General features: G+C 37.5%; 2 protein-coding genes across 3 annotated transcripts in view; one reads left to right on the top strand and one right to left on the bottom strand.

Annotated features, from left to right (window-relative positions):
- The window catches only part of LOC121326905 (solute carrier family 25 member 36), a 16,009-nt gene extending 7,701 nt beyond the window's left edge, over window positions 1-8,308 (bottom strand). Inside the window, exons 1-4 of the mRNA XM_041270547.1 lie at window positions 8,005-8,308; window positions 2,508-2,678; window positions 2,000-2,077; window positions 93-193 (exon numbers count right to left, since the gene is read on the bottom strand). Of these exons, the coding sequence (XP_041126481.1) occupies window positions 93-193; window positions 2,000-2,077; window positions 2,508-2,678; window positions 8,005-8,045 (391 nt within the window). The 5' untranslated portion in view covers window positions 8,046-8,308. The remainder of the gene's footprint in view (window positions 1-92; window positions 194-1,999; window positions 2,078-2,507; window positions 2,679-8,004) is intronic.
- Window positions 8,309-18,753: 10,445 nt separating this feature from the next.
- LOC121327160 (2-phosphoxylose phosphatase 1-like) lies at window positions 18,754-39,919 on the top strand. Of its 2 annotated transcripts, XM_041271005.1 has the most exons (7): window positions 18,754-19,069; window positions 19,581-19,852; window positions 22,375-22,506; window positions 32,012-32,173; window positions 32,973-33,099; window positions 36,953-37,092; window positions 37,952-39,919. In XM_041271005.1, the coding sequence occupies exons 2-7, from the start codon at window positions 19,843-19,845 to the stop codon at window positions 38,881-38,883; spliced, it is 1,503 nt and encodes a 500-aa protein (XP_041126939.1). In that variant the 5' UTR covers window positions 18,754-19,069; window positions 19,581-19,842; the 3' UTR covers window positions 38,884-39,919. The 2 variants fall into 2 exon arrangements, with proteins under 2 accessions (XP_041126939.1, XP_041126941.1); XM_041271007.1 differs by lacking the exon at window positions 19,581-19,852.
- Window positions 39,920-72,089: the final 32,170 nt, after the last annotated feature.

Here is a 72,089-nt window from a genome sequence, read left to right as displayed (position 1 = left end):
GCAGTTTTGAAGGTTGAATCCTAAAATGTACAAGATGGTGGTGTAATTAAAAACAAAACAAACAAAAAAAAAAAACTGTACATGATCCTTACCTGCAAGTCCAGCTGAAACCATGTGCACCTGGGTTGAATCTGGCTCAAAAATACCATTCAATTTCTCTTTTGAACTGGAGTAAGCAGCAAAGTATATAGCTCTGTAAATGGAGGACACAGTGAACAATACTGGTGGGTGAGTTTGAACTAACATATTGATACAACTAAAAAAAAAAAAGGTTGCTTGTGACTCGGTATTACATTGCAAATGTGCTATGTAATAAATGCTATGCTGCTGGATCTATGCAAGTAACATTTTTAATTTAACTAATTTATCACAGAATAATTGATAGGTTGTTTGACTAGGACCTAAAACTAATTCATGCACTGCCTGCATAATTCAGATGATCTGCACAGCACACAGTTAATATTTCTATTAAAAAAGGAGTTCCAGCTGATGAAGTTAACATGTTCATGAGAAATAGAATGAACGTAATATTCCTGAATGACAGTGGGTAAAGAATATACTACAAAGTAACATCCGTTCCTTTTACACAAACTCTGCTCGGTCGGAAAACCGACGATACTTGCTAATTTGCAAATAGCTGATCCAACACTTAACTTAAGACAAGGTTGGCCAGTAACTTAAAACCTTTGCCAAAGATATAAATAACGCATTACAAGTGTCTGTAACATGAAAAGTAGGTCAACATCGGGTATAGTGTATCAAAAAAACAGCCAGTTTCATCAAAAGCCAGCTGTCCACAAGATATTGCCTTTAATAACTGAATTGATCAGGAGTCAACACTGTGAAAAGTGATTCACTGTGACCTTGACTGGAAGCATTGTGGAATAACCTCTTTAGACCAATGCCCATACAGTTTCTTCAAACTGGGGCTAGCAGTTCCAGTGACCTCTCCAGGAATTAAGGCGGCTAGGGTAAGGTTTTTCTGCACAGAAACTTGTTTGTACTTGAAGGATACACAAACTGGAGTGGGAGATGTAGGAGTAGCCGTTTTATGTAAATATTTATTTATTTAACATTTTCTGCTACAGTATGCTCGGGCTTTATACAGCACTATTACCATATGTTATACAGGTCAGATGTGATCTAATTCAGTTCAGCGGTTTGTAATTTAAGACCAGTAACAATAATAGGCTCTAAGCATGCTGGGACTGAAGACTGAAGCCACTCGAAGGTCTGTGCTCTCGTGGTGAATGCACTACAGCACATACTTTATAAACAGAATCAAAGTCTTAATCACTTTGCGTTGTCAAGGTACAAATCTGAGCAACAGGCTTTAGAACCATCTCGCAGTAAATTAATTGTGAGAAATGTGAGCAATACAGACAGGATGTGGGAAACATTTTCCAGCCTACTGATTTCAGCTTTGTTAATCTGCAAGACACTTACGGCAAGTCTGCCTTCGTAATCTATCTGCATTCTAATCTAATGTTTTAGATTACTAGCTGGGTCTATAAAATCAGAGAGTGATCAACAAAGCACTTGTCACATGCCTAGCATTATTGCAACTTATCTCTGGGCCTGCAATTTATCAAGCTATTACACACATTAAACATTACCCAAGCATACTGCTGATCAGCTCTATTCTGACAAGGACTTCCGTCTATCTGCTTCGTATTAGCCTTGTCTATGCTTTACATTTCAATTGCATAGCTCTATGTTGTAACCTTGCTATTAACAAACTTGAAGGGATTCATAATGCTGATGAAGTCGATGCTATTTTTTTCCCCCCAGGTCTAACCTGGTGTAGCAGTGCCTACTTTAATCATGTTGCAACAACGTCAGACAATCAAAATCATTCATTTAGAATACTTAGAACCTCCGTCTTCACAGTTAGGAAGTGATTTTTTTTTTTTTTTTTTAACACTTAAAACCTTTGACAAGTCCAAATCCTATAACAATTCACACTCTACAAGTATGAACTACAGTTTATCTGACTTACCTGGAAGGAGCCACACCCACCAGATTAGGCCCCAACCCTCTGAAAAGTGAACGAGGGCCTTCTTTTTCCAGTATTTGTCTTAAAGAAAAGGAAGATAATAAAAAAATGTGTTGTACAACAAACTCTACTGGGATTCCCAATAATCTGAAATGGTTCCCCAGAAATGGTCCTGGGCAAAGTCATTACAGAATACTGTAACATTTTTTTCCCCTCATCAGAACAGCCACTTAGTTGCCAGACCAAAACATGCCCCAAGCAAAAGTTCTGAGCAATTGATTATAAAAACGGCAACAAAGCTTTTCTTTAAAAAAAAAAAAAAAAAAAAATCATTCCCAAAAAGCAAAAATTTCAGAAGTCTTATCTAGAAATTGTAGGGGGCATGCTGTAATTGTGCTCGAGACCTAGGAATAACAATAAACGCTCATCATGGTAGATAAATGCTTTTTTGTCCTACGAGTTTGGGCCCAATTTAAATGAACCTTTGACTATAAACAGAGTTAATATTTACTTCAGGCAATGAAGAGGTCCAGGAGAGACACGGGCCACTCTGTTGACACTAGCCCCATTCACAGTGCTGAGCTGCACTTCGGAGATGTACAGCGTGACAGAGGAAGACTGCAGCCTTGTTTTCACCACTTCCAGCGGGCATGTCAATATTGCACCAACTGTGCCCCCACACCTGCAATTAAAAGCATATGACATTTCACACAGAAATTTTAAGTCAAATTACTTTTAGCAGAACAACACTATGGTGCATGCTGTCAAACAAACAGTTCAAACCCAAACTGTGCAGTATTACAGATGAAAGGGCGTTTGCAGGTATAGTTGCTTCAACCTGAAAGCCCTTAGGGAAAAATACATAATGGAACAAATCGTCTGATCTTGAAGTAAGATTTCCAAGTTTGTACTGCTGTGCATGTGGGTGTATACGTATTTTGTAAATTACTTTAATGTAAATGAAAAAAAAAAAATCATGCCAACTAACGACATTTAGGCTGAAACACAGTAATTAGTCATTACTGAAATTCAAGCAAAAGGCACCTTGGTGTGTGGATTTAATTCTCACAAACACAATCAGAAAATGGTCATTCAATTGAATGTATTTCCTTTAAGGGGGTCGATCTGATCAACCTCTACCCCAAACAGATGACAGCATTTTATGGTGCCAAGTATCCTGCTGAACGTTGGAACGTGGTTCCTAAAATGGTTCCTAAAATCCAGGGCGATTCTCCCAGTGCTGCAAGGTTTTATAACAATCCAGCTGTATCTTATTGCTGTGCCGTACACTATACACTGTAAAAAAAAAAAAACTTGATTTTACAGTAAAAAAAAAAAACTGGCAGCTGGGTTACCAATAATATACCGTATAAAAAACAGCATTATACTGTAAAAAAAAACTAAACCATAAATTTACAGTAAAACACTATAAAAGCAAATTAACTCTTAATACGAACAGTTTATATACTTTATAGAGCTGCTGCCCTTACAGCACATTTCAACCAGCATTAATCAGACCTCAGATTTACCTCACAGGCTATAATACTACCAGCATCAAACTCAACACAAAACAGAGATAGGAATAGAGGGGTAGCCCACTCCAACATCTGACCTACCATAAGATGGTGACCACACAAACCATGAACAAAACACATAAAATGGCGAGGGAGCACAAAGGACATGTACATTTACATAATTGTGCAACTGCACAACACATTTAACACAGAACACCACAAATAAGTTAAAACAATACTATTTTCAATCAGCCCTGCAGTGGATTCTGGGATTCCATTTAACGTAATTAGGATGTAATAGCTACAGTATTTAACCGTCAAAAAATTGTGATCTGTTAAAACAACAGAAAAAATGTCTTTAAGGAAATGTTTTTAGTATGAAGGTAATTTGCTGTTAAATTTAAGGTAAATTGTCACTATAATTTTACCAATGAATTTCCAGACATTTTTTTACAGTGTGGGTTGATCAAATCCAACCCAGTGTTAGTTTACAATGATCAGGTTAGAAAACAATTCCAAAAGATAACAACCAAGCATTTACAACTTCCGGTTTAATTAGAGTTCCTATCAGGTACTTATCATTCACTGCACGATGCAATGCACTTGTAAAGTTAGGCCAAGCAGTATTACACAATACAAGCACTTTTTTTTTTTTTTTTTTTTCCTCCTTCCTTCAAAAAGGACAAAGTCTAGCTCTGCATCCTGTAATTGAAGATTCAGCTACCCTGCATTCTCTCGTTCAAGCATGCACACTGAGCAGAAGTAAAGTTCAAGCAGAACCAGGCGCTGCTGCACTAAATCTGTCACAGATTATAAATTTATAACCCGCAAAACATGACACATGAACCTCTTACCTAGATATTAGGTATGCAAACAGAAAACATTCAAAACACCCACATAAACCTGTAGTCAAAAATATGAGAACATATCTCATTCATCTTGCCGACTTGCACTAATCCCGGACTACCTGTTATTTTAGTTAAAGTATTGCAGTCCAAGATTAGTGGTGATCGGTGAAACCAGCCCACAGCATGAGATTAAATTAACACCCACTGATAGGTGCAATAAGGTTAAATAAACAGCGCACAACTTCTATAACAAACACCTTATATTTGACATGCATATCCTTGACAAAGCTGAAACACTTAGGAAAGAGAGGAAGTTTGTAAATCTTCAGCAAAAACTACCTTTTCAGAAGTAAACAGACTGGGTGGCCCTTTAAATACTTGCATAAAAACGACTGCCTATTTTTATACTTCAGTTCGAAGTGCTCACAAGGTTAACCTTTCCCCTAGAATGCAGCTTGGTTGTTTGTGCTCTCACATTCCAGTTCCAGCCTAATACAGCAAGTCTTTCAGCTGCAGTGCTCTTCAATATAAAGCCACTACTGTCTCTTGGAAAACCTGCACACCAGCACAGTACCTAACTATATACATTATGGGATAGATTTCAAGAAAGGCACCACTGCCCTGGACATAGCATTATTTGAATGTTGATATACAGGAAAACAAGTCTGGGAGGCTTTCAAGGTTGGTATTAATTTTGTTTGAGCAAGTTAGATTACGGGTACTTCTTGTTCTGCCAAAAGTATAAAATACTGGAACTCGAGACTTTCAACAAAATGAATAGACACTCCAAATAAACAGGACCGCTGGGTTTCGACTCTGGGCTCTGAGATGGGGGAGCAGAAGTTTAGGTTAAAAGTGAAGGCACTTCAGACGTCTTCTTGACAAAGCTCCACATGTTAAACAAATATATCTACTGTAAAGCCTCCTGTCAGAGTTTAAATAAGTGAATTTAAAAAAAAGATATATATGCTCTTAAGAAACAGACCCCAGAGTACACCACTAAAACAAAACAAAATTGCAAAATAGTACCGTACCGGATTTTTTAAATAAATGGTATATTGCTTTTATTAGTAGAGTTAGAATTACCACAGGGACACAAATACGATTCCCATTACATAAGTTTCACCCATTCCAAGTTTTAATCTGTGCTTGATAATCCCCAGTGTACAGGTAGAAGCTCAGATTTGTCTTAGTAAATTCACAGTAAAACCAGGCATGGATCAAACTGCTATGCAATAGGAGGAGTCTTTCCATTCCTGTTATCAAGTCTTTTTCAAAGCAGTTCTAGAAATGTCATTATTTTTAAATGAACACTTATTACATTTTATCCAAAATACACAATATTCAAGAATAGTAAATCGTCAGATCAAATTTTACAAATAGGATCCATATGGATTCAATCCAAAATGAACAAGGTTTCGCCCACCTGCTGTTTCTGGAGTGTAGTGTAGAGAAACCATTGGTGAGCTAATCAAACTGGCTTTCTAAAAAGCAACTTATGGCAGAAAGCATGTTACGATTGAATTACAATGCTTTAAAAAAAAAATAAATAAATCAGTAAACTGCCTCTGTGTCATACTTCTCCTTACCTTGGATGTTGCTCTGTATTGTACTCTGTCAATTGCTGTCTCAATAAATATTTAACTCAATTACATTGTGCAGGGTAAATAAAATAAATGACCTTAATGGATCACATGATTGGGAGAATAAAAGCATTAAAAAAAAACACTTTCTTCTGGTCCATCACTAGGTTTATCAGACTTTCGAGATTACAAAGGCACAATATAGTTGCTTTGCTTTGTTATTTTATTTATTTATTTTACTAATAATGCTTTAACTTCATAAAAAATGATGGTGGCATATAAATGGACACAGTCAGGCTGCTGCAAAGAGCAGTTTAATTTATGTTCAGAAGTATGGGTTTTGGAATGCCAACAGAAATCTACTTTTTTACAAATATCAGTTACTCAGATGTTAGGGTTTGTTTACTTTTGCAGTAAACATGTATCACAAATGCAATAGCTGCCTTGAGAGCAGTAAACTACAAAAACATTTATGATCTCAAAGTTTAAGGCCTTAGTTATCAGGGGAGTTGAAATTAAGCTTCTTTAAAATGCAAAATACTCAAGCCACCCTTAAAAAAGGTATCCACAAGCAGTCGTTTTGCAGCCTAAATATTCTGCACATACCTCCTATATCAAATCTAAATCCTAGTAGCTGAGCTTTGAGGTGTGTGTGTGTGTGTGTGTGTGTGTGTGTGTGGAAATATATATATATATATATATATATATATATATATATATATATATATATATATATATATATATATATATATATATATATATATATGCATGCATGCATGCTTAACCATATGGTAGTGGTCAACTTAATCAGAGTAAATTTAGGACAAACAGATGTTTTATGAACCATTAATCTTTGTCCATAGGTGTACCAGCTGAACCCCTAAAAACGTCAATTTAAAGTCAAGTACATCCCTGCGTACAACTTTACCTCTCTACTATTAGTTTATAAAATGGACGAGTATGTATGTGCATTGCATATTAAAGTTGTTTTATTATTATTATTATTATTATTATTATTATTATTATGCAGCCCTGAATCAAAAATAAGCAAATCCCTTTAGATTAACTTTTACATCTATAACTAATGGTAAAAGTGGGATCGTTTACTTTCTGTAGTTTGATTTTGAGAAAAATAAATTATTTCAGTGACTTTATACGAGAAGAAATGTGGTTTATTTAAAGCTTGAAATTCCACAGCATGAACCACGTTGTGTATTATTAATTTATAACTAACTATCTCCACGCACTTAAACAAAAAAAAGAAACACAGTGAAATCCTCAGAATAACCTTGAAACTACATGCGCGTTCCGCTTGACACCGAGTGGCAAAAGCCTGGCTGAACCAGGGTGTGCCAGGCCCGGGAGCACTTTCAGGAAACAACCGAGGAACCTCTATACTCGATGGGCCTACCTAATCACTTTTTAACCTGTTCATCAAAACATTTACAGACTTAGCAGGGTTGGATACTAACAATAAGAACATCGTATGCAATGTAACTTTAGTGTGGAATAAATTATGTACATGTACACAACTCGTGTACTTTGAAAACACGCCCCTTCGGCTTCAGCGAACCCAGTAGAACGCACACCGACTGTAAATGAATTGGACTGACGACTGATTGTGCAAGAAAATATACACTTAACTCGAAGCAAATACATTGTTTTGCTTTTGTATCTCAACAGACTGTTTAAAGCCTCTCTGAGGAAACACACACATTAACACACTGTATTTTATTTTTGCATCGACGATTGTAATTTATGGAGCTACTACGACCACTTAACACTAGTTAGTAAAACGCCAACGTACTGGTATGTGTAACAGACACATATACACGATTACGTTAAAATAGAAACCCTTGTCATTCTCAATTTTATAACCACTACCGTAAACCGTGTGCTGCAATTACTTATGCACGCAGCTTTTCGAAATGCCGATATAGAGGCCTGAAAAACTGTATTTATAAATTATGAAGTGAGCACCAGGGTACCTACCATAAAGCACTGATTGCACGTCTATGATCATAGCATACTTGTTTTATTTATTTATTATCTGCAATACCTACCCTCCAGCAAACAGATGCACCAGGGTATCTCGCTGGCTCATTCTCTCTCATTCTCCTCTACAGCAGACAGGAGAATTTGCAGGTTGTAGTGGGGTGCATAGAAAACCAACTTCTAAAATTCGTCGCTGCGTCTTCAACTCGTACGGGTTTTTTTTTTTTTACTTGGATAAACCAAGTGACCCCCTCCGCCCCTGCTTAAACAAGCGTTATTTTCCACTACGGGTTTGAACAGACTGTAATTTTAAACCTCTGTCCTCCCCACTCTCTCTCCGCAGCAGTCGCTGTCCTGTATGGTTTATCATCAAATCACAAGGCTCCAAACAAAGGCTTCTATTGGTCGCTTCTGTCAAGGACGTCATTAATCCCGCCCTATCATACCCCTTTCACATGCTCAGGGTAGCTCCAATCTAGAGCATTCACTCAGACAAATGTTATAATGAAAGCAGGGAGGCATGACATGTGGGACTGCAATAGACAATATAATAAATTTACACGTGTAATCTAATCATGTAATAAGATGTACAGAGGGGTGCTTATGAACTTTATTCCGTTGGTTGGCAATAAAATAAATTGTAACTCATCCTTACTGATTGCCAGAAATGTAACTGGTTGCAGTGCCCAGCTTCGTGGTATCCTATGAGCCACAAGCCCAGAGGTATTTTCTTTATAGGCCTATGTGGTTGGTTTGGATTGTACATTGTTATCAGGGGCTTTGCTGTCTTTCCTTTTTATTTTTATGTCCTGAAGAAATAACCAAAGGGGGTTCCCTTTATGACACATACGTTTGGGACTAGAATTTTTCTGTGATGTAATTTCCATCAATACAAGCCATACATAATAACAGGCACAGCTTCTTACTACTGAGATAACGACTGATTTCAGACTATTGTGATGTCATAATCCACTCCAGTGTCTGGCAGCGCAGGATCACTTCTCTTAGTTGAAGGCAGCACTGGTGTCTCTGTAGTCTCTAGACACCACTGCTTATGCTAATACAATGAGTGGCAGCAGAGATGGCAAGAATAAAGGAATACTAGACGTGGTTTTACAGGTTTGCACAGCTCAGTATCAGAATAAAAAGGGACCTGGTTTATAAATAGAAGACATAATTGGTCTCTCTGATTAACTTGGGTTAGAAATCAGAAATATCACAGACCAATTATGTCCTTCACTTCCTCTCTCTCTCTCTCTCTCTCTCTCTCTCTCCATTTATGTTTATAGTTTTTTTTTATATATGCAGTACGGTATCACAGTAACATTTATCTATATTAAGTGCCACTTTTGTTCCAAAGGTTAATTAATAACACAAATGGTCTAAAAAGTGACAGTGAAACAAACTAGACTCTGTCTTTAGCTTCAGAGGTTTGTAATTACCACAGATACTTGATGCCTGGGTGCGTCTTTAATTGCTCAGTGAGTTTCTCATGGAATAAAATAAAGTCTATAACTTTACCCAAGCACACATCTACTTCTGAGACTGACAACGCAGTTTACACAAAGCTAAGAAGTCCTTTTTTCAGGTATCCAGTGTATTTTAGTTTACAGGTGCTTCTGTGCTTCAAATGACTGAATAGCAATTAAAAAAAAAAAAAAAAAAAAAAAAGAACTTGGGCGTGATCCTCATCTGTGATTTAAGCTTCAACCGTCATCATTGTCAACCAGGGCGGCAACCATTCTTCTCCTTTGTATTATATGCTAATCAACATTCTAAAGTGGATTAGATGGTGATGTAATACTCAATACCAGCCTCTAATCAGTGTCATTCTTACCTGAGAATTCTAATCCCTTTCATGCATGTGATTTGTGCTGTCAGAACTGTAATACTATGCAGCTATTGTAGTATTGGTAGTGGTTGCTTTGGTTACTGTAATTCACTGCAGTATTATACAGTAAATATTTAAATTAATGCTGAAAAAATTTACTTTCCTACTTTTTTTAACTACTGTGCTAGTTATAGTGCAATCCTATAATAAGTGGGTGTGTTGCCCTTTGAAACAGTGGAATATAAACATTGCAGTTTACAGTTAAATTATGTTTAATATAAAATACTGCATTAAACTATAGTGACATTACTAAACACTTATACAGCACTATAACCACCCTATGAAATTAGGTAAACATTTTTACTCTTTAATTACATTGTATTTACACATATAGTATTTATAATGTAACTACTATGTAACCACACATGCAATGTAGTTATTAACATTAAGAGATCACAGTGCTCCACATTTTTCACATTTTAGCCTATATGTCGTAGGCACTTTTTTTTATAGAATACAATTTACGTTTTTAGAGAAAACAATTACATTTTAATAACAACAATGAAAAGGTATATAGCCTTTTCAAAGATATAAAAACAACTACTTACTGTGACCACTAGAGGGAAGCCTGAAGCGTTTATTAATTCGTGCATAGGATAGGATTGCATTTTTTAAACTGTAAGTACTAATTTAGTTCTAATCAAAAATCTTTTTGTTTGGATTGTTGAAAGATGCACTTTAAAGGTAAACTCACTTCTCCCTCTGTTCTAGAGAAACAAGAAGGGTTTTCTTATTAAGCCGTGGGTTTACTGTATTAAACAGATTAGCTGGTTTATATTATACATATTACATTTGGTCTGATTGTTTACCAGAATTGGATAAACTTTTCAATAGACTGATGGTTATTTCTTTGATTAAACTCTCCTGTCTCTGTGTTTGTTGGAATATATTTTTTGGTTGGTCCTCCACTGCTTACTGAAAGGTCAGCTTTCTTAAAGTCGAAAATCCATATCTTGGATAGAGAGAGAGAAATAAATCAGAACAGGATGATTCTGACTGGAGAAGAGCCATTCTGTCCTGAAAGGATCTTGTTGCTTTTTATGAGAAAATGTAGTTTACTCATTTGTGCAACAAAATGAATTGCATGTGCCTCTTGGTTTCATAATTAGACCTACCAATTTGACAAGTGAGGATCATGTGCACTGTATTCTAATGTGGTTAGTGCTTACTGTGGCTTTATTATGTTTATATGTGGCTACTGACCCCTGAAATGAACAAAAGACATTTCAAGATGTCTTTTTGACTTTGGCCCTTTTGCATTGTACAGTATTTTTTGCCCCCTGCACTTGTTTCACATTTGCAATCATAAAGCTCTTGTAGTGGTTTTCATGTCCTTTGCATTTCTACTGACCTCAACCACTTCATGAAGCAACTGCAGAGAGTTTGCTCTTTTGCAACTGATACCGACTGCAAATATGGCTATATTGACTTGAGGCTAAAAATAGCATTGTCGAGTATTATAGATTCTGAAACTGGGTAAGCTGAGACAGACGAGAGTAATACAAATACTGTATTCAAATCCCAGCGCTGAAATTCTGACCTGATCACACTCGCACATAAACTTCAGTGAATTTTATTCAAATCCAATATCCCAAATTGCAAAGTCTCACTCTTTACTCTTCTGGAGTGAGACTCACTCATTTTATGAACTTCTTTGTGTTGACACTAGCAGTCTCACTCATTAAAGAAAGTAAAAGGCTATGTCTTTTAATAGAATAGCACAAGCCTCACTCTGATTTTTTTTGCTATTCTCATTTATTTGAACCTTGGCATCTCCAGCTGGGTCAGGTTCACCCCGACCCCCCGACCCTGTCTCCAGGTCTGGCACTGTCTGTATCCTGGCCCTGAACTTGCAGACCATGGTAAGCTGCTCAGTTCCTACAACATACAGGCCTTTGACTTACTTTTAAAGCAGTTCCCTACTTATCAATGCAAAAAACAATTGCAAATGACAGGTATTCCCATTCCCATGTGAGTTCTGTTCGGATCTGTATGCCAGTTTGTAGTTTGTAGTGAAGTTTGGGGAGCTCAATGCAAATTGTGCCAACTAAATTGTTATGCCTCGGGCTTGTGTGCAAACTGATCGTGGCACTTTATAAAAAAACAGAGAGCATATTACATAACAGTCCTGTCCCTGCACTGTTAAATATTTAATTACACAGATACAGCCAGGGGTAGGCAACCCTAATTGAATAACTCAGGGAAATAGATCTGGCATGTTATATCATTCTGGGATTAACAACTGAATAAACTGTATTCACTTCTAAATTCAATAATTAAATTTCACTGTGCCACAGATTTGGAGGTCATGTGCCCTTGGTGGTATCTTTGTTAAGATCCTCTCAGGAAGAAAGGAAATTAGCCTTCATTACAACATAATAGAATTATAAATATTGGCCATCATTTTATTTCAGAAGCCAACAGCACATCACATGGCATACAACAGAATCTCTGTTGGAGCTTTGGAAGTTATACAGATGAGAGCAAAAAAACAAACAAACAAAAAAAAGACAACCTTAGCACTATATTGATTTGTTAAACAGATCTCCATGTCTTATACTGAACTTTGATATCAAATGCCAGTAACCGAGACTGAACTTGTGTAAAATAAATAAACAAAAAGAACCCTGGAAAGTTAAATGTTTAAACTGTAGACATTATCTAAGCTGACACATATTCTTCAGACTTCATATAAAACGTATGTCATGCACAGATCCAGAATACGAGCTGGTATATTTGAAGACATTTCTGACATCTGTTGGCATAACAATATTCCCTCTTATCATTTTGCTCAAGACTATTTTTGTTTCAACAGGTGAAGCCAATATATCCTGACCCTGCCACCACTCAATAAGTGAATTTCCTGTGCAACGGGTATTATGTTCCCACCGGAACCTCACAGTCGAGGACTCTTTGCAGGAGAAAGTGAAAATACAGTACACTCAGTCCCAGCTCTTAGGATTCACCAGACAATCTCAAAGCAAGGTAAAAGCAGATTTTGAAACAAATTAATTAGAATAACTAAATATTGGAACAATATAACCCATAACCCCTCAGAAATAAACCATGAAAAAGGTCATGAAAATAACTTTTGTAGCTAATTACTGTTTAAACTATTAGCTTTTTGATTGTCATTTCATGCAGAAGACTTTTCTTGCGTAGTTTGTAATGTTTAAAAATGAATCCAGTGGGTTTGGCAGGTGAATATGTTTATTAAAAAATAAAAAAGTGGGACTTTTCCTCTGATCTTGTGTGCAATCGAGAGAGTAAGAAATCGGGTCAGTGGCCAGTTCTGGCTACCTTAGTTTAAAAACATGTTGACAAATAAAAAACAATAACGATAATGTGAACTTATGTTCAGGACATCAGTAACAGTATATGGATGTCCGTAGTTGCAATGACGTAAGTATATAGTATTCAAATTACACACATTCAAACTGTTTGATAAAGAATAGCTATTAATATTAATATTGATTTGCATACCGTGAGAATGAAAACAACGTCCAACTGCTGTTATGCAGTTTCTCATTAACCAGCTGGCATCACATTTTGATATGTTCACGACAATATGAATGAGTATGAAACTGACAGGAGTTTCAGATCTTTTGGAGGTTAATACGTGTGACTACTTTAAACCAGTATTTTTTTTTCTTTATTAAATATTAATTAATGCAATTATCTTCCTAAAATGCTTATAGCCAGTCTTCCACAATACAATCCCCTGCTCCTCTGAGCTGGATGCAATAAACGTCCTGTTCCACTCACTGGAACTTAGCATCAGCAATATTTCCTGAAAAAAAAATATTGTAAGAACCACTTGACCTCATGTATGCCAGACAGTATTCTTTATCAGAAAATAACTGGAAAAGCTCTGGACAATATGTGATGTGACCCAGGCACTGGTGTTCAAGGTATCTGTTTTGTTGTTAACATGAAATAGCATTGGATCATGACTGAGACCTGAGCTGTTCTGTAATGTGCCCTTAAAAACCACACTGTGTGAACTGCAATGAGAGAAAGCAGGGGTGAGAAAAAGGGAGAGAAAAGCATGGCTCATTTTAATAAAGACATTAATAAAACTTTGAACAAAGGTGTGAAGTACGAATTAATATATGTTGGGATCAAAAAGCATGTTAACTAATATATGTTAGAATAGAATAACTTTGGAGCTCCAGAGTGGCGCATCCAGTAAAGGCACTCCATATGGAGTGCAGGATGCAACTTATAGTCTGGATGTTGCCGGTTTGAGTCCAGGCTAGTCCTTTGCCGACTGAGGACGGGAGCTTGCAGGGGAGGGCTAGGTTGGCCAGGGTGTCCTTGGCTCACTGAACACCAGCAACCCCTGTGGTCTGACCAGGCACCTGCAGGCTTGCCTGTAAGCTGCTAAGGGCTACGTTGTCCTCCGATGCTGGATCTTAGATGAAAAACAGCTGCTTCTGTTTGTGTCAGTTTTACAACCCCAAGAACCTGATTTAAACTACTTCTACTCTTATTTTTGCCTGGGACTCATTCTGCAGTTACCCAAACTGTTCCAAATACATCAATCAGACCCTGCTATGTCATTCAAAGTTTTGTGTCTAAATATGCAACAGAACTGGTTAGTTTAGCACAAGAATGATGGGAATATATTAATTGCGAGACAGATGGTGTAGTACTAATGAGCCTCTCATTATATTCACTTGAATTCAGGATTTTTATTAATTTTTTTCTGTCTCATGATGCTGTATAAAGAAAGCTTTTGACAAAGTCCTGCATACAAGATTAATTCTCAAACTGCAGTAGGGATTCAAGAAAAAGCATGCACATGGTTTAGGGAGTGGTTAACATGTAGAAAACAGAAAGTACTGATTAGAGGAGAAACCTCAAAATGGAGTGAGGTAACCAGTGCAATAGGTCCTCTGCTCTTCCTAATCTACATTAGTAACTTCGATTCTGGTATATTAAGAAAACTTGTTAAATTTGCAGATGACACAAAAATAGGAGGAGTGGCAAACACTGTTGCAGCAGCAAAGGTCATTCAAAATGATCTAGACAAGATTCAGTACTGGGCAGACACATGCCAATAAAAATGTCCTTTACAAATACCACATGTGAGATACTGAAATTGAAGAAGGAATCTATGAAAAAGATCTAGGAGTTGATGTTGACTCAGAAATGTCTTCATCTAGACTACGTGGTGAATCTATAAAAAAGGCAAAAAAAATGCTTGGATACAGAGTGAAAACTGTTAAATTGAAATCAAGGGAAGTAATGTTAAAACTATACAATGCATTAGTAAGACCTCATCTGGAATATTGTTTTCAGTTCTTATCACCTCACCAAAAAATGGATATTCCTGCTCTAGAAAGAGTGCAAAGAAGAGCAACCACAATTATTCCTGGTTTAAAAGGCATATCATGTGCAGACAGGCTAAAATAATTGACTCTATTCAGTCTTGAACAAAGAAAACTATGCGGCGATCTGATTCAAACATTCAAAATTTTCTAAAAGGTATTGACAATGTCAACCCAGGGGACTTTTTCGACCTGAAAAAAGAAACAGGGACCAGGGGTCACAAATGGAGATTAGATAAAGGGGCATTCAGAATAGAAAATAGGAGGCACATTTTTACACAGAGAATTGTGGGAGTCTGGAACCAACTCCCTAGTAACGTTGTTGAAGCTGACACCCTGGTATGCTTCAAGAAGCTGCTTGATGAGATTCTGGGATCAATAAGCTACTAACAACCATATAAGCAAGATGGGCTGAATCATACAGAATGATAGCTTTCTTTGTCAAAATAGATATTGTTTCTAATCAGAAGTTGTTAAGCAGTGATGTTAGAGTATATGGTGCTTTTTTTAAAAAATCCTGCTCTATAGATCCAAGGTTCAACACAAACCTCAACTGATTGTGCATTGTTTGTGCATTGAAAGTGGCTATTGTGAGTACGGTGTCAAGTGTGCCCATCTACAGCCAACAATATTGGTTCATATGTCACAGTAACATGATACAACAGTGGCAACTGAAGTGCAGGAAAATGTATCAGACAGATTTTTCCTCTAGGCTCTTAATGACTCGGGTAGTTTAAGTTGTGCTTGTGACACACAACTCCACAGTAGGTGTGGTTTTGTTTTGTCAACAGAGTTTTGCAGGTTAAACCATTTTTCTTTGTTAAGAAATGTCAGAATCACCCTGTGCTGTTTTAGCGCTCTTGTGAGAACAGGCGAGCGAGAGAGCGCTCTCTCGCTCTCTCTCTCTCTCTCTCTCTCTCTCTCTCTCTCATACCTACTACCTGGAATTTACAAGAGGTGAATGAAAAGGGTGACCCTCTGTCAGCATTAACCCAGACTTGTGTTTGTATTGCTACAGAACAAGTTTTCACAGGCTGGCTTTTTACAGGTTTAACCAAAAAGAAACGTATTTAAGTTAAAGTCTCAATGTACACTATGCAGTAGCTATTGTATGTTATATAAACTGAGTTATGTGCTGCATGTTTATCTTTCATAACTCGCGGATTAAGGCCAGCTCAGTCCCTAAAGGGAAAATGAACACAAGATCTGCTGCAGTTTCTCCAGAAATCCAGAAGATGGCAATATTCATCACTTTTTAAATCCACCAAATTTTGGGGTCAGTTCAACAAACTACTTCTAGGTAGCATAATGATTCAGAAGAAAGATAACTGAAAGAAAAGAAGAAAAAAAACATTATTTCAATGGTTTTAACTAGCCAAGCCCATATTGTTCTGTCTTAAATATTGTTTTGTGAAACAAACTGTATTATTACTTTGTGAAATTCTAAAAATCCACACCAGAACCATACGCTACTAAAAACTACTGTGTTTCTTTCGCAGCAGCTGAAGAAGATTGAACATTTAACATACTAGGGATTTTATTTTTTTACTGAATTAAAACTGACTGATTCCTATTTCATGTTTAAGAAAACACAAACATGACAGTAACACCGGTAGGCTACTGAGAGCTTTCAAAATCCAGTCTTCTTGTATTTGCTCTCTCTAACCAAGCTAAACAAGAACAACAATGCATTTTTTAAATGAAATCTCTTGGGACTGAGGTGCCTTTGAAAAAAAAAATTAAAATAATAATAAAAAAAAAAAAAAACATTATATTTGGCTGCTAAATATACATTTTAAAGGAAAGAAAAAGTTTATGCAATATATAGAGCGAGCAACAAAAAGGCATACTTACATAACATAAATGAAAGCATTTACTCGCAATTACCTTTATATTAGTATTTAAAAACTGTATTCTAAATGGATACAAAAAAAAAAAAAAATCAAAATCAATGCATGTGTTACATGGTTAAGCTTTCTTTGCATTTTATTTATTTATAGCTTATTGATTATTTTACATTGATGTTTTTTTTAAAGCAAGTGTGAATGTGTGTAAGAAACTCGTGTTATAATTGATGAATTAGTCCAATTGTTTGTAGCTGAATACTTTACAAAGCTTCATTAAAAAAAAAAAAAAAAAAAAAAAACGGGGTGTGGTGTTAAGGGGTCAGGATAACAAGCAGTCTGTGTGAGCATGGATGCCAGGCTGGGATGTAGGCGCGGTGGTAGGGTATTTTGAGAAATTGTTTAGAAACTGTAGCGTATTTTGTAGCTCATGTGTTGCCGCTGCTGCTATATTCTTAGCCTTGCACCGGCTCTGCCTGTAGTGAGAGGGGTAGGAGGAGATCTAGAATGGTTCCCATGTGATACAGTCAGCACTCGGATATCCGTTACCCAGATACATTTCAGTTGTGTATGTACCGCTCTTGCACTGCCCCATGGACCCCTGACCAACTAAACTTGTCTGTCTCTGTGCTTCTGACCTTGCTCCTTCCATTATGCACACTCTCAACCTGTCTCTGGACTCTGGCTGGGTTCCTGCTGCCCTTATGCTTGCCCGAGTTACACCGGTACTCAAACAACTCTCCCTCGACTGGGCTGACTTATTTAATTTCCGTCCCATCGCCGATCTCCCTTTTATCTCCAAAACTCTCCAAAGGGCTGTAGCCAGTCAGCTGATGAAACATCTCATGGATAATAATCTGCTCTGAATCTCTACGTCTAGCTTCCAGCTTCACCACAGCACTGAAACTGCTCTGCTCCAGATTGTGAATGATCTCCTGCTCAATGCTGATGCTGTGCTCCCTCTGTGCTTGTCCGTCTTGACCTAACAGTCGCTTTTGACACATTGGATCATAGCATTTTTCTTGACCACGGTATATATATATATATATATATATATATATATATATATATATATATATATATATATATATATATACTATTTTTAAGATCTACCGAAAAGCATATTTTACCTTTTATAAATAAAAACATTGAACTCCGTCTTTGCTTGCGGTATGCTTTTCTTGTTGTGTATCATTCATTGCGCTTTCCCAGTAAAAGAACCTGTGATGTTAAACTATGGCAAAATTGGCAAACATGAAATTGTAGTTGCTCTTTGTAGTGCTGGCGTAGTTGGATTACGACACGGTGATGGCTTGGCCTGGGTTTAGTTGTCCCCGTACACTATCCTGGTTATATGCACTTACTTCTCCCCCGTCACACATGGGAAGCTTTTAAAAGGGGGCAGTGTGTACCCTTTCGATTTAAACCCCCAACCCCCCCCCCCCCCCCCCCCCCCCCCCAAAAAAAAAGAATACAACAAATGCCTCGCAAAAATTGAAAAATAATCCATTATATAAATGCAAAAACAGTAACTTGAATGTATTTGTAGCGTATCTAGTGTATCAGGTGTTGTTGGATTCTCCTAATAGGAAAAGAATGGGTTCCTAGTCTAAATACGTATCCAGTATAAAGATTAATTGCGATATTATACTTGCTGCCATTGACGCCATTTTCCATCGCAGTGAATTTCTCCTTATTATTGTCGACAGGTCACGTGGCTCTCGATTTGCACATTAACTTGTCTGCGCAGTAAATACTGTGATCCCTAATCTGCTGTCTAATGTAAGGACGTTTAAATTACGACCACAGCTGCCGCACATTGCGTTGGGATATATCAGTTTTGTGAATACTGCATAGTGTAACTAGCTTACTTGACTGCACTTACAATATTTATTCTAAAGGAGGCGCAACGGTCCTAAAAAAAAAAAAAAAAAAAACCCAGACACACAGATTAGTAGCCTGCTGCACATTGCCATAGCAAACCGGTTCAACGAGAAAAACAGAAGGAGCAACAGCAGGCAGCCGATTCTCAACTTCGTATTTAATGTGTTCTCACTAGCAGAAGGTAAGGCTTGACGGTTGTATTGCCTCAAACCATTTTGTTTTTGGGTTATATATTCGAAACAAGGTTTGGTCTGTTCTCAGGTTCTGTGCACCGAAATCAATGGCAGTGTTTTGTGTATGTCGCTGTAGTAGGAGATGTGGTTTACTCAGACGAGATATGGAAATTGTTGTAGCTAGTACATACACTTAGATTTCTCAGTCGAGTTGTAAAACGAATATCAAGATATCAAGTAACGAGAGGCTTATATATTTAACTCGCAGTCTTTCGCGCGGCATTTGTAGTTAAAAGCTAAGTGGTTTTATTGTAATGTAATATAAGCTTGGTTCTACTGAACAGTCAGCGGTCGCTTTGTAAATTCCAGTTTGTGGTACTGCGTACATAGGGTACGTTATGCTGGATCATAATCGTGTTTTAATTTTGGCCTATGTATATTTGTTTTTGAATTTTGAAGCTGCTGTTTAAATGCTGCCTCTGATAAACAGAATATTAACACGATGTTATTGTACTGTAGTACTGCCTGGAACAGCCCCATCACTCGGACATCCTGACACTGTAGGGCTGGTGACGAAGAAGTTCCACTCCCTTCGTGAATTGAATGGCGAGTCCAGGTTTTGCAAAGGCTGACAAAGTTCTTGTAGAGTTTGTGTATTGCGAGGCAGGTCCAACATCATCTGAAGTAATATAAACATTTTAACAACTTGAAATACGAAAGGAAATCGAAGAAGTACACCCCGAACGTGAATCGTTTTGACCATTTCCTTTAAGTACCTATTATGCACGAGGGTATGTATTCTGTATGCATGCACATGCGATAACATGCAGGTTATCTCAGAAAGTATGCACTGTGTATGTGTGTGTGTGTGTGTGTATATGTATATATATATATATATGTGTATGTATATATATATATATATATATATATATATATATATAATATAACATGTGTTGAGTTTGTATCATTACACAGGGGCAATATTGGTACGTGCCTATAACACAATATGTCCCCAGCCTACAGGGACACATTCGAGCCACGGAAGAGAATTTAACGTGATGACTTTGAAGGGTCAGACAAAACGCCACCAATCAGAGAATTGCAATCTACTGAAAAGCTCCCTTGCGCTGCACTGCAATGTGTGTGGATTCATGTTGTTTTGACTGTTGAAGTAACTGCATCCTTTAAAATAATTCTGTCACAAAAATCCCAGTGGTTTCCTTTTAAGGGTGTGTTCCTCAGTTCCTGCAAAGCAAAATGACAGGCCAACAGCAGCAACCAGTAACAGTGATCTGCGCAGTTACAATGGTCCTTCAATCACGGCTATACTGTTTTTCCTAAGGGAAAGAGGGAGGTCAAAGATCTTGTATTTTTAAGGACATGCTGCTTGTCTGACTTGAGGTGGAATGTCCCGTTTGCAACACCCTATTCATCTTTTCATACAGCACAGTCTGCCATGATAATGTAACAGCATGCTAGATGTCTTGTGATGGATCAGATGGGTATAGCAGTGCTCAAAGTATTCATTTCACAGCTCAACCAAGGGATTTCATTACTTAAGCAAAAAGGACTACAATGTGGCTTCCCTTTTATAACAAATATAGCCACTTGGCCTGCCACCTACATTTAATTGTTTCCTGGATAAGGCATGTGAGATTAGGTATTATACCAGGGGGGGGGGTTTAAAACACTGCAATCCTGTGTTGACAAGTAGTCACACTTAAAGAGCAGCTGATTTGTCTGGTCAGGTGAATAATGATCCCTGTCAGGCAGCAACCACTTGACAGCATGGCTATGGCTCTGTGAACACACAGCAGGAGAAAGAAGTTTGCTCTCTAAATGTCACTGAATTGCTAGTCTGAATTTGAGGCAATCTCTTGGTAAACTATGATAGCGACTGTGATTGTCGTTTGCCTGTTAATAATCGTCATTGTACTATATTATAGAACAACCCAGTCCCTTCATAACATATGCCTGATGGGAACTATAACTGTATATGTCTGTGTGGTGCTGTTGGGGGATTTTTGGATATTCCTTAAATGTATATTCTTGTAGGAGAGTAATATGAAAAGTGATGTACTACTGTACATTGTGTTATTATTGTATCATTCAGCATGCATCCTTCTTAGCAACTTGTTTTCCCTCGACACAACTTCACCTCAGTCCATGTTCTGTCGGCTCCTGTTCCAGTGCTGAGAGTAGACTGCAAGAATCCTATTGATTAATGATGGAGCCTATTTCTAAACTGAAGTAGGCAGTTTGAGAACGCAGAAGCTTAATTGCCAACACTGGCGGCGTCTTTTGAGTCAGGACCAGATAACATAAGGTCGTTTTTTGGAAACCGAGATAAATGTACAGCTAAAATTACCTGATCGAGATGCATTCCAAGTACGCTTTCAAGGTCAACCGTCACATTTGTAGGCCTACCACAATTTGTTGCAGGAATCTGCACTGATCTAAGCACTGTAAAACAGGTCTGTGAGGTCAGAGTTGGCAGTCCCACCTCACAAACTGTCTGTGAGGTCAGAGTTGGCAGTCCCACCGCACAAACTGTCTGTGAGGTCAGAGTTGGCAGTCCCACCTCACAAACTGTTGAGAAAGCAAACTTTTAAGTGGTTTGTTTTGAGCATTTATTTTTCTGACAATTTTGCTTTTTACAAGAAAAAGCAGCACATACTGGAGAAAACAGAATATACTGTATGTAGAGTTTGGATACCTAGAAATAATTTCTGCACCACAGTCTGTATCATATTGCTGTTGCAGAATATGCCCACACAAAATGGCCCCTCAGCATACTGTGTACGTTCTACAGAACAGCAGCTAGGTCTCCAAATCATTGCTAATGCAAATTACAGTAGTAGTTAAGTCAGTCACTATGTTGCCTAAACATGTAATAGACAACATCACTATATAAATAAATAAATAAATAAATATTTTAAACCAGTCTTGCACTTCAATAAATGCAAAATTAGAGCAAGATAATGGGTAATATGCATTTTGTCAAAGAGCTTGTTTCGAGTAATGAGTATACTATGTAAAGCCAGCCCCTGGGAACGAAGCACAAGGTTTCGGATTGAACATCTCCTTCTGCTTTGGCTATCACTTGAGGAATTCTCTGGTATTACACACTAATTGCACGTTAGAGGTACATTATGGGAACTGTATAATTTTCAAATCTGGTATTGGATGTTTTTGTATCTCCTTTGTGCATGCGTAGATTAGTGTGTTTTTTAAAGAAGCCCTTGCTATCCCTTAGAGCTGTCTGTGAAGTACAGTAGTTTAATCCTTGCCTCTGCCTGTGTTTGTTTTTCAGGTGAAAGGAGTCGGCAGGTGAAAGATGGCATGCTAACAGAGACAGACAGAATAATGGTTGCTCGAAATCGTTTTATTTTCTTGCTGGCTATGGCAGCTCTGTTGGCAATCCTCAGCCTTAGTCTTCAATTTTGTGAGTACTTTTTATAACCCTACGTAACAGTTTATGTTAGGTACCACAACGGTGACCACATTAAACATACAAAGACATCTGGTAGAGATTATGAACAAAGTAAAAACTTGTGCTGTAAATATCGGGAACAAAAAGTGCAGACTTTGGCTGTTTCTAAAACTTCCTAAATTAGGCCAACAAGCTTTTTCTGCTATACTTTGTAGAGGCTGCAGTGATTTATTGATTTTCATGGTTATGTTTTTTTTTTTTTTCTGTAGAAGACGGTGTTTCTTTTATTGCATACATTTCATTTCTTAGTGCACTGAAACTGGTTTGTCTCTGTTAAAGTATTCGCAATTTGTAGGTTAAGTGTCCTTGAAAAAAAGATTAAATAACCTGTTTGTATCTTTCTATTAGTGTTCTAACAGTACCTGCTATATTAAAACACTGGTCTGTCCTTTTTTTCCTTTCCCCTGAATTAATAGAGCAATTAACTCATGCAAAAATTGAGACACTGGGGTTTCACTTCAGCTGGTTTGTAAAAAAAAAACAAAAAAAAAACTATGCTGTAGGAATACATTTCTTGTGAAATACCAGAGGAGTGCTACTGAATGATGCAGACTCTTGGAATATACAATATATAATTTATATATGCTACAGCCTTACCAATGCTGATATGCTTTTAATTGGCACATTTTGTCATCTGCCTATTTTATTGGCTCTGATGCATTCAAGTGGAAACCAGTAGAGATGTAACATTAAGCATGACATTCTGAATGACTTGCAATGAAGCAGATGATCTTGAATACAGTCTGGGTTACAATTACTAATTCTTCCACTCACGACTGTATTAACTAAATCATGTGAATAATTTTAAACCAAATAACTTTTAATTCCTGCAATGAGTATGCTTTATGCTTTGTGAAACTACAGTACCACCATAAAGATAGTTTGCTATAGGCATAGGCTGCAAGTAACACAAACAGTAGCTATGTAGCTATATGTCTTGCAGATAACTTCCAGCCACTTGCAGTTTTTCTCTTTTTGTGTGATGGAAAGTTAAATCTGTGTTTATTTTTGCTAGTGTGTGAAAAAAAAAATGATGTAAAAATAGGATATACTGTATTCGCACTGCAGCTGCCATAAGTTTAACTTGCAGACATGCATGTGTACTGTAGTTTATGGAAAAAAAATGAAATGGCTTCCTTTTTAAGCATAAGTGCCTTTTGATGTCTAGGAATTGCATTCTAGTTAGCCACAATGAAGAGCATTTGCCAGGGTTTGCACAGGACCTGCTAATAATAATGCAGGTAAACACAGTTTCTTTTTTTGTTGGTTTTGCAGACAGTGCCATACTACTACAGTAAAAGTGATCAGCTGTTATTATCGGAGCAGTCAGACCCATGCTAAATCTGCACTGAACTGCTAAACAAAATAAACTAGTGCAGTTCTCTCACTAAACATTTCAAAGTCTTTGAAACTGGATTTCTGAAAGAGTGTGTACATCCAGCATAAGTTATCCAGGAATGGCAGATGCACATCCATTGAGCTTATAGAATGAAAGCTGTATTGGGCAATCTTGTGCTACAGCAACACGGATATTACATGCTATAACATAGAGCTGAAGTAATTGGATTTCTTGCCTGGGAGAGGAATCCGTATTTTGATTGGAGTCTCAAGGCACAAATAGTTTTCCCATGTGCTCAGACTGAAAAGAAAATGCCTCATGTCTCGCAGCAGCCTAGGGCAACCCAGCACAGAGAAGCTACATTTGAAAATAGCCAGGAGAACTGTTCTCTCCAGAGAAGAATGTGAGCAACATCAGACCCAGCCTCCTGCAGAATCTTGCATGGTGAGATGATAGTTGATGTTGGAGTTGCTTCTTTGTGTTTATTTTAAGTTTTAGCTGCCACTCGATTGTCCACATTAAATGTTGCTTTACAGTAAAAAAAAAAAAAAACATTGATCAATACAACCTTGATTATCAGAAACACCCTGTTTTCAGTATCATAGCAAAATACTTTAGATAAGGTTTGCAAGAGAAATAATAACTTGCGTATGTTAGACCACTTTTACAGTATAGATACAAATCGTTCTGCGTGTTTGTATGTTTTTTTTCTCCTATTTCCTTCTACTTCTCAAAACCAGTAAAAAAAGAAAAGGAAGACCATATTGATTATGAATAAACCAACATCCCTGCCAAAGCTGGTTTCCATTACTGTGGCGTCCTTCTGAAACTCAGTTTAACAAATATAAGGACATGTACTAAATTACTGACTCAAAAATGAGAAGCATGCTTGTGCATTAATACAAAAATACAACTTGTAAAACTTGCAGAGCCCTTTTCACGATGTTTGTATTGTATGTTAACATGGAGAGCAATTGCTCATTAATGAAAATACTCTATCAATAAATACTCTACTCCATGAGACATTTGAACCTTGTGATCTAACAAAATAACCAAATCTATCTATCTACGTACGTACATACATTGTGGCAGGTTTATGAGCAGTGCGGACGGAAAATGTGTGTTTGTGGCAGGAAGAGAATTAATATCTCCCGTCCAAACTAAATTGTTAATTGTTTTATTGTTTAATTATTACCTGCACCTGGTTCTTATTGTAAATTAGAGCCAGGTGTAGTGAATTAAAGGAAAGCAGTCAGTCTGCTCAGGGCTGCTGTGTGTGAAGGAGCCAGATTGATAAGTGTGCTCAATTGTATCAAAGTTACCATATACTGTAGCAAATAGAAATGCCGGCGCTACAAAGACGCCTCGATCAATTCCAACACACGAGGTGCTTCGTCCCAGGAAAACAAATTGAAAGAAAAAATACTTTGTATGATGTTTCCATCACTGAAGAGTCAAGACAGCAACTCTCGCTTAATGAAAACCGTACACCCCAAAGTCTCCCTCAGTTATTAATATTTTATTAATTTTTACCTTCTTTATTAAATATTAATTGAGAGACACTTTGTGGTGTACGTTTTTCATTAAGCGAGAGTTGCTGTCTTCACTTCACCAAGTGATGGAAGCATCAGCTTTTAAATAGTACACCAAAATCAATAATTCAGAGACTGTTGCTTTTGACAAGTTTAAATGTTACTTTCAGAGTACAAAACTAACAGTACATACGTCAGACTCCAACATCATTACTGGTCGGAGTTGAGGTGCGACCAGTTGGAATTACGTTATTTACAATCTTGAGTCTTTATTGGAAAGTCATAAAACTTGTCAAACCTTTTGTCTGGCATTCTAAAATGTATCTCCTTGTCACATACCCTCTTCTCTCTAAATGTTTGAAATTCTCTTTCAGGTTCTCTGTTGGTTAAGAGGATAGATGTACCAGCAATGTCGTCTTAGATTTTTTTTTTAAACCTCTTGGATAATGCGTTCACCTGATGGCAGAATAGATGTGACCATTAGAGCTAAATTCACACTTTATTAATCAGGGGTGGAGTTCACATGCCAAAATAGTGTGTGTGTGTGTGTGTGTGTATATATATATATATATATATATATATATATATATATATATATATATATATATATATATATATATATATATATATATATATATAGTGTATGTGTAGCGATATCACACACACGCTTAGAGTTTGGTAAAAACTGCTACGAATATATTTTTCAAGTAGTAAAATTTATATAATCATAATGTAATACAGTTCCTCATGGTTGTTCTTTTTGAAAAATATTTTTAAAGATGGCATGTTGTCAAAATGATATATCATTTTTATTTCTGAGACTGAAATGATCTGTGCTGAGATTGCACTGCTCTGTATTGTGGTAATTCGATTTAGACATTCCCCTCTAGCATCTTGCCACATTTAATAAACTGATAACTGATAGTTTGTTCAGTCCCTAGGCACATCCTGTTGTGTGTGCGTGCGATACAGCTTAGCAGTTGTTAGAAGTACTGTATAATGGCTTTAAACAAGGGGGTTTGCTTGAAGGGGGCGGGCATTTGCAGGCATTTTGTGTCTTATCACAAAATGCCTGCAGAGTGACTGTTTCTGTACTTTTCTTTACGATTTTTGTAATCTGAATGAAGACCAAACAAATTAAGCAATCAGTTGGATAGATAGTATTAGTGAACAAGGTTTTACAATAGCCTCAATTGCAGCAGTTATAGTTCTCCCCATTTATCGCTGTTATACAAACACCACATAGACTTGAACTGAAAGGTCTTTTTGAACTTCCTAGCTTGTTCTGTTACAGTTTCAGTACACTATGACTCTGCATCAAAATCACACGCCTGTATGTGTATGCAGGAGATAACTATTTTAAAAAGCATGTGCCTCATTGTAATTGCCTTGTGTACAAAATAATAAAAGAAAACATCCCAGGAACAACAGCTATTCTCAGTTGTAAGATATTAAATACCGAACGTGCTCATTGCATACTATCACTGAATGATTTGTTTCCTCTTTTTTTATTTAATGCAAACAAAAATGAAATATTCCAAATAGTGAAAACAATAGTGAAACCCCCCCCCCCCCAATTATTTAAATATGCCTAAAAATACAATTGTAAATGCAGTACTTCTTTCAGTGCACCTCAACATGTAGGAAATAGAGCATATCTCATTACAGAATTTCTGTTCAGTCCAGCATGGATGGCTTGGTGTGTAAGTTGTAAAGAGAATCGAAGCCTCTGTTTGGTTGTGGGAGCTGCCTGGGCTTCACGTAGTGTACTGTTCCACATGATTGCGGTTTTCCTTGCTGCTTGTGTGAACCCATCATATTGGGGATCGGAGATACGACTACAGTACGGTTCTTTGTGTAGCAAGTATGTGCCTTGTGTGTTGAAAAGCCTGTTGCAGCCATACTGATGTAGTGTTATTGGACTTTTTAATCGGTGGGCGAAAGGGAAATTGTTTTAAGGGGATTGTGGCAGGCTGGCGAGTGGATAGAGGCCCAGAGACAGACTGCAGTTCAAAAAAATAACTATTTTATTATAAATAAACACAAAATGAAAGGGCACAAGGGCCAAAACAAAGCAATTTAAACACAAAAAAGATAAAAAGCAAAACTTACAAAAATAACAGTTTCCAGGCTGGGCAATGCCTTCACTGGATTCAAACTTTCTAAACAACCCAAAAAAACCCAACCTGCTTCCTCAGCTCCCTCTCCCCCCAAATGAGAAGCAGAGGCCTCCTTTTATATCAGGTGGCTGGGCGCTGATTGATCGTTAATCAACCTAATCAACTAATCAACCCCAGCCACCTGAACATAATAAACCCAGGCAGGTAGGGGAAGTTAACCCCATCCCTGCCAATTTAAAGGGCAGAGCTTTGCTCTGCCACAGGGATAATTTAACGACTAGACAAATATTATGATGAACATTAAATGTAATTGGGTTTGTGGAAAATGGAGTTGGTTTTAAAATCACATTCGCTGTATTAAACCAGGTTTATTATTTTGTATTCCACGACTAGGGGAAAAAGCTGGGAGGGGAAGTCAGTTTTTTAATAAAACTCCAAGTGCTGGAGATAGTTAAAAACTATTTGCCAGTGCACAAACCCAGGAAACAGATGAGTTAGATTGCGAATTCGTAACATTTGAATAAGCCTATATAGAAAAGACAAAGTTTCACTTGACTGCAGCTCACATATTATGCCTGGTGTTTACTTTTATCAAGCTTTAGAGCTATTGGTTCAGAATATAAAGACTTCCTAGTCTTAGCATACAGTCACCCCTTTCATTGGCTAGCAGGTATGGGCTGGGAATATCTAGTTTATATTGTAGTGAAAGTGTGCTTTGGAGTTGTAATACTTTCCCAAGGAGACAGGCTAGGTTTTTGCTCTCTGGCACTTGCTGGGAAGTCTGAATATTTAATAATTTGTGCAGTTTATTTCTTCTGACGTGTTTTAGCAATGTTTTAAATCAATGTATATATATGCTTTGTTATACAGTGGCTTGCGAAAGTATTGACCCCCCTTGGCATTTTTCTTATTTTGTTGCCTTACAACCTGGAATTAAAATGGATTTTGATTTGGATTTCATGTAGTGGACATACACAAAATAGTCCAAATTGGTGAAGTGAAATGAAAAAAATAACTTGTTTCAAAAAAATTCTAAAAAATAAATAACAGGAAAGTGGTGCGTACATATGTATTCACCCCCTTTGCTCTTAAGCCTCTAAATAAGATCTGGTGCAACCAATTACCTTCAGAAGTCACATAATTAGTTAAATAAAGTCCACCTGTGTGCAATCTAAGTGTCACATGATCTGTCACATGATCTCAGTATATATACACCTGTTCTGAAAGGCCCAGAGTCTGCAACACCACTAAGCAAGGGGCACCACCAAGCAAGCGGCACCATGAAGACCAAGGAGCTCTCCAAACAGGTCAGGGACAAAGTTGTGGAGAAGTACAGATCAGGGTTGGGTTATAAAAAAATATCCGAAACTTTGAACATCCCACGGAGCACCATTAAAGTCATTATTAAAAAATGGAAAGAATATGGCACCACAACAAACCTGGCAAGAGAGGGCTGCCCACCAAAACTCACGTACCAGGCAAGGAGGGCATTAATCAGAGAGGCAACAAAGAGACCAAAGATAACCCTGAAGAAGCTGCAAAGCTCCACAGCGGAGATTGGAGTATCTGTCCATAGGACCACTTTAAGCCATACACTCTACAGAGCTGGGCTTTATGGAAAAGTGGCCAGAAAAAAGCCATTGCTTAAAGAAAAAAATAAGCAAACACGTTTGGTGTTTGCCAAAAGGCATGTGGGAGACTCCCCAAACATATGGAAGAAGGTACTCTGGTCAGATGAGACTAAAATTGAGCTTTTTGGCCATCAAGGAAAACGCTATGTCTGGCGCAAACCCAACACCTCTCATCACCCTGAGAACACCATCCCCACAGTGAAGCATGGTGGTGGCAGCATCATGCCGTGGGGATGTTTTTCATCGGAAGGGACTGGGAAACTAGTCAGAATTGAAGGAATGATGGATGGCGCTAAATACAGGGAAATTCTTGAGGGAAACCTGTTTCAGTCTTCCAGAGATTTGAGACTGGGACGGAGGTTCACCTTCCAGCAGGACAATGACCCTAAGCATACTGCTAAAGCAACACTCGAGTGGTTTAAGGGGAAACATTTAAATGTCTTGGAATGGCCTAGTCAAAGCCCAGACCTCAATCCAATTGAGAATCTGTGGAATGACTTAAAGACTGCTGTACACCAACGGAACCCATCCAACTTGAAGGAGCTGGAGCAGTTTTGCCTTGAAAAATGGGCAAAAATCCCAGTGGCTAGATGTGCCAAGCTTATAGATACATACCCCAAGAGACTTGCAGCTGTAATTGCTGCAAAAGGTGGCTCTACAAAGTATTGACTTTGGGGGTGAATACTTATGCACGCTCAAGTTTTCTGTTTTTTTGTCTTATTTCTTGTTTGTTTCACAATAAAAAAATATTTTGCATCTTCAAAGTGGTAGGCATGTTGTGTAAATCAAATGATACAAACCCCCAAAAAATCAATTTTAATTCCAGGTTGTAAGGCAACAAAATAGGAAAAATGCCAAGGGGGGTCAATACTTTCCAAGCCACTGTACATCATAATTTAAGAGAAATGACATATGGGCATATGATCTTAATGTGTAACTACTGTCAGTACTGGACTGTGTTGGGGTGGGGGGGGTGGGGTTGAAACTTGAATTTAAATAAAAAAAACTCAAAGAAAAAAAAAAAAAAAAAATTAGTTAGATATTTAAACTTTGCGGTCCATTTATTCAGTGCTTGTCAGGAGCGTCAGGTTAATATAAAACTGCGAGGAGGCTGCAGTCCAAGGTTTTTTAATAAAATTACCACTGAATTGCAAAAGTGACAACGTTTTCTGTTGAAACAAGACTCTTGAGCCGACTAGAGACCTGTGGCTTACGGAAAAAAATTGTAATGTCGGACCTGGTCTGACATGGGACCTCAAAGAGTTAAAATTATAGGGCCTAACTTGTACAACAATGTGTACTAAACCTACTGTAGTGTTTACTGTCTCATTCTGCTGACTGATGCAGTATTGTGATGGGGTCTCTAGTCTACAGTGTACATCCACATCAGCAGCCGAGCACACGGTAGGGGGTGAAAAGGATATTTCATTTTCTTTTTCTTGTCACTAAACTTTGTGAAAGAGTAAAGCAGTCCCATGCTGTGTCTGATCAAAACTCTGAACCTTTCTATCAGCAGAGTCCACATGCCAGCATGCCAGCGATTCAGCAGCACACACATCTGCAAGTGAGCTTGCACACCTAAAAGGGGACCTTTACATTCAGTGGATGTTGTGTATAGTATTTGCCCTTTTATCCAGTTGCACCCCGATTTCTACTTCAGTACAATGGCATAATCCAGTTCATTTTTTTTTTCACTAAGAAAACTATGACTGAAACGTTGGATGGAGGAAGCTTCCTGACCTTTTTGTTGGTTTCATCTCAATGGTTAGGAAGCTCTTGTCTGTCAGCACTGAATTTACACATGCTCTCCTCATACAGAAAAGCTGTTAGCGTTGTCGTGGAGATAGATTCACAGTTTTCGAGCATGTTGCCAAGAAAAGTAGATGTGAAGCTGCTGTGCTTTTAAGAGGCATCTTGCCCTTACGTTTTGAGAAGCTGTAGTATGTGTCTTCATAACACTTCATTGTAAATGGTCAGCTGTGTGTCATAGAGAATATAGTAGTTGTGAATTATTATGCTAGGGACCTTTTTGGAGTGATAAATACAAGTTTCCTAACAGAGCCAGTGCACACAGTATTTTTCATGCAAGATGTCTGTTGAAATATACAGAATGATCTGTAAATGTTTACTACAGGGTCTTGTGTGACTGAATAATGGTTCCTGGTAATTTCATCCGTACCATATCTTAAAATGATATACAGTACTTTGTATATTAATTGATTGCATTGTTGAGCAAAGAATAGTGCTGAAGTAATCTGGGGAGGTGGGGTGGTAATTAGGCATACATTATGTACTAAAGCATACCGCTAATGTTCATTATTCATTTATGATTAAAAAGGCAGGGAATTTCTGAGTGAAGAGTGAAGCTGAACTGATTACACGTCCTGCAGTTTTGGTTCGAGACATATGTCTACAGTACTGATGTCACTGATTTCAAATTGTATTTCAGATTGCAAGTAAGAACGGCAAGCTGTAATTATACTCTCTTTTTCTGTAACTAATGTGATTGCAGCTGGAAACTTCTTATTGGCCATTCATCTAAAGCAAACCTCTAAAGTACATGAGCAGGTGTTCACCAAGCATTTGCCAATATTATTTATTGTTTAACAAAACTGCACAACATTACTTTAAAATTGCCAACTGAAAAACAATTATATCCACTAAAGTACACTTGTTTAAAGGTAGTTATGATCTTGTTGTCATGGTAATGGGATTTTGTATGTGTTTTATTGTTTTTTTAAGGGGAGTATACAACAGAATAGACACCTTTTTATGAAGTCTGTTCAGCATCACTGAGCTATATTTTTGATATGAAGTATATGTTTTTTTTAATAGTGCACTTGATCCCTACAACACCACTAAGAGAAGATCGAGAGAATGCGAAAAGCAGGAAAAGGATAATCCCAGTACCACTCACTGAGCCGCCAGAAATCGATCCGGTTTATGAAGCCTATGCTTACTGTAACATCCCCAATAACACAGAGCGTGGCATGGAAGGTAAATATATAGCAGTACAGTTTTCACTTGCTTCCTGGGCTGGGGTTTTGCATTGGGTGTTTGTTCAAACTGATATTTGTGCTGCAGGTGTGAATAATGAGAAGGATTCATGCTTTTATGCAGCGTTTAATTCTACGTGTTTAAATATGCTTATGACTGCACTACGTCTTTGCACTTGTCTACTGTTCACATAAGTGGGTCTAGTATGTTTTAATTTTATGTAGACATGAAACTATATATCTTGACACACTATAAATACATAGATCCTATCTTGCCTTAGAAGATGCACATTGATGGCAGGTTTTAAACACGCTTTCATTTAAACACAGCATGTAAGAAGGTTGCACAGTTGTAGCCCTTTTCAATACCCCATTTAAATTATCTTCCACATTTTTTGTTCTTCATAATTCTGTGTTCAAAAGGATCTCTATTTTATTTTTTTGTTGTCCCATTTACATTCTGCATTAAGTAGAACAGGCTATGTTTGCCCTAATTACAATCTATTCAGTATGCTTCTCATCACTATTACAGCTGTATGGAAACAGGTTTAGCTTGAAGTAAAAACAAAATGATTTACCTCAATTAGGTTTACAAGTAATTGAATGTTAGAATCTGTCTAAATGTCAGTTTTGTTTTTTTTCAAGTACGTGTGGAGAATACACTTAGTGGAAATACAGTACTTAAAAAAAAGAAAAACAAATGTATGTAATTATTGACTTACATTCTGGCCTGTCTTCATTATTCCATGATTAAGAGGCAATCAAGTGTTAAGAATGGTGTACATGTGTGTTGTTCTTAGGTCACAGTCCGCCTGATTACAAGTTACTGTCTGTCCAAGTGATGATCCGCCATGGTGACAGGTACCCACTATACGCTATTCCTAAAACCAAGAGACCAGCTATCGACTGCACTCTAGTACCCAGCAGGTGAGTGCTCATGCAGTAATCGATAGGGGGTCATGCAGTCGGAAGACAGAAAAGCAATACAGTAGATGCAGTGCTTTCAGCCAAAAAGCTTGGTTCACTGATTTGAAGGGGGAAGGACATTGTGTCAGTACAATTTTGAATTGGTTACGATAGTGTGGTTCTCAAGTCAAAAGGTGGCACATGCAAGTTCTGCTGGCCACATTCTGTGCTTCATGGGCAAATGGAAAGTATTCAACGGGTGATTTTTGTGCATAGTTCAAACAAACTTATCGTTATAATCGTCTGTGGATAGTGTGAGTAACTTCCTAATCTGAATTGTTGTTGCATTGAGACTACTTTTGCTTTTAACAAGCAGAGGCTCAAGCACAGCCAGTGTTCTTTACTACATTCGGTATCAGTGTATTAATAATAGGGAAAAACATTGTAAAAAAAAAAACCTTGCACAATATGCACACACACTCAGTATTAAGGTACTGTTATTGTTATTATTCATGTGGACATTTGCTGGTGCTTTAAACTCTAAAAGGCTGACAAAGTAGCCAAAGGACTCTAATGAACTAGGTTACATATCTGTGCCTAAACCGGTAAAAACTGAAGTAATAAGATATTATTTAAAAGTGACATTTTAGACTTCATTGTAGTTGTATTTCAGCTCATTGAAATAAAATATGTTGCTCTAATTTCCTATTATAACCACAGTTGTGTCGGTCTCCAGTCGTATATTATTATTATTATTATTATTTGTTTATTTAGCAGACACCTTTATCCAAGGTGACTTACAGAGACTAGAGTGTGTAAACTATGCATCAGCTGCTGAGTCACTTACAATAATGTCTCACCCAAAAGACGGAGCACAAGGAGGTTAAGTGACCTGCTCAGCGTCACACAGTGAGCTGGGATTTGAACCGGGAACCTCCTGGTTACAAGCTCTTTTCTTTAACCACTGGACCCCACTGCCTCCTACACCTTTTCTTGTCCTTTTTAATACACACGCTCCAGCAGTTAGAATCCACATATCATCTTTCATTTTAATCTGATTAGAAATGACTAAGCAAAACCTGCACTGTTATTCTAAAGCCTGGTGCCTGACTCTTATCATTATTAAGTGGACACACTGGCACTGGTGTAGAAAGAATTGCCAAATCTAATACTTGCTTGTTTTCAGATGCTAGAAGCAATCAAAATGCAGCTGGAAGGAAATATGTCAGAGAAACCATATGAAAAGACTGTAATTCTTTTGACAGGAAGATTTCTCTGGACGTTGCCCAGTTTTACCACAATGGGATTATTTCATAGTCTGATTTAGATGTATAAGATATTTATGAAATTCCTCACCAGGATGCCAAAAAGATCTACCAGACCATTTGATTAATGTCAGGCCAAAGCAGATTATTAATCACCAAGCTTTGCTCAGGTGAAACAAGATGGATTTCAGTGTTTCATATTGGCATGAGGAATACATTTTGTGGACTTTTGAAAGTGGGTGTATACACACACTGGCATGACACAAAATGCTAACAGAATAGATTATGATTTTGGTAATTTGTCATTTTAAAATGTCTTTTTCATAATAACTGGTGGAAAGGGGTAAGCTAACCAGGCCAAAATCCCACACAATATTTAGCAAACAAAAAGTATACCCTTAACAGTTATAAAGGACTGCAGTTTCTGCTCGCCTTGAAATGGAAAGTAAAGATCTATTATGTTTTCAGTAATGGTACAGTGAGCTAAGCTGTGACTGTTTGGAATTTAGGATTTGCAGCTGAACAAACTTGCTATTGAAACCCTGCAGCAAAGAGCCTTGACGTTTATATCCACTCTAAGTACGAAAGTGTAAATTCAAAAGACATTAGATTTTTTATTACGTTTCCTAGCAACCCTCTCGCTCATTCTTTTGCTACTTCTAAAAGAAAATAATACAAAGTGTAAAGCACATCATTTAAAAAAAAAAAAAAATAAATAAAATAAAATACTGTTCTTTTATTTTTTTTAAAGCTCTTCTTTATTTTTTCGGCTGTAGGGAAATAAGCCTCGTCCCCTTGAGCCCTCTTACCCACTACACTGTACCATTATGTGAGCCAAACGTTAATTCTCCTGCTAGTTCATTCAGAAAGCAACACGTTCAAGGTTATGGAGCCAGACACATTTAAAAATTACTAAAGTAATTAACCAACATTCAGTAAAGTAAAAAACACACTAAACCACACTTCCTCATGGTATTTTTTTGTTTTTATAAGACACAAAAAAGTGTTTTTTAATTTTGACCACACGGATAATCAATACTATACTTTTGTATATCGGTGGAGTCTTCCAGAATCCATTAGCCCTTAGGGATATGTGGTTGAAACCGCATTCTTCCAGATGTGCGAAAAAATACACAAGATCCCCTTTTCAAACCCGGACATCTCCAGAACTACCAGTGTGCATCTCTGAGTTCATAATAGCAAGCGATGTAGTTACAGAAATTTCACTCCTGTGTCTCTGAATCCCCAATGTTATAATTACCACTTCATTAATGCTCAAGGGCCAGGATTCAGAGACATGTCTAACCTCTATGAAGGCTGAATAAGTGTTTTACAAGCTACACTTTATTATTCACCGAGCAGCAAGAGGAGGGGGAGGGGGGATGATCACAGTGCGCTGCTGTGCCAAGAAAGTGTCAGATTGCAAACCGATTCCTGTTGGCAGCAACATGACTGTATGGAATCTGAATGTGTCCAATTGGGAGAGCCTTTATATATAATATATATATATATAATATATATATATATATATATATATAAATTTGTATGCGTAACTGCATAATTCCTTATCACTCAATTTTTTATGTGCCTCATGCTTATAATCCTTTTTGCTGTGCATTATCAATATAAAAAAAATCACAAATCTCCTTTTTTTTTTTTTTTACCTAAACGTGTAGTGTATTTTAATCAGGTATTGAAAGCTGCTTTTTTGAGGAAGTGTTTGTGCACCCTCTGGTGTTTATCGGACAACATTACAAGCACATGTTATTTGAACAGGTTACCAAATCACATGTGGACTGTGCACTGTCCCCTATAAAAAGGGGTCTGTCTGTCTGTCTGTCTGCAGTGACCACTCTAACTCCCCTAATCTCTATCCTATGCTCCAAATATCTGTAAAGACCACCAAGACTGTCACTTTAGTTAATGTTAGAATCAGACTTTTAAATAAATGTAATGTAACTCCAAAATATAATAGTTTTGCATCATGTCCTAGGAAAAAGACACATACAAACCCTTTTCAAATTCACTAGTAAGAATATTTGGTTTCCAGCACAATACAGACACACACATCTTTGCAAATGTGCATTTCTGTATTCTTTAGGTTGTTACATTCTTTGCTAGCACACAGTGGGGGAAAAAATGTCACAGATAACATATATTATCATACCTATGTACTTTTTAAAACTCAAAACCCTGGCACACTAGCTGCACAGTTCCTTAAAATACATACTGCTTTGTATGAGCATAGTACATTTTTCATTGTATTTCTGCTCTGTTAACCGCGCATGAAGCGACACTCTCGTTTGCGTTTTTTATTATTACCTTTCTTAACTAAAATGTTGTTTTCTTAAGGCTTTATTTCCAGACATGTATTCTGTAGACTGGTAGGCAAAACAGTGTAAGCTAGTTAAAACATGACTGTATGCAGTGTTTGATACCACGCACAGTTTCAAACCTCAGTATTCATTATGAAGTGCGTCGTCTTCTCATACCCCACCCTCCCCCCTTTTCGGGTTGTCGTTTTAATTTCTCAAAACAATCTAGTGGTCAATTTTTTTGTAATTTTTTTTTTTTATTCTAACTTACCTTTTTTTTTTTAATCTATTTAGGAAACCTTCACACCCTCAGCTGGCAGCTTTTCTAAGTCACATGTCCAAAGGGTCCAAGGGCCGCTTGGATAGCGTACTGAGTGGCCTTCCTCGCTTCCCCAGTCATCCTGTTTGTGAGATGGGAGAGCTCACACAGACAGGTACACTTCCATTTCTCAATACAGAACAGCACAGCATGTGAAAGTTAACTCGAAATTCCATGTCGCCAACATCACAGCGGGATTAGGTATCGCAAAATATGATTTTTATATCTGTAGTTTAGTTTTCTAAGGATTTTATTTGTCGTCGATGGTTGGTATCTGTAGTCATAAGAAAAGTGTGGGGGGTAAAAACAATGGTTCTTTATAGCTGAATGTCCTTATCCTTCTCCCTTGGGATGAAAGGGTTGTATATTTCCATGCAAACAGGTTGCAAAGAGCTTGCTGACAGTGATTTGATGGGGCAGATTAAATTTGCTGTGTCTGTTAGTCAATTGGATTGACTCCATGTTGATTAGACTGCTGCAGCATCAAAACATCAAGGCCTGAAAGTCTGGCAAACTCTGTAGTGATCCATTTAGTTAACCCAAGACTTGATAGTCAATAACACAGCCTGGCAATTTTAAACTACGGAGATGCTCCCCATTATTTAAGCACTTGCCATCTGTATTCCTACAAAAGCAAACAATGACTCCTGCTACCCAGCAGAGTGAGGTCTGGAATTTTAAAGAGCAGGCAGAACTAAAACTTATTTACATTCTTGCACACAAATTACCATCTACAGTATCTAGCACGGTGTGCTATTCTGTGGTTAAAGACATGACTACCAGACCAACCTTTTTTTTTTTTTTTCACTACCAGAACATGTTTTCATTGTGATTGCTTCATAATTGTCCTATTGTATTAACTAGTGTTAGATGAAGCCCAAAAACTCTTTTTGGATTAAGATGACCTCTTTGAAATGACTGACCAAAAGCCTATACTTGTCAAGACTGCAAAGGGTCTGTGTTTTTGTTTGTAGGTGTTGTTCAACACCTCCGTAATGGGCATCTCTTGCGTGACGCCTACATAAAGAAGCACACACTTCTACCTAACAGCTGGACCAGCAAGCACCTGTATATAGAATCAACTGGGAAGAGCCGGACCTTGCAGAGCGGGTTGGCCATGCTTTACAGTCTGCTGCCTGAATTTGATTGGCAGAAGATCTACATCCGCCACCAATGGAGCTCCATCTTCTGCTCGAGCAGCTGCGACTGTCCAATGAGGAACCACTACCTGGAGGAAGAACAGAGGAGGCAGTACAGCCTGCGTGTCAAGAACAGCCTCCTGGAACAGACGTACGTGGACATGGCCAAAATAGTCGGGGTACCCACAAGGCAGCTGAGGGCCTCCAACCCTATTGACTCTCTCCTGTGCCACTTCTGTCACAACATCAGCTTCCCCTGCACGCAGAACGGCTGTATTGGCTTGGAGCACTTCAATGTCATCAAGAGCCACCAGCTGGGCGACGAGAAGGAGAGGCATGAAACGAAAGTGTACTACAGGTACTCCCTGCTGGCCACCCACCCCATCCTGAATCAGACCGTGACGCGCATGCAGAGAATCGCAGAGGGTCGGAGCGAGGAGGTCTTTGCCCTCTTCTCAGCCCATGACGTTACTGTAGCCCCTTTGCTAGCTGCTCTGGGGCTCTCCGAGGCCAGGTTCCCCAGATTCGCTGCTCGGATTGTCTTTGAACTGTGGCGGGCCCCCAGGGACAAGAAAAGCCTTTTTGTTCGTGTTCTTTACAATGGCGAGGATGTCACATTCCAGACCTCCTTCTGTCAGAAACACAGCAGACATTCCAGCCAGCCTCTCTGCCCCTTCCAGAACTTCATGAATTTTGTGAAAAAGGACATGTTTGCCATCTTCAACAGCACTAATTATTATGACGCTTGCCATAGGCGGGCATTTTAAGCGATGTCACTGTAGAGTAAAACGGATGTGAAGTTTTAATGCTGTATTGCAACATTGAAATTGGTCATATTGCTTTTTAGAGCTATATTGGCCTTCTTTAAGTGCTGGAAATCAAAGATGATGTATGAGCTGACCAGCAACTGAATTAAAAGATTTTCGATTGTGAAACAGGTACAGCACACTAAATCTTAGTCTGTATCACACACACTGTTTTCATTTTATTGTGTCCTGGGATGCAGGACAGTTTTCTGGATATAGAAATCACGTTTTTATCCTCTGTACTACAAGAAGAGGGACAAGAGAATAACCAGTAATATTCACAGGCATCCCAGGAAAACCATATGGAATAGTGGAATTGGAATTTAGTATTGTGTAATGCACACCACAGCTGTACCAACCTTAAATCATCCATTGCTGCATACGTGCCGTTTATCTGCAGGTCTTCACATTATACTTTAATGGTGTAACTGGGTGTTATGTCCATAAGCTGTAACTAAGTCATGTATACCTTTATGCTCTACTAGATACTATAGAAACCTGGTTAAGATTTATTAATTTTTATTTTGTAAGGGGGAATCACAGGATCAAGTGATAAAACCCTTTTCATAAATGGGAAGTATTTTTTAAATTGTTGTCTCTCTGTGGTTTGCAATAGAACTATAACAGGATCAGATACCTCATTGCCTGCAGGTCCTAAAAGTGGCTATTTAGTGCAATAGCTTTCTAAAAAAACAGAGGGAGAGTTACCTGTTTACTAGAATGTATTTATCACATTACTCTGACTGTACTCCTGAAATGGGTCCTTTCACTCCCAATACAGTAGCTGCTCTTTTATTGGAACAGGCTTTAACCACAATTGATGTATTCAATTGGGAAGACTTTTAAAATCCTGGCTGTTGTGGTCAATGCTGTAGTCCTGATCTGTTATAAGTTGTACTGTATTTGTCATGCTCGTGATTTCATGCATTCCAGCTATCAAGCCATTTTTTTTTTTTTTTTTTTTTTTTTTTTTGGCATTATAATTCATTCCAACACATTAAAAAATAAATAAGTAGATAAATACATATTTGTATGAATAAAGGGCATTTATGTTTGGAGTTCTTGAATACTTGTTTGCTTCATTATTTATTTTAAATATCTTCTTAAAGTGCTGCAGTATCAGTGGCATATTCAAACTGTTTATTCTACTGTCTATACATTATTTCAGAGAGAAATTTGACGATGAACTCAAGTTAAGCACATTCAGTGGTATGGGGGTTTTACTTAAACATACTTCTGTTACAGCAATTTTAAAAAGCTGCCCCAGTGCAATGACCTTCATCTCAGAGACCATTTAATATGGTGACTTTATATTTGAAAGATCACTGTATGCAAAATATGTTGGTGACCATGATACTGACTTAAAATATGTTATTAATGTCTATTTTTCGTTTTTAAAAATTGACATTAAGTTTTTGGGAATATAGAAAAAAATAACACTTTCCTAATATTTCCTTAGTACTGATTGCACAATAAAAAGGAAACCACTGTTGATGTGGAGGTGGATGGATCCCTCTGGTGAGTGAGCGCTATCTAAACCCTTGAATCCTTTCCATTGCTGCTGCTAGACTCTTTCCTGCAGCAGGCTTGCCAAGTGCTTATCAGAGAGACCCCTTTTGTGCTGGGTGGCGGCTCGGTGCATCTGCGTATGGCTGGCTTGAAGGTTGGAGGTCTGCCAGGTCTGTAGTGACTGAAAATCATTACCATCTGGTAACTATCCAGAGGTGTAACATGAATGAAACGAGTCCTGTGTAAATCTGCTGCACGTCCCAAAACCTGCAAGACTATTTGCCCCTTGGCCTTTTTAATGAGATCCTGTCCCTGAAGTTCTGTGATTGTAGGACACTGTGTGCTTGTTCTGATTTATACCAATACTCCTTGGTAAAGTTAAGCACAGTTGTTAGCGATTTGTTACACAGCTACCTGTTTCACATGTTAAAATATATATTGAAAAGCTACTAATACTAATAGTGATATTATTATTATTTTTTTTAGTTTTTGTTTAAACATAATTGTTTATCAATGACTTATAATATGATATGGCTAGTTCCTCTGATTTAGTTTAAAATCATTTGGGATCCAAATATACAGTGTTGCATTCTGTTCTTAATTCTGCACATATGCAATATTTCAGGTAGTCTTGACAAGTTTTGTTTGCCCATTATCTTTTTCTTTTATTCGACAAACTTTTACTTCAGAATATATATAAAAACAAAATTATGTTGTATTGGTAACCACTTCCATCAGTATGGATTAAAAGTGCTGCCTTTTACAACTGTCTGTGCCCCCTGTCAGAGGCGGATTAGATGCCGACTGATTCAGACAGACCTAGCATACTCTTTCAATCACAGGGCTTACTCAGAGGGACCTCAGCACTGAAGGGCTCCGATGAGGCTAGGTCGGTCTTGTTAAAGTATTCCCGTCAATACAATAGCTTAAAATGTAGGTGGATGAGGCTGATTTTGATGCCAAATCATTGTCCGTACTGCAAGAGATCCAAGTAGCTCATAGGAGACCTACATGTGAAGACATCTGAATTTAAATAGAAGGGGAGTTTAGGATGGGTGAAGGACAGCTTTAATACTAGAGGTAAAAATTTGGTTCATGATCTAGATAAACCATTTTTTTTCCTTCATAAACTAAACTTCCTGAAACAGGTGTGACAAAGAAATACTTTTTCAGCTCAGCATGATTTTTGCTTTGCTTTCTGTTAAATTAACCCAATTGAAATATACAATACATGTTTGCTTTGCTTTTTGAAAAGAATCCTGTTCCAATGATGTAATAATTTTTTCTAAGCATTATTTATTAACAAAAGTGTTCAGCTGTAGGGTATAAATTGTGTAACTATATGGCTTTCTTACTTAAGAATGAACACAAAGAGAGACTCAGCTGTGATGCAGCTTCTGCATGGGTTAATCCACAATTCAAGTCCTGCTGTTTGTCAGTGAGCAGGCATATTGACCACTTCTAACACTCAAGCATACATTCAGAGGTACAACTCTGAAGCACCAAGGGAAGTACACCACCTGTCTGTAATAATATAGGCACTGGTTGGGAAGTGTATTAAGGAGTGTTGTGTCCAGGTCATTTTAAGACTACTTAATTCCTTTGGTCATACTTTGGCTTATTAGTCTTTAGTATGGTCAACTAACATGCTCTATATGGTCAGCACTGAATTTGTTCAATGGGGGAGTACCCATGTGTTGTTATTTACAGGTGAAGTGGCGATGCCCGTGCAAGAGAACAGCTTGACAGGATCAGGTTTGTGGCTGAAAATAAACCCAAAATGTACAGGGGACATTTGTTTCACTTGGCTCAAGCAGGATGTCTGGAGTAAAAATAGAACACACATGGAAACACCCCCAGTGTCACCTCATTTATTTATTTATTTATTTATTTTAACTACAGTAGAGCCCCCTCTTGTGGGAGACTGTAATAATGCAGACGTGAATACGCAGAAATAAAGCTGCAGTGTTCCACAATCTTATTCTGCTTCCTGTATTAATTAGTTTAGCCTTTCTATGCTCTCTCTCTCTGCTTTATTAGAAAGCAAACATTGTAGACACTTTATTACATTCCCAAAAAGTACTATTTACAGCAGCATGTTGCATAACACACACCAACTCTTTTCTGAAAGTGGAGACTTTTATATGTGTATATATAAAAAAGAAAATTACAGTATAAGCTTTCTTGGACTCATGCAACATTTTTTTAAGCAAGTTCTGAATTTGCAATAATAGCTCATTAAGTAGGTGGGCGGATTCAGTTTGGAATAGGTGTCCCTGTATTTATGAGCTATAATGAACACTATGCAAATACATACTCCAGCGCATCATTGTGCTCACTAGGTTACAGTTTCCAGTTCAGGGCTCAGAAGAAAGGCTTTATAGAGCTTAATAAATACCTCAATAAAGTCTCCGAGCAAGAACAATGTAATATTTCATTTTAATAAAAAGACAGATTCACGGGCGATGCCCAACAAATAATTTAATGCGAAATTGAACTACAATCCCACAATGCAAGATTTTCAAAGTCTACTAATTATGGTGTATTTCAGGAGGATTTGCAAGACATATTATTGCTGTTTAAAAGTTCTGTTGAATAATAGTCAAGGATGGCCACTCTTTAATGTAGACCACCACATCTGATCAGAATTATGCTAATAAACCTATCTGGTGTAGGTGGGTGTCTGTATATATCTGATCAGTTTTAATGTTTATAAATGAGCCTGTATTTGTGAATGATATGGGCAGAGTTCTTACCATTAGTAAGGGAATACACTGATGTTGATTAATTGGTATCTGATTAGATTTGTTACACTTTTCATTTCTTGGTATCATAAAGAAGATAACTTGATTTATTTGTTTATACAGGTTACAAATGCAGCTACAGTTTAAGATCACTTTAACAGGGGGTGCCTGCCAGCAACAGTGGCTTACACAAAAATAAACAATAGCTATTTAGCTAATGACTAAAACAATCAAGATAAATGACATGCTTAGTACCGGTCATGGAGTGGTGTGTTAGTGGCACAGTGTGAGGCATACTGCCTGGTCTTGAAGCACTTGTCTAAATAATACAGTCATTCTATAGTCATCAATAACCCACATGTTTTAGCTGAATTGCCTATGAGATGGATTATTTCCCCACCCAAGCATGAGCTTTTATGTATTTCAGTGATACTCTGGTAAAGTCCTGCATAGATGGGATCCCAGAGGTTCTCGCCTGGTAAAGGCATGACTACGTCATGGGTGGGACGTGCAGCCTGGGGAGTGTAGGTTTGCAATATGTTGACAATCTTGGCTGGAAATGCAATGGTGTGCATCACATGGGTCCTGGGGGGCTCCTATAGGTTGGGGAAGGAAAACTGTCAGGGACTGCTTCATCTAACTGTGCTGCAGCCTTTACAATTCACATGCAAGGTCAGTTATTACTGCAGAACATCACCTTTAAATGAGTGCTACCGTCATTGTCATGTAAACACATTCATTTGAACAGTAAACCCAAATGCTGCTCATTAAAAGGCTGTGCATTGCAGTAAGATATTCATGGATGTTAACAGTGCATCTCCTGAAATGAATTCAAGTACAACCAGTAGCAGATGAAGCCTGATAGATAATACAATTATAAGCTGACAATGTGTGGGAGATGGGAAAGACTACCCTGTTTTCTGGCACACGGTGATAGATGCATCTGGGCAGCATCTGTTTAAGCTTTGAGTAGGGATGCTGAATCCAACAAGCGATACGTGAATGTTTTTTCAAAGACTTTAATGAATATAAATGAAACGCTGGTACAATATGGATCCAATTATAAATAGTAAAAAATTACAATCTTTTATTATTCAGTGAATGATTTATTACTAAGAACAGATGTGATCTGATACAACATTTATTAAGTCTGCAACAGTTAAGGTCACCTGATGTGATTTAGTTTCTAAAGCTTAGAAAAGTGACAGAAGAAAACATTGAAAAATGGAGGTAAGGTGGGATACTTATTTATTACTTACAGCTTATTTCCTGAGTCCATTAAAATGCCAAAAAATAAAGGAAAAGTACAAAGCACCACCAATGAGACTAATTTCTAACCATGAAAACTGAGAAGGTATTTTACAGGTACCAGATAAGGAAGAGTAAAGTCACTTACAGTGCAGATACAGTAAAATTTATGACGGCACAATATAAGTGTAGCTATCGTCTATCTTCATCTGCAGTAAGTGGGTCAGTTTATAAACAGGATGTGGTCACTTTATTATGAATGGAAGAACTCTATACTCACTCCACTGTTCAGGTCACTATAGCTTGCTCCCTGTCTGAATTCTGTGAGTTATAGTTTACGTATTGATCTGTTGTCTTCTTCCATCAGTCTCCAGACACTTCCAACCACACACAGACCGCTCAGTATCCGGCTGTTAGCTATGCTTCCACAGTGGACCTCAACTTCCCACTTGCAGTCTGGGCTAACGATGTTCAGACTAGTCAGGTGCCCATTGTCCCCTTTCCAATGTGGCAGCTTTCTAGTTATTAACATTGATTTTTTTAATGAAAAAGAAATGAAAATGGCTTAATTGAACGCAATTGTTGGCTGAGGCTAACAGGAGGATTCTGGTGACTAACTTGCTGTTGCAGTCCTTGACTGAAAGTAAAAGTACTATGTACTGTAATACAGCCTTTTCCTTAAACGTTATGAACCCTGTCAATGAGCACACATACAGTATGTTAACACACAAATACAATCAATATCAATATCAATGGAAATCAATATCCATTGTCAGAGAAATTATTTATTTCTTATGACATTTATCTATCTGTCTAAGTATATCTATTTGTCTAAGTATTGCCTTCAAACATCTTATTATTTAAATGGCAGGGACTAATAAGCACCTGTCACAACAAACTCGAAACTACTGCGAGAAACAACATTGAGGTTTCAAGCACTCCGATTGGCTGACACTCCAATGTCAGTGCAGTAAGGGCTTGAATGTTTACGAGGATATAGTTTGGAACTCTTCAGGAACTGACTAGTAATCTACATGTACAAAACAGTAAACACTGCAAAGGTGGACTGCATTTTTAACCCCTTCAGTCCTGAATTATTTGTGTCGAGCTGAAGGATCAACTCCTATATTGAGGTCCCGAGAGGACTGAAAGGGTTAATGTGCGTGACTTTTAGCTGACTATTTAGCTAATGTGCATGACTTTTAGCCCCACTATTCCTATCTCTGGTTTGGCATTGTGTTTTTAGCTTTCACCAGAGCTTTGTGCTTCTTGAATCACCTACCATAACTATAACTGGTGCTTAAGGTTTCTTTCTTACATTGTATCCATTAGTACATTATTGGTGGTATCCATCTTACTTATTCTGAGTTACTTTCCAAACTTTTTCCCTACCAAGGTCACCTGTCTCTCCTCTTGCGGCCTGATCTAATATACAGCTCTATGCCAGCAGAGCCCATCCCTTTGGGCCTGCCCAGGTCCTCCTGTCTGACCTTCTCATTGACATCTTCCTGGGGCTCTGAAATATTCAAGGGAAAAAAAAAAAATCTTAATTTCATGTTTCATCTGACATCTTTCAGATGCACTGTTACTGCTCAGACCTGGTCTAAACCCTCAACACCTTGTCTGTTCCTATACAGAGACACAGACGCAAACTTCATCTTTGCAATTTATAGAATGAGAGTGAAGGGGTGAGGAAAGAAAGCCATTAAAATGGGGCTGAGAAAAGTCACATTTTCAGAGGTGCTGAAAGAATGAGGAGGTCAGCAGTATGGCCTTATATGGCATTATCAAACGAGATTACCAGTTAGAAGCATAGAGGCTTTCCTCCCGTTTCCTGTGTTTCATAGTGCTGGCTCTGCAATAAAGGCTGATGGTGTTACTGAATCCATTGCTGATACATGTAATACATGCAATGTAATTACATTGTAATAACTATCTGTTAGTAATGTTAATTATACATTCTATACAAACTGGTCTATAAAACCTCAAAGTAACACCATCATGAGCAGGAACAAGGCTTGATCAGTTTTTTAAAGTACTGTTGAGATTTCTAATATGAACTCACTCTTCAGGTGATACGTTTGCAACATATTAAAACATGTTATTCAATCGTTCTCGGTAACACTTTATATTAAGTGTCTCTAATTACTGTTACCTAGTAAATACGTGCACTTACACATAATTACCATGTTATTATTTGTAGATACAATGTACTTAACTTATACATCTTTTTGCACGATATATCAAGTACACAGTTGCTTCAGAAAAGGGTTAGGGTTATATTATGCAAAAAGATTTACACATAAAGTACACTGTAACAAAAAGAGAAGAATTGCTCTTGTTTGCTTCTGTAAGGCTTTATGAATGTATAGAATTCAAATGAGTTCCACTAGCTTCCCCAGAAACAATTTGTCCAGACTTTGAACCATAATATACATGCACACAAAGCATTCATGCAGTGACACACGCACACACACACACACACACACACACACACATATATATATATATATATATATATATATATATATATATATATAAGCTGCAGACCTCTTCCATCTGATCTGTTCCATGCTAAATCTAATATGCAAATCCGCAGCATTGAACTGTTTTTGTTGTTGTTGTGCAAAGTTGCATTACTTCAATAGAAATGGAACCCTATATGTGTAACAGATGGAGGGTGACATTTAGAATCCCATATTCTGGATTTACTTTAAGATTATTCTAACGAGTAGCTGTGGTATTGGTAGATAAACTATATCGAAATTAATCTCAGTCAGAACTGCTTGTTAGAGAAGTTTAACTAAGTCTGAGCAGTGCAAACTATAACAAAAATGCTCCATAATAACAGCCAGAAAAAAATGGACTTATTCTGCATGGTTATTGTGCATAGTATTTCATATGAATCATATTATATAATAAGTATTTTGATTTGATAAAAAAGAATTTTTTAATATATATATATATATTATATATATATATAGATATATATATATATATTATATATAATATATTTCTTTATCCTTATATATATACGCCGATTTCCAGTACATGAGAGTAGATGTTAAACTTCATGTTGATTTGAACTCTGCTCTCGCCAAGATAAGCACCAACTAAGACGTAGCTTTGCAGTAAACTAATGTGATCCATCTGCATCTCCATCCATTTGCAATTCCTTCCATCTGATGTTGTAGATATCCTTCTGCCTGTGTTGATGGCTGAAGTGTAATGCTGGCTCCAGGGATTATTTTGCCTCCCCAGCGCATCAGCACACACAATGGCTGCAATGCTGGCTCCGGGGATCAACCACAGTGCGGTCTCCCTAGAGAAATGATTTTTTTATGAGACAATAGTAATATTTCTCACACACTGACGTTGTTGAGTTGGGTTTGTGTTCTATATATCCTAATACAGTGTGGCGAGACACAATTCCAGCTCTCATCATCCTTCTCTTCACTCAATCAGTGGTCAGAAAACATCTCTGGAGGTCAGACAGGCCAGCGCTGCTCTGTGGTGAGATCACACTTCAGTGAAGATGACACGAATCAAAATTGACTTCTCCAGATTAGGTTAGGTGGCTGTGTACCAAAACAGTCCTTAACCCTTAGAGCGCCGTTGACAAAATAATTGGTACCCAGCCAAGTAAATGTGACTGCTTTCCTATTCTCCCTGCTCTGTGGCTTGCTTGTTAGCAGGGGACCCAAGGCAAGGAGCGACGAAAGCTTTTGAATTGAGAAAAGAACGCTGAGGAAACAGAACAACGAAATAAATAAACTCCTTTTTGTTTGCCTGGGTTTCCCATCAATTGTCCTACTGCAGCAAAGCAGATTGGAAAATACAGCTACAACTATGTTTACGTTTTGAATACCAATAAACTACTCAGAATATTAATGGAAATTCTCCTTCCTGCAAACTAGATACCATCATAATGGTTTAATTCCTCGCAGCCATTAAGGAATTTAACATGCTTTTGCAAGTGTTAGAATACAGGGCCTAATAAATACAGAAATCACAAAGTCACCTTTTAAAAAACAAAATCACAGCACCACAGTGATGTTCTGTTATGACTTATTTGAAAAAAGTTTCCTAGGATTAACGTACAATATGTGAGGTTAACCCAACTCATCTGCTATTTCCATTCTGTGTGTCAGTAATCTGTACCAGCTGCAATCCTTAAATAGTTGTGTATTAAACCGTCTTCAAGCTGGGTAACAGAGTACAAGCATTTACTTTCTTGTCCACTAGAGGGTGAGATGGGATCACCCAGGAACTTCCCACTACCTGCATCTCAGTAAAACTGAATACCATCTATTTTAATCACACAGACCTGAATAAAAAGACTAAAATATGAAATAAACACTGAGGTGAACTCCTCGGCTCCAGTCCAGTGTTCGTGTCGCTGCCACAGGCAGGTTTTTCTTGGCCAGCCCCAAGAAATGTTCACTTTTTCTTGTGTGTGGCAGAGGCTGGAGAGCTGGTCCTGGTTTTCAGCAGTTGGAATCGATCGGTGCTCTAAAATAAAAATTTGCTGTGTTAATATAGCCACTGCTAATAAGAGATAAGAACACTGATTTGAATCTTGGTTAGCACTCCTTGAACTGGTCTACAGTCAGCTTTGAGAGGGCTGGGAGGTAGGCTGGAGGTGGCTATGTTAAGGTGATAAGTCCTTTAGGGACCTTTAATGATCTGTTTTTATTTTTTTAACCTCGTAATAACAGACCTCCAATCGGATAGCTATCCCCCTGGGGCAGACAGAAGCACACAGTCTGGTTAATATCTACAGCGAGGAAGTAGAGAGTTCCTCCCAGTCACATCTTCATCTGGGCTACTTTTACCCTCATTGATTACTGCTGGAGATTCTGTGCACTTACCTACCCTGTGTTTGTGGCCTGCCCAGGAAATGGCTTCTCTCAGTCTTGCTCAAAGTGAGAAATGGATGTGGATTACCAGCATGAGGTATTGGGTCAGAGTGGCTGATCAACTGGGAAGCTTGCCACCTGAGAATTGAAATGGACAGCACTACAACTGCAACCAAAGCATTTGGATTCCAAGTCAATTGGTTACCATTAAATACACAACACAGCACAGATACCGTCCATATTGTGGGTGTAAGCTTCTGATCTCATGGTAGCGGGCCCATTAAAATGGGAAACAGAGTACTAAAATTCCCCACATTTTTTTTGAAGGAAAGCAACAGACCTACACAGCATGTCTTCCTCTTGTATGTTTGCTTGATTTCGTCTGCTGGGGCCAGTGTTCACTGAGTGATAAGCATTGTATCTGGCTGGAGATACTGTAGTCAGCCACAAATATACATGGAAGTCATGAACTGCTCCCAAATTGCTTTCTTATCAATTAAGGCAATTAAGTTACTGTTCTATCTGCTTTTAAGGCGACGGTGGCTGCACAGTTACTTGACCCATAACCGTGCGCATTCAGAGACGAGGGTGGCTGATAATGTTTGACAGTCCGTGATGACAGAGAAGTGCCACATGGAGTTACCAGGGCCACAGGGACAAGCAAAGGACCCATCACTGGGAGCTGCAGCATGTACAGTGCATGGTCACTTAACATGCGTTCCCATGTGATTAACACACATTACCAGGGTCTGGGTTAATTCCTGTTTCTCAATTCCAATTCCAATTCCCTTTTAATCAATTCCAACACATCACTGATCAAAATTGCAATCAGCAGTATAATACAATACAATAAAAATGTATTTTGATATAGCGCCCTTCATGCCAAGGCATCCCAGAGCGCAAGTTACGTAAATTGAAGTCACTGATAGTCAATTAAATTGTCTTCAAATGAAAACAATTATCATGTCTCTAAAAAATCAATTCCAATGCCAATTCCTTCGAATGAATTAGAATTAGGAATTGATTTAAAAAAAAAGAATTGGAATGGGAATTGGAATTAGGAATGTATTCATTGGAATTGAAAAAAAGGAATTAAACCCAACCCTGCTAAACTGCTAAACTGTTTAGACAGGAGGTATTTTCGAGTACTTCTGCATATCGTATTATTATTTGTTAGTTATTGATAACATACTATTCTTTAACATTTCAAACACACTTATCTTTTCCTCGTTTTCATTGACACCTACAGTATCTGAACAAATTTGGCCATATAATCTATATTCAATCAGGTTCCCATATATTATATTTGAAAAGAAAGGTCCCTGTGGTATAAGTATTTAATGATTCCTATGGAATATCTTTATAGACATGCATACAGTTTAATCAATAGTTACAATCTGTCATTTGAATTTTGCAACCTGGAGACTTTTATTAAATCCACAGCTTATAATATAAACCCTTATTCTTTGCCCTTTTTCCCTCAGAATCTATTTTTCAAATCTTATGATTTTTTAATTAAATAAAAGCAGCGTTGTTATAAAAACCATATTATTTTAATCCTGACTGCAGCATACGACCTTGACTGAAACAGCAGCTATAAATTATAACCCTGTTTCTAATTTGCGTTTATGACAGGTATTCATTCACCTAAGCTTAGCAAAGGTTAAATTGCTCCAGAAAAAAAAAAAAAAAAAAAAAAATCAAGACTCTGTTATTTTCTCTATTTTGCATGTCTGATCTGTCTTTCTTAAGCTAAGCTCTGAAGGTTTTAAACCTAGATGAAAATGGTTTGCCAGCACCTTGAAATTTGAGAAAACAGTAAAATGTGAGTTATTTATTTTTGGGGACGAGGTAAATGCTACTGAAGAGGGGTTAAAATCTATCCCTGTGTTTTAAAACATCTCTCCCCATATAGAATAGTGTTTCAGGCTTCAATTGTGATGTGTTCTAATTAAACAAATTCTAACTTACTAAAACCCCATTGGAATCAGAAAAGAAAGACATTATTTTGTGAATCTTGCATCTTAATCGATAATGTTTTTCATTTAAATCTCTATTGGCTTTAACATCAAGCACAAAATTGCCTCTGTCTCCCGTATTCAATAAACCCAAGTGCCTTGGTGCATGTAAACGGGTTGATCTTAAATCTTCTAAAATAAACAAATAAATGAAAGTGCAATTATGAATAAGCCTGATACATTAAGGATTTTACAGTAAGTAACATTTTAATTTCCAGTCATCATTCACAGGTACCACCTACAGTGATAAAAATACAGAGATGAGTGCTGACATTTTCTGAATGCCGTTTCAAATGCCTGCGTTTGATAAACTCAAAGAAGCAACAATATTTCAACCCTTCCTTGCTTCCAAAGAGGATTGAATTGCTGCATGTGTCTACCATTCCAGTCTAGTTCCATTTAGAATCATCAGTATTCCTGCTGCCTCTAGTCATTAAGGCAATGTCTTGGGTACACCATTCCAACCAGAAATCCTAACGATTGCTTGTGCTGGTTAATAGCTTGGAACTCTTGGATACACGACACATTAGTGCAATTTGAAAAACAGAGTAAAAAAAAAAATGTTTTCCCAGATGTTGGGCTAATAGCTGTGTATTTACTTGAGTAAATAATGAAATCATTTAACCTGTAAGCTACTGAATCTTTTTGATTTACGACTTTCGCATTAGAAGCCATTAGGAAAAAAATCATGATTTATTAATCTGTTTCTCAAAGGCAACCAAATCTCTGCAAATTGAGTTTAGCCATTACTGTGTCATTATTCCATCAATCGCTATGAAAGGATAATTTTTCTGTGTAGGCCCCCTGTGCTATCTATTAGAACTGAAGTTGCCAACGGGTAACTGGAAAACATTTATTACATGAGCGTGTGTAGTGGCCTGTGTGTGAGTTTGTGTGTGCGTGCTTGTGTGTGTGTGTGTGCATGTATGTGTGTGCATGTGCGTGTTTGCGTATGTGTGTGTGCCTGTATGCTATTTTCCAAGGGCTTGTCTCAACAACTGTGTTTTCAATCCTTAAGAAAGTAGGTCACAGAGCACTCAGAAGCTGTTAATGCTCAACAGAGGCTGCTCATTCTGTGCCTTCTGCACCTAAACAGGGACGGGACCACCTCCTTCCTTAAGAAGGCGCAGAGGGATACAAGCCAAGAGCCCTTTTGCTACAATACACATGGTTCAAATCCGAATAGTTCCCTGCAGGAAACATTAGAGTGAATAACGGTTTCCCAAGGGTATGTGCCACAGCGTCTAGTTTCTTTCTCTGCGATAGAGCAGATAAGGGCAGGACTAACGCAGGCCTTTCCCCCCTTGACAATCACACTGCTTTGTTTATTCTCATAGGGGGTTTATCTCTATACAATATGATGGATCTGTCTGAGCCACAAGGGAGAGAGTGGCAGCTCAGCAGGATATATGCTCCACTGTCTGCTCCACTGCACTAGTACTGTCGCTTAGGCAACTACTGTACAGTAGCAGCAGACCAGATTACTGCAGGTAAAGCCATGAAGAAATTATCAAGGGTTAAAAGAATACATTATATATTATATAAGAAGCTGGATTCAATAATAAAGTCCCAGGGGTTAAAGAGTTTGGTCTCTTGAATTGATCTAGACAGTGAAGGGTCTGACTTTTAAATTCACCATAATGACCTTCCCTGATGTTTTCAGTATTTAGTCAGACTCAAGTGCCCTATCCAATCCAAGGACAATCCATTTGGCAACCTAGGCTATACATTTAATGTTAAGAAAGGTTCTTGAACATACAATATTGTATTAATAGAAATCCACTGTTTGCTACTTGTGTGTAGCCATTGTTATAGCAGCTATGTGTTAACCAGTAGAATGCAAAATATACATTATAAAAATAAATACAAACACACACAAACACACAAATTTCTATATCTACAGAGAATTTAAAACAGTAAAACGCTCTCTATCTGAGGAGAATCAGGAACTAACAGGTCACTAGAAATACTTAATGAAGAAGAAAAGTAACTGAATGTTGATAAACTGAAAACTCACCATTTTATTAACTAGCTACAATGTTTCAGCACCTGCCTTAAGATAGCATATCTCTCTCTCTCTCTCTCTCTCTCTCTCTCTCTCTCTCCTCTCTCTCTCCCTCTCTCTCTCTCTCTCTCTCTCTCTCTCTCTCTCTCTCTCTCTCTCTCTCTCTCTCTAATCGTTTTACTTTAATCTGCTAGGTACTCCATTCTGTTTGATGTCAGAATGTTCTTGTCTTTAAAGTAAAGGTCATTTCTGGGTTTCTTTTGGCTCTTCCAGAATGCAGTTGTGTGACTCGTATTGTTGAACCTGACTATTATTGAACATTACTTGACTGTGTCATTGCTGTTTGAGGTGCGCAATGCAAAGGGTTGAAGCGGTAACCAAATCAGCTTTATTAAATTGTGGAAGCCTGGTCTGTGACATTATATAGACAGTACAGTTGAGTATGTTGGTGTATCACATTTATATTGAACACTCTGCCGCTGTTTGATATCATAACAAAAAGGAATATTTTAGGTTGGCCATCACATGTGAAATACGTTTTTCACGTTTTCTGAATGTCTTGGATTGAATTCCAGAGACTTTTTTTTCCCTCTGGGTATGAACAATAAAAGCGTTCGTTGGATTTCTTGAAGAATCTTAGTTGAATGCTGCTGTATTTGGAACATTTTTGTTTCTTATCAGGATATACTTGTTACTGTATCACAGTGGTACCACACATTTAAGCAAGGCTGAGTAAACATAATTAAAAATGTTTCAATTGATAAATCAGCTGAGTCTAATCCCCTGGTAACAGATTTCATATCAGGTACAGGAGCAGCACTTCCGTTGTTTGTCAGCAAGTTCCTGACTGCAATAATGACCTCCTTTAAGGAAATATTTTACATGGCAACACTCATTTTCCACCTAATGACCATTCAAGGAGTTTAGAATATAAGTTTCTTTGTGTGAGGGGAAAGTTACAGGAATAATCATGTACTTGCTTAACACCTGGCACAACCAAAGTTTATGAACAATTTTGAAACTTAACAGAGAATTGTTTTACAGTGTTTTTTAATGTGTTTTTGAATTTATTTATTCATTTTTGTTATGAAGATATTTAATATTAAGGTTAGCGGTTGATCGATCAATTTAAAATTGGTAATACAATGTGCCATTGTATTTTCTATTAATTGTGAACAGAAATCACATGCTAAGACAGAATTAAAGTTGTATTTGCTTTAGGAGGTGATTCTGTATACGCTGAAATTAATTTTGGTAGAGGCCTTGACAGATTTGGGCACTCCAAAAAGTTAAGAATCTTTGCAGATAGTTCTTGTAAAAACAAACTTTCAAACCATTATGTCGAGATCATGAGATAAATTATTTCAGGATCTAGACACAACACATTTTAATTTGATTATTTACATGTCCTTATTGAGCCACTCTACAAACTAGACACGTTCCACGCACATGGAAAAAGCAGTCTGGATTGGCTCCAGAACAAATTTCTAGGTCAACTGTCATTGGCACTCAACATTAATGAAAGACATATTGTATATTGCCTGTTAGAACTATCTGGATACGACAGGCATGAATGGTTCTTTATTATTATATATCATAATTCTTTTCTTCAAGTTGTACACTGTATGTGCATTGTGTTGCTCTCAGTTTTTGGAAATCAGGGTTTGTTCACAATCTGTGACTGACCTTCCGATGATGAAAAAAGACGTTAAAATCTTGATTTTATTTCACTGTCCAGGGAAAAAACAATAGGCTGCAAACCTTCTCCTTTGACTTTAAAGAGTCACTGTAGCTTTTGATCTGGCCTGTCTGACATTAAACTACTACAAACATCAGCTGCAGATCAATACAACTCAATTTAAATGGTTTCTTGCTGCAAACCAGACACTGGCATTGTTTTTCTTAGCTTCAATATCTTCTTCTGAACTCAAGATGGGGGGGGGGGGGGGGGGGGGGGGGGGGGGGTTGTCAATTTGTTAACCGTGTAAGATTTCCCAAAGCACATCCAATAATTTTCTTAGCAAAGTGGGTGTGGTTGTCTGCCTCTGGCTCCAAAGGAAACTTGTAGACCTATTTTTATACCTTTTCTCATGTTCTAAAATACACAATGGGTCAGATTCACTAAAAATCACCACATAAACTTCTGAATTTCTACTGACATCGGTGATATGTAGTCCATTTCTTTCCAATCCAGATCATTTTCTCAGAGATGCTCTGAACATGTCAATTAGAATTGATACAGCATTTCCAGGTATTCGTCTCAAAGCAGCAACAGACTTTTCAATAAACCATAATATAATATTAAAATTGCTACACTGTCCCGAGATTCTACGGTTCACTAAAATGCAACAATTGGGCAGAAACTAACTGAATGGGGGAAAATACAAAACATATAATTGCTGATTCTTAAATGGATGCTTTAAATGGTGCATTTGAAGGTATGTATAGAAATACATATCACTCAAAGGACAAAATGGTTATGCTAGCCTCTGGAAAAGAAGGTACAAGAATATCTGTTATTTACACCCAGTTCAAATCTTGCACAAAAGCGCCTTCTCTGACCACAACGTCACATTTAATTTTGAATTTACCAACTTCTCTTGATGAAAACTGATCCACGTCCGGGAGGTTATTAGACGTCCTCTGCTTTTGACCAACTCTGAGGACACCTGGCTTGTAGTCCTGTGCAAATTATGCTTAAGACACACTTGATGTTATGGGCATTTTTCTCAAGATAATGAACCAATTATCTCATTTTCTATTCAAATCACCTACATCGTTTTGACCTTGCCTTCAGTATTAGAATATATACAGTTCGTTATATTCTACTTTGTAATTTACACTTCTTACATATTCTATATTTTCCTCATTTATATATGTATTTTCCTGTTGTATGTGCTGATAATACCAAAAACCCTGTATCATTACTTGACTAAAGACAGTGTAGAAAAACGTCAAACACAACAGCCTGGTTACTGAGCAAGGAGGCCGGTTACTATTTATGATGCAATGATAAAATTACTTTTTCTACACAAGGTTTGGTAATTGTGGCATGGAATACATGCATCCGTCTGTTTAACATCATTTGATATAGTTCCTGGATTATACTTTGCATGGCATGTTTGACAATTATTATAAGGGAGCGGTTCACATAAAGAGAGAAAGGAATTGGTTATTTTTTCCCTCTATGACTCAATCGATTTCAACAGTTGATCGACCATAACTACAACAAAAAAAAACAGTAATAAACTCAATGGTAGAATAGTTAGCGAAAATAAAAGAAACTCTTTACTTTTCTTTGGCAAATGTTTCCACTAGAATATTTTATTGAAGACACAGAGAAAGGCTTCTAGACAGCGCTGACACAGAATTGATGCGAAATTCCTCTGTGTCACGTGACACGTGAGATAACGAAGGTGGTGGATTACCCTTCAGCTGACTGTGCTTGGGGAACAGGACTGGAATCAACACTGGAAAACTGCTTTTAATAAATGGAAGCTACAGAGTCCAGATAAGCAAATCCCTTTCACAGAATCGCCTGTCACAAGTGTTGCCTGAAATGTCTGTCTTAATCTTAATCTTTAGTCAAACATACAAGATAGGACATGTATTTCAGATAAAGCTGAAATTAATTCTTAAAGGCTACTATCCCTAATCATACTGACCCAATTATTATGTTTTTATTATATTTTTTCACACAGTGCATTTCATCTGTTTTGCAGTATTTGCCTACATAAATGGAGTCATTAGAAGTGCTGTTGAACTTAAAACGTGCCGTATAAGCTTAATATGCAACCCTCATTTAACATGCTGCACTGTATCTGAAGCTTTTGTTAACAACCAGAAAGCTTTTTAGAGATCACAAAAGAACATGACAAGAATAAGTACTACCCTTCTGCTTAATTTTTATAATTACTATTTGAATTTTGTTCTTTGAAGCTTTCTGTGATGTCTGTCATGTTAAAAAAAGAGAAAGGAGACAAAAATGTAAATCATAGTCAAAGAACATAATAACAGAATTTCTCATGCCCAAAAGAAATAAATAAATATTGTGCCGGGTATGTGTTTCCAGTAGCTGTGTGATGTCAGTTTGTGTCACTTGAATTGTATAAGACTGACACCTCAGTGGTTACTTAACCGTGACAAGTGATGATGGATCCATACCAGCAATAAAAACAAAATACACTTTTTTCAAACTTAAATCTAACATGAAATGCTATATTACCTGCTGGCATGGTTCACAAGGTGTTTAGATAATTTGCTCCTTTTCTGTGAAAACAGCAAATCACCATGGCAACAGAAACTCATCTGATACACTTTAGGTTGGCAAGATGAGGTGGAATGGTAAATACTGGAAACCAGTGCAATGTACTTCATGGGGCGTGTTTTGATTCTCTTGAATTTTTTTCCACAGCATATTTGCAAAAGAGACCTTTGACGCCATTTATTAAGGAAAGCTTAAGTGTTTTGGTACAGATTGTAGCTCATTAATAGAACATTCACCATGCTAAGCCTCCCTCCTGAAGTTACATCTTATTCAAATGGTAATAGGCTTCACTTTTTAAAAAAAAACTTTTACATTAGTGTCAGGGGTCAGCGATATAGGACCCCGATTCTGGAGACAGATTGATTAACAGCCCTATGGATTTGCTTTGTTAACTGGCTCTCTTAGAAACATCTGTTCATAGCATATCTTGTGTGGACTGTGGGTATGGAAAAGCAAATTGGTAGCAGTCTTATCAGAGTCCAAAGTTTTTGAAGAAAATGAGAGTTAACCTTACAGATTAAACAGGTGAGCAACTAAATGTGAAAGCTTGATGTGCCTCGAGCAGAATCAATAGCGTGGCCTAAACCCTATCGATCATTACTTTGCTTTCTATCTGCAAGTATTGATTCCCTGCTAGGACTTTATTTTAAACCTAACAACCGTAACTCTGAGATATATAAGACACCAACTTACTGGAGTAGCTTTCTACTGGAGTAACAATACTTGGACTTTCATTCCCCTACATATTTGCTCAATAGCTTTTTTTTTCATTATGTTGCTTCGTAACAAACACAAATAGTCTTTGGTATGGTTGAAGGTTTGTGTTTAATATTCATGCATACCGCAAGCGTATGAGTCAAGTCATGCAGAAACTAAAGGGAAACGGTTAGTCCAGATTTATAAGAAACAGACAGTGCTATTATGTCTTTCAGAGCGATACCAATGTCTGTCAGACATAATGAGAATTTATATTTCCATCGGCACTGATAGCTGATAACAACACAAGCCTTTCACAGCGTTTTTCTCTCCACCCTAAATAACATAAGGCTGATCAAGAAAAAAAAAAAAAAAACAGTAAACTTAACATTCAGTTTTAGATTTGTCCATTATCTCTCTGTTATGACAGCCACACGTTTAAGCAAGAAATGTATTCTGTGACTAGGGTTGCAGATTTATTTCTATATAGCCTTGTGAGCCTGAACCATGTTTCTATAGTTAAAAAATAACACACCTACACACAATTGATTTACACAAACCCTTAGTACACATTATTAGAGTTCCTGGACAGACCACTGGGGACATCTGGCTCAGCTTCTGTGAACCTTTTGCAAAAAACAAAACAAAAAAAAATTATTGTAAAGCTTAAGAAAGCCTGGGGTTTCTCACACCCCATCTCACTAGTTTTTCTCGGCCACCTCACTAACGACATGTTAACATCCCAGACAAAATGAAAGTTCTCTCGTTCTGTGTTAAACTACATTTCCATTCTTTTTTGTGTTTTACATCCTGTGCCCAGCAGCTAAACCACTCATTCTGTTTATAATGCAACATGCATTGCATATATACCTGTTTACATGCAAGATACACTGCATACATTGATAACCTACAAGAAGAGTTACAGATGACACAGAGAGGCTGGTATACTGCAAGTGCTCAGATGCAACATCTACTCCCCACCCCAATACAATACAATGCAGAAAATGTGGAAGCAGATGAAAAATAGAGCATTTTTTTGTTTTGGAATACGCCAGTCCCTGGGCAACAGCATTGCTGATAGATGGAGCACAACCTCATGGTGACTGGAATGGGAAGCTTCTGTCTTCAGCTTGCCTGTCCCATCACTGCTCATGTCCCAAACTTAACATCAGAGTTTCTGCTTGGGCAGGATAAGAGGTGTTTGGGAGCCACCTTTAAAAACAGGAGGCTATCCATTTATAAAAACATAGCGAAGTATAATAAAGCATTGTAAAACCCAGAGAGGTATAGTAACACATATTAATAGGCATGGCAAATGCATCATTACTGCAAAATGATCCTGCATCAAAGGTAACTTATAACACCCTAAAATATAGGACAATACTACTTTGAATTAGTTGCAAACACTAAATGACAGATAAGCTTTATTATACACAGGATGACAAGCCCCTACAATAAATCAAACACACACATGGTAAAGCCAAATATGAAACACTAATAACAAAACTGAATCTACACAGACCACAGACACTGATGAAAGCTTTAAAATCCTACTGAGAAGTTACCATTCACATCCAGCCATTTCACTGTGACTAATACCAGATTTCAGAGACGCAATATAAAGCACAGGCACCCATAACACTGGACCAGCAAGAAGGAAGAAGAATATCAAAACAAGCATTCAGAACAGATATTACTCAGCTTCTGCTAATGCAGGCAAGACACGGGGATATTAAAAAGGAAATAACATACTGCACAAACAGACTTAAACAGATGTACTCAATTTACAGTACTCTTCTAAAAGTTTACCACAGTAAAAGCAAATCAAATCACAGGTAAGCATTGTAAAGCCCAGAAAGGTATGGTAGAAAATATTTAAAAAAAGTGAAACCATGGCATTGCATAGCTTAATTGTGAGAAAAACTGCAACATTTCCATTGCAAGCTTTTATAAGGGTTTAACTTGCCAACATGTAGGGTTGCACAAACCTGAACCCTGATTCCCCAACCATACCAAGTGCATTCGGGCCTTTTCTTGTGGGTGCCTGTGCTTTATACTGCCTCTCTGAAATCTGGTATTAGTCACAGTGAAATGGCTGGATGCAGGGGGCTGTTTGTTGCACTTGGAGCTATTAAAGTTATTATTTGGTGTATGTTCTATTAAATCACTTTACTTTGTAGGTTTCAGATTGTTGTATTTTTTTTATTAGATTCTAAGGAGTAAGAATCCAGCCAAGTGGGGGGTGAATCACAAACCCAAGAGAAGACTGAGACTAACTTTGATTTGTATCTGAGATGATATGTCTTGCTTTTGACTGCTGGATGACGGGCCTAAACCACATAAATGCAAAACACATACGGTGATATCATACACTGTAACAGAGCAACATGTGTGGACAAACCTAGCGCTGCACTCAATTCTCATTTCAGTGGATAGCTTTTATAGTGAACTATATAAATATATTGCAATGTAACATAATTTGGTTTGAAAGGCATTTGGTTTAGTGGCAGGACAATCTCAATAGTCATTATTTGGGATAATACATAAAGAAATCACCGCTGTCTTTCTCTGAAATAGATCATGCAGGCATTTCTGTCACAGCGTGATTGATGGCCGCGCTTTCTGCAGTAATAAGTTTGCACTAGATGGCGCTCAGGTGTTTAACTGAATGCTGACAAAGGTGTTCATTCTCAACTGTTTCCTAATGACAAGAATGATGATCCTGCTATACAGATGATGAAAACAATGGTAATGACTCCAGTAAATGCTGGATCTTGTGATTATATTTTAAATAAAAACACATGTTCCCCTGCCTCTGTTTATTATTCATACATACCTGATAAAGAGGCTGCTAGGAAACTTCATAGAGATATCTTTGCTGTTCTTCTTTGCACAATACAATATACCTGCACACCATGCCTCCAGCAGCCATGAAACCAAACAGCCGGGGTTGGGTTAGCAAGTGAGAAGCATTTTATGATGCCATTACATGTTGAAAATGAATCTAATGTAATTAGTCACTGTATAGCCCATATAGAAATAAGTAGTCTTAATATTAGGAGCATCTAACGTTGCTCACTCGTAGATTTAATGTAAATGGTATTAGCACCATGAACTTGGATTTAATAAAATAATTTCGAAAATAATCTTTTGGAAACTAAATTATACATTTGGTAAGCGTGTTTTGTGTTTTATTTAGTTATTTATTTTAAACATAAGCTTTAATCACACTTTCACCTTCCATTAACTATAGTAGTTCATGGATAATTACACATTAAGCATCAATAAGCACTTAAAGGGTTATCTTTGCAGCTGTTGGTGCTTCACTCCTAAATGATATAAGCCTTTGCTTTGTATAATTGCCTTCATGCTGGAGATGCAAGGCTATTTGTGTAAAAAAGTTGGTGCAACACCCTTAATTAAGCCTACCTTGAATCAATGCTGAAACAATAATACCCCAAAGAGAACAGAGTGGTGAGCAATAAACTGTCTGAATGCTTTGCCATGCACTTTAAACCGGAACAGCACAGACAGACCATTAGAGAAAGTTAGATCAGGACTGACCTTTCCCTGTCACCACCTCCCAGACTGCAGTGCTCAGACTAGTTTGTTTAGTATTCTGCCTTTTATAATAACTGCTGTATTTGCACCGGTAACAAAGCTGCAAAGAGAGACCCACAGTTGCATAAGGTCATGTGTTTTTAACCGAAATGAGACCTCTGCTTTTAACAAATACAGTAATGTTCAAAAGTGTGGAAACAATAAATGATTTACATCAAGACTAGGGGTGGAGATTGCATCGCCACTTTTCCTTCACTCAGATCCCTTACTAAATTATCTGCTATCTCGGAATAGATAATAGTCTTCTGTTTAAAATATGCTATATATTTTAATGAGCAAGACATCTCACTAGTAATAGATACCAATATATGTAGTGAGCAAGTAATCTGAGTGAAGTTATCCAGCAACAAACTCCCATCCCTAGTTGTACTGCTTTCCTAGAAAAAGGAGAGCATTTTGGGGGACCATTCTACTTGTGAGATGTCATGTTTCTTAAAATATTTATTACATTATAATATAATATGCTATAGAGAAATAGACATTTAAAATGATGCTATGATTATATCGTACTTATATTGTTCTCTTGAAGTACTTTCGAAGATCTGCAGCTAGCTTCAACCATTTTACTTAAATCAGCATAATAAAAGAGTTGTCTGTCTACTGTGAGGAATAAAAAACAAAATCAAAGTCAGAGTATTTCAAAGGGAATGCCTAAGTCAATTCTCCATACCACAGGCTTTACTCGCTGACACCTGAATGTTCTTTTGGCTGTAAACTTCTTTCTCTAGGAAGCAGAAATGTCACAGAGATGAAGGCTTATATTTCAAATGAATTATCCTCTCGACTTAGAATAAAAGCAATCAGAAGAGAAAGCCAGAGATTAAGATGTAAGGGCTCTGTCCTCTAAATTCCCCAATACTGCTTTAACACAGGCTTCAGAATTGAATTTAAAGCTTTCTGACTCGTAATCTCATTTTACTCTTTGAGTCACTTGGAGAACATTAATGTCACGCCTGCACAGTGACCAGGCGTGCATTTTACTCATTAGAGTGGTATTTAATACATGAAAAATATCACAAGCGAACCAGCCACTGTGCTTATTTCCTTAGCCTTGGATAACAAATACAATTTTGTGTAATTAAAAAGTAAACTGCACATAGGTTCAGAAAATCACACAGCCTTCTGAAATGAAAACCTCATCAGAGACTCATAATGTTTGCATGGTCACTTGTGGCTTTCAATTTCTGTGGTAACCATCAAATGACATTACAAACAGCAGCAGTCAGTCATTACATTAAGCACAAGTTAATGTCTATTCCAAACGCTGCTGTGCATAAAAGATGGCATTATGTTAAGGTTGGAATCCATGTTAGTCCTTATCTTCGTCAAGGTGAACAGGGGTATCAATTTTTAACTCGTATCAATAGATTCATGTATTGCTGCTATACATTGGTCTGTCATTGGTGATGGGGATTCGAGCAGTACCGACAATCAGTAATTCTGCTGTAACATTTGCCAGTTTCATTTGAAACAGACCCTTGACTTAGTTTGGGATTAAGGCCTATTGGTCCAGCATGTGATAGAATGGCCCCAGGCTACTTAACAACCTTTATTTATTTGCATATTTAGCAATACCAACCCCTTCTATATAAAAAAATGTTAATTTACAGACCGAACACAAAACTTACTGAAATATATATTTGAAACATTAAATAACATTATTTTGCACAGTATAAACATACTTTTGTAAACTTTTAGTGCAGTCATTTCAGGAAAGTGTTGTCCATTATTCCATTATTCATTGGGATTGACTTTTGGTTCAAAACGGTGGGAGGTTGGAGAAAACAACTGTGTTACAAACTACAACAATAGTTCCTGTATAGTTTCTGCACTTATACTACAGGATATATGGTAATAATATTGTACTACCATAGTGTTTTTAATACGGTAACTGCATACCATAGTTCACTACGTTACTGAAAATCTTTGTCAGGAACCTGAAAGTCAAAAGTTGGGATACTGAAGCAGCCAGTCCCTCCCTTATACTTATTTCCCATGCATTGTACTGTATACTGCTAATAATGTAATCTTCAGTGGGGAGGGGCTTTTCTTCACACAAACAAAAGGGGTACTTGTCTTATGTGTAAACTGTCTGACCGAGTAAACCTCTTAGTCTACCTTTATCACAACTCTCCTGAGCCTCTAAATCCTGTGGTAATGTCCCCACCCCGGCTATCCAGATTTTTTAGCACAATGGGGGGGGGGGGGGGGGGGATGTTGATTAATATAGCTTGGCTTGACTTGACTATGCATAGAAAGGAATAGCTTTTGATTTTCACTAAGTCTGCTTTAGGTTTGGTGTGAATCATCTGAATCTTGTTGCAAGCGCTGAAGTGTTCTGCAGTAAGTCAATGTGTCTTAATATGTCATTCTTAAAGGTGTCAGTAATAGTTTTATACATGCTCCTAAACTAAAAGAGACATTGTCTTCTGTTCTGCTAGGGGGGAGAGCACAATCAGAGCTCCAAGGCACACCCATTCTGAAGGACATATTCTTACTAAGATTAAAACCATTGCCTCCTCCTTGTATTTGCTGTTCCTGACGGACCTAAATATAGCTGCCTCCCTTTTTATCTTCAAGTATCGGTACTGTATATGAAAACTGTCTTCCTGGAAAATACAACATAGCTACTATTTCTTCACATTTCTGTTCAAATTGCTTTGCCTTTTCTGATATGGGCATTATATCATATTCCTATGGGAACCCGGGTAGACATTTATTTTGTCTCTCAGCATAATTACTCCCTAATTACAACCCGATATACTCCACTCCTTAACCAGCCATAATACAATAAAGAGATTGGGACTGATGCTTGTGACAGTCATTCACTGTGCTGGTGTTTAATTCATTAAGCTTCATCTCTTGTTGTAGCTGGACTAAACAATATTTTCTCACTACTAATGCACCCGGGGATTCAATATAAAGACTTCTACTCTGGTATTCTGGTGGTGTGAAACTGTGCTTTTTTTATTAGCACTACATAACATTGCTTCAGATTTGTTGATTGTTAATTCAGGCCTGTCAGTCAGTAGGTATTCAGGAGCAGCACGAAAGCTCTTCGTGTTTGAACCTGTGTGTGTGCCTCTAAAGGGGGGTGAGGGAGGGTGGAGGAAGGGGACAAGAGGGGGTTTTCTTGTCAAACTGTACGAGGCTGAGTTTGTATATTTATTTAAGAAAGCTATGCAGCAACTAAACAAAGGTGGAGATTATCACCCTTGCTGGCCTCGCTGCTGCACTACCGTGTTTTTTTAGCTACCCAGATGTATATAGGCCGACTCACATGCTTACACATGCTTTCAAAGAAGCAATTTCCCCATGAACTGAAACCTAAATGAGTCTATGTATGTATGTATGTCTGTATGTATGTATGTATGTAAAGAAAACGAGAGGGTTCACCCTGGGTAACACCAACATAACCGATTTGTGATGAAGATTCAAACAAGACATATTACTTTTATTCCAAATTCTTCTATCTTCAAGATAGGAAAATGGGGGTTGCAGGACAACAGAAATGTATAAAATGAAATAAGCATATCACATGTGGAAGTTCTTTCTAATTTAATACATCATTGATGACATATAATCAGATAAAATAAAATTGTTTTTTTTCCCCAATCTAAAAGTCAAACGAGCTGGACCTTTAGAACTGTTATATATCCTCTAATTTGAATGTCAATTGGAGACAGTCTCCCATGCTTTACTGTATAAAGAGGTTTAGTGTTTACAATTCAGCCTTCCCTGATAGAACTGCACATTAATCGTAATCAAGCAGTTTTAAATAAAGAATAAAACCATGGCAACACTTGAGCAAGTAATGCTTAGGCTAGCTGCAGTTTTACTTAGAAGTCAGACTTTTAGTTGGACAGTTCATTTTATGTGTAAGAAAAAGTGTTTATTTTTCAACTGCAGACTTTCTTCAATGGATTTCTTGTTGTATTTGCCTGGTTTTAGTCAGACTGGCACCTGAAAATAAACCCATTGGCCTCGATTTAAATATCTTCAAGGCTGCCTAAAGCCTTGCATATCCGAACGACAGGAACTGGCACTAGCCAAATGAAAATAGAAGCAGATTGGCTTGTTTTATTAAGCTTTTGTGACTGTTTTTAATCTTCACCACTTTTCCAGGTTAGTGTTTGTGCATTAGCATGCTGGGAATGTATCTACACCTTCCCAAGTTCTAGCAGAGCATAGTAGACAAATCAGTGCTTTTAGAACTGAACAATAATAGTTGTTCTTTCGAACTGTGATGGTTAAATCAGTTCTAAATCTGTGCATAATTAATCTTACCTTAATCTGTACCTTATCCTGGGGATAAGTGATAAAATTAAAGCACAGTTAGTTCTTTATCACCCAATAAGAGAGCTGCTTGAGCAAGGAATGGCTGAGCCTTAGGTCCAAATCCAAAGCGACCTTCAGTATTTAATATGAGTGATAGCTTCACACCTTATGATTTCATCACTTTAAAAAACACACATAAATGCTTTAACAACAGTGTCTTCTGTCTCATATTTTTACTTGAAATCTTTTCAGTAAAAAATATTTTTTCCCTCCTGTGCACTTCAGCGACAGTCATATAAAGTTAATATGGAGCTAGTGCTTTCTTTGCTAAGACCATTCCAGTTTTATCTGCTCACTACACATTTGCCATAATTAATATTTTGGATAAAAACTATGCCTAAATTTGATGTGCACCATGGCCCCTGAATAACCTGCAAAAGGAAACTGTATCTGAATTTTTTTCTGAAATCTGGGAGAGCCCTTTTCTTCAAAGAAAATGATCCGTACAGCTTGAAATACTTCCATTTTACTGCTAAAGATCTAGTGTGTGGATTAATCACCGGGGTGGGTGGGGGGTACAGGGACGACCTGAACATCTTAATGTGGTGACACCTGATTAATGCACATTAGACCTAATTACGTACTGTTAATTGCAAGGCTTCTAAAAAATAGTATATGTGCATCTTTATCCTACGTATCGTAACAATGCTTATAAGGAGAAAGCATTATTGTGTGTGTGTATTTTTTGTATAAACGTTGATGATGTACAGCGAACTCCATTTGGTGCCTTTTACTGAGGCTTTGATGCTTCTGGAGTACTTGAAGCAGCAAGCCTCCAGACTGTTCATTTTTGAAATGCTAATTGGGTTCTCAAAGCCAGACACATTTTAACTACGCATTGTGTGTCCTCTTCAGAGACACCACCTCTATCTCATTGGGCTTACTGAACTGTGGCCTACATACATACAGTAGTTTTATGCTCATTTTATTTCAGCCGCAGCTGTATCTCTTTCTAGTATGTGAAGCCTCTGTCTCTTTGAAAATAAAAAACAAAGCTTTCCTTCAGGAGCCCGGACTTCAGATTGCAGGCAGCTGTCAAGATATACAACACATTCGAACTAGTGTTACTGGACAGATGGAGGCACCCCTGCGAGGGTCAACAGGGCTGCACCAGGATGGGTGCCTCAGTTCAGTTCGGGAAAGAGCAGCACTGTCATTAGCAGTCATTTAAAAAAAATAAAAATAATGATTTGCCAATTTTGCATTTGAAAAATAATGATCACAACATAAACTGACACACCAAAACCAACGTAATATCACTGGTCTGTTTCTAACTGAAGCTGATCCTCCGGTAAAGCAGCCTGTCGCATCTCTTGTTGCTTCTCCATTGACTTCACAAGGAAGGTTACCGGTAGGGTTAAATATACAGCAGTAAAAGGAACACATGTTTTCAGTTCAACTACATATGGAAAAATAATACTAGTGTAGGATCGTGTTACTGCCCAAAACACTATAGAATAGATCCTGAAACAAAGTAAAAATCTCATAATGTGATCCTGTTTATACACCTACACTTTGATCACGCTAAGAGGTTGATTGAGTGAAAGGGATAGGTTTTGCATTGGTTGAATAGCAAAAGTAATGTAATGTATGATTACAATATGCAGTTGATTCAATTAAGCAGGTATTCAACTGAGCTTTTGTCACTTTCATAACAGTGTTCATAGTTACATCAGGGTTAGATACAAGTGCAAGTGAAAAACAAAATGCTACAGATTGGTCAAAGTGCAGGATTAAATACAGTAAAATAGGGAGTACATACATAGATAAGTACATGTTAAAATGCATTAAAGGCAGAGTGCTATATTGTCCAGAAGGGAAGAGTTGATTTTTCCAGGTTTTGTCTGAAGAGGTGTGTCTTGAGGAGGTGCTGGAAGGTGGTCAGGGACTGGGCAGTCCTGACAATTGAAGGAAGGTTGTTCCACCACTGCAAGGCGAGGGTGGAGAAGAAGAGGGCTCTGGAGGCAGTGGAGTGGAGAGGAGGTACAGCCAATATGAACAATGATCCAAGATCCTTAAGCATACACTCCAGTGCAAATATTGCACCTCTTAAAAACTGGATATACAAAACTAGCAAAAGGGTACTCAGGAGTTTCTAACTGTTTTTTGTACCATTTTGTTTTACCTTTGTTTTTTCCATTTTAAGCAGAACGTGTTTGCAATTACATACACAAAATAATAAGAAGAAACAATTAATCAATGACAAAATGGTTAATGTGGCAGAGGTAATGGCTATTACATCGGACACTTTAATGATTATTACACAGCGAGGTGATTCCTGATTGCTTTTTATTTATTTATTTTTTTATAATGTTAATGAGTTTCTTTAAAGTTAAATTTTCAGTAGCTTTGAAAACAATTACCAATATAAGGGATTTGTGAAACAATAATTCTAAAAATCATTGTAAATAAGATATTCTTAAATATTACTCCTGAGTAAAATGCCGAAGCCTATCTTGCCATTGCAACAAAAACTACAAACTACAAAACTACAAAAAGAAAGAATTCAATGTGCTGTAATTAGAGAGGATGCAGGCTGTAACCCTGGTATTTAAGTATAAGCAAACCTATTTAGTTTAGTGATAATATTTGAACAACCACTTAAAAAATCAGAATCATCTCATTTAATTGCAGGGCTTTTTTAAAATTAAGTAAAAATGTCACATTAACTGTATAATATATTCCCCATTTCTCTGTTCCAGTACACCAGTAGTACATGAGTTTGAAAAAAGTTCATGTCTGAAAACGCTATGGCTGCAGCAGCCCTGCAATGATAGTTATTGCAATTGAGCTTCCTTGAGGGGAGTGGAATAAATAATATGACGCTGCTATTGTTTTGCAAAACTTTTTAAAGTTTGTTTTATCCTTAAATATCATTAAAAAAAGTCCTTGGGAGAGTTAGTGTCAATAGTTTTTTTAATCCATTCAGACCTTCAAACAAATTAGTAGTTTCTAATACTGTAAGAAGTAATTTATACCAATGTACCTGCCATTCTCAGCACTTGATAGCTGAGGGTATTTACCAAAAAGTTTAGGACTTTTTAACATTTAATCTAGAAGAATAAAATGGAGGCACACTTCAAGTGGTGACATTGTAGCTTTACATGTACAATTTAGTGGTCACCAATTATTTTTTAATATTTTCTCCCAATTTAAAATATATCTAATTATTATTTTTAAGCTTGGCTCACCGCTACCATGTCTAGGCTGTCTCGGGAGCGGCGAAGACGAACACACGCTGTCCTCCGAATCCTGTCAGCCGACCACTTCTTTTCAAACTGCAGACTCACCATGCAGCCACCTCAGAGCTGCAGCGTCGGAGGACAACGTAGCCCTGGCCAGCTGACAGGCAAGGCTGCAGTTGCCCGGCTAGACTACAGGGGTCTCCCATCCATGGTCGGCCTCAAACCAGCGACATCCAGGTTATAGGGCGCATCCTGCACTCCACGCGGTGTGCCTTTACCAGATGTGCCGGATGTGCCTACAGCATAATACTTCACTAAGATGTAATTGAATATATATATATATATATTTTTTAATACAGTGCTGAATGTTCCCTGTACACTCTGTTTAACCATAACACAGGTGTCTGGAGAAAACATGAACATGAAGTAATTCCAACAACCAGTATTAGATGCAGGGCTAGACAGTACCTTCCCCCTACATTGTTCTTTTTTTCCCACATCACACCTCACACAAAATGAAACTCCAGTTATTTTCCTTTCAATCAACGAGCAACGTGCTGTCCACTGATATTGCCAGTAGAGGGCAGTCTACCCCTTTTGACACCTGAAGTTGTCTCTTAGTAATACCTCTTTTTGCGCATTTGAATGTCATTGCTCTTTACTTTTCTACCTTTCAGCTTTCAACTATGGGGTCTATTGGAAAATCTGGGTAATCTTTTCTCTTCAGCTCCTGATTCTGAAACACCAGAAAGAAGAAAAAGGAGACCTCTGAAGCAGATAGGCTGCAGCCCTGGATAGTTTCAATGTGACCACCAATAGAATCAATTCCAACTGGACTCGTATGTGCCTGTGCGGCACAGCTAATGGGAGTTGAAAAGGGATTGAGGTGGCAAGCTCTTAGTCACACAACAATGGGGTAATTCCATTTGAAGTTTCATCACAGAGTTAATTACAGGTTCGCTAATTTCAATGGATTTTTCATACTAAGATTTGGGCCACAGTGATCGCTTACTACAATAAAATTAGCTGCACTGCAATTAACTGGATGAGTGGCAGCACCCTGCTGAAGTCCAAAAGGGGAAGCCAGTAGTGCAGCTATCCTCCTTGTCAGATTAAAGGGCTACTGAAAAACTATTACTTTTCTGTCTGGCTTTACCTGGGACTTGCGATTTACCCTGTAGTCTGTCGTTTTTGCACCAGATTTTTCTGTTGAGATACAGCCCCAGTGAAAGTGTATTAGGCAACTGGAGTTTGTAATATCATTCAAAATGTGTTTGTATACTTCTTTTTGATAGTCTTGAACCATACATTTAGAGCTGGGTTCAGACACAGAATTGGGGGCATTAATAACTGTGATGCATAGAGCGTGTAGATCAATACTATTTTAGCCTTTACTCTCCAGCTTCTTTTAAAGTGAAATAATCATGTAACATGCCTATGGTTTTAGAAGCTTACTTCAACTCAAATGCAGCAGTATCTATTACACTAAACTGCTCTTGATTAGTAGAACCTGAATTTCCTTGGTGGTCTCCCATCCAATTACTGACCAGGCCCAACCATACTTCCAGAAGCTGACAAGCGCTAACTCTGAAGGAAGTATTTCTGTTTATAATAATAATAATAATAATAATAATAATAATAAATAATAATAATAATAATAATAATAAAATGTTTAGATTGTTTCTAAGAAAAGTGAAGAGTTTCACCGAACACAAGCCCAGATCTACAACAGGCATGTTTGTTAGACAGTAAATATATATAGCCTGCTTATCCCAGCACCTATGGGACAATCTTTGGTCCTATGTGTGTATTTATTTATTTTTGGGCAGTACTGCATTTAATTCCCAAAAGTATGCAACTATTAGCAGTGAAATAATAACTGTGGCAAAATCATAAAAAATAATGTAACACTTTATACTGTCTCAAATTACTATCTAATTACAATGTTAGTATGCATAGTTACATGTACTTAATGTGTAAATCTTTTTGCACAATATATGTAAGTACACAATTGTATCAGAAAAGTGTTAGGGTTATAGCATGCAAAAAGATTTACACATTAATACATTGTAACTATGCACAATAGCATTGTAATTATACAGTAATTAGCGAAAACAATGTAAAGTATTACCAAAAATATTTTTCTGTATACTGCCTTACGGCGATCACCAAAAAATCAGTTGTTTCGACCCTTAAGACACCTGGATGCCACCAAATTGGTATTTATAAATGTGTAGGTTAGAAATCTTCTGCCAGTGTATGTGTCTACTAGCCACATGCTTTGTATCTCTGAAAAGGGCTGATGTTCAGACAGTACCGAACATTGATGCTAAATGAGTCTGAATGTGCAGGGCTCAATAAACACACAGGGACAGAAAACAAAAGTCAGTGGCTTCAATTGATTGAACACTGTGTTCCCATCAGTGAGACTTGTACACAACAAATTCATAGCTGACCCCCCCCTCTTATTCCCGTTATTAGAGAGCAGGATCTTGTCAGCTGGGTAAAGCGCTCAAGTTGTCATTTTGATCAATCTGACAGTTTGTTCATTGAAGCCTAATTCACAAAAGCTGGCTTATGAAGTTTCAAATCCTTCCATTTAAATTTAACCAGGAACCAATGATGTTAAAATTCAGCTGAATGCATAAAAATGAATGCTTTGCAGGTGTAAGTATTG

This window comes from Polyodon spathula, chromosome 14 (assembly GCF_017654505.1).
Source record: "Polyodon spathula isolate WHYD16114869_AA chromosome 14, ASM1765450v1, whole genome shotgun sequence".
Taxonomy (NCBI): Eukaryota; Metazoa; Chordata; class Actinopteri; order Acipenseriformes; family Polyodontidae; genus Polyodon; species Polyodon spathula.
This window is presented reverse-complemented; position numbering and strand designations above follow the sequence as displayed.

Excerpts from the sequence above, each read along its gene's own strand:
- LOC121327160 (XM_041271005.1), top strand. Across the intron at positions 22,507-32,011 it reads CAGCCTTAGTCTTCAATTTT|TGCACTTGATCCCTACAACA; the intron begins GTGAGTACTTTT and ends TTTTTTTAATAG. Across the intron at positions 37,093-37,951 it reads GGGAGAGCTCACACAGACAG|GTGTTGTTCAACACCTCCGT; the intron begins GTACACTTCCAT and ends TTTTGTTTGTAG.